This window comes from Salmo salar, chromosome 13 (assembly GCF_965601325.2).
Source record: "Salmo salar chromosome 13, fSalSal1, whole genome shotgun sequence".
NCBI classification, from domain to species: Eukaryota; Metazoa; Chordata; class Actinopteri; order Salmoniformes; family Salmonidae; genus Salmo; species Salmo salar.
Window position 1 is genome coordinate 97572280 of NC_138303.1, and position 71312 is coordinate 97643591.

Consider the following 71312-nt stretch of genomic DNA (forward strand, 5'->3'; position numbering starts at 1 on the left):
TTAATTCTGCAGAACAGCAATGTTTGCCTATACGCCTACAGGAGGGAGCTGTTGAGGATGGATGGCTTATTTGTGATTTGTGAGTGTTGCCTACTAATTTTAAGCATATTTGCCATTGTTAAAGCAACTTGAATTGTCCTAATAGCCCTCTCTCTGTAGAGGTGCTTTTATTTTTACTGGTCAAGCCACAACTGAGCGAGCCAAATAAAACATTTTGGTTGTACTCAATCTCTGACACCAGCACATATTTCAGTCTTGTAGTTTTTTTGGTTGTGATGTTGTATTTCATGGTACAGCGGTGTTGTATTTCATGGTACAGCGGTGTTGTATTTCATGGTACAGCGGTGTTGTATTTAATGGTACAGCGGTGTTGTATTTCATGGTACAGCGGTGTTGTATTTCATGGTACAGCGGTGTTGTATTTCATGGTACAGCGTTGTTGTATTTCATGGTACAGCGTTGTTGTATTTAATGGTACAGCGGTGTTGTATTTCATGGTACAGCGGTGTTGTATTTCATGGTACAGCGGTGTTGTATTTCATGGTACAGCGGTGTTGTATTTCATGGTACAGCGGTGTTGTATTTCATGGTACAGCGTTGTAAATTCCGCGCGGGCTTTATTGAAGGGATGATTTTGACCATTAATGGTCCCAATTTGGTCTAAATTGGTCAATATTGCATAGAAACTATTCTAAAATACTACTTACGAACGGAATTTAGAATGTTCGTAGGCATGAAAAAGTATGATATATCAAACAATCTTATTATTTTACCTTTATTTAACTAGGCAAGTCAGTTAAGAACAAATTCTTATTTTCAATGACGGCCTTGTTCAGGAGCAGAACGACAGATTTGTACCTTATCAGCTCGGGGATTCGAGCTTACAACATTTCGATTACTAGCCCAACGCTCTAACCACTAGGCTACCCCGCCTTTCGAACTTCCAATGCACACAATTGATAAATACCATTGGTTCTCAGCCTCAGTGCCCGCGCACGATCTTGGTTATTTGCATTTCTAATTAATCTAATTAACCGTATGGTCCAAACAATCCCTTTAAAGCCCGTGTGGAATATACAATGCCGTACCAGGAAATACAATGGTTAACCAAAAAAAGATAAGAAGAAAAAAAAACGTTTCCGAGACTGAAATAGGTGCTGGTGTCAGAGATGGAGTACAACAAAAATGTTTTATTTGGCTCGCTCAGTTGTGGCTTGACCATTAGAAATAAAAACATAGCTACAAATAGATGACCATTAGGACAATTCAAGTTGCTTCAGCAATGGCAAATATTCTTCAAATGTTTAGGCAACACTCACAAATAAGCCATCCATCCTCAACAGCTTCCGCTGTAGGCTTATAGGCCTAAAGGCAGGAAGAAGAGTTGTGCATTCCACCTGGCCACCTTTTGCACATCACATAACCTATCACCTACATATTAGGAGTGGAAGCCTTTTCTGTTCACAAAGTTAAACCCGTTTTAGGACGGTGCCTTTATGGCGATGTGGGTGCCGTCTATTCAGTTCATATTTGGGAACCCATTGATGGCATCATAAATAAAAGAAACCCCTCTTGACATCAACATGTTGTGTGATGGCGTATGGAAATTGAATGTGTTACTACTGTTCATTTAGCTGACGATACCGAAGTAAAGTTGGTTTTATATTCACACATTCGGACATTCAACAGACATTCATCAGACATTCAACAGACATTCATCAGACATTCAACAGACATTCATCAGACATTCAACAGACATTCATCAGACATTCAACAGACATCCATCAGACATTCATCAGACATTCAACAGACATTCATCAGACATTCAACAGACATTCATCAGACATTCATCAGACATTCAACAGACATTCATCAGACATTCATCATCAAACTAGATATGATTTATTCTATAAATGTCTAGTATACTTTTACAATCTTTGTTTTGATTTTATAAAAATAAATAAAATCTATCAAATGTCAGTTAAAGCAGTATAAATCAATAACTAATTCACTGTTTGTCACAGAAACATCAAACTAGATATGATTTATTCTATAAATGTCTAGTATACTTTTACAAACTTTGCTTTGAGTAGAAATTCCAGTTTAGATTTGATAGGGTTTTTTGGGGGGGCACACGGAGTGGTCGGCGGAGCCGAGGGGTAAACCAGAGCCATTCAGGGAGTCGAGTGAGGAACTTGACGATAGATTCTGGAGAGAGGTGTTGGCGTTGAGAGCGCTGCAGAGCGGGCGTGCTGAGGTGCGTGATACCAGTCCGGTGTCATATGCACCAGTTTTACGCATCTGGCCTCCAGTGCGCCTCCCCAGTCTAGTACGTCCTCCTGTGTCTCCTCCACGCACTCGCTTTAAGGAGTGCGCAACCGTTCAGGCACCATGTTATGCGGTGATACGCACTGTGTCTCCAGTGCGCATTCACAGCCCAGTGCGCCCTGTGCCAGCGCCCCGCACTTGTCGGGCTAAAGTGAGCATCCAGCCAGGACGGGTTGTGCCAGCTCTACGCTCCAGACCTCCAGTGCGCCTCCACAGTATATCCTGTTCCAGCTCCGCGCACCCGGTCTCCAGTGCGTCTCCCCAGCCCGGTACGTCCTGTGCCTCCTCCCCGCACTCGCCCTGAGGTGCGTGTCACCAGTCCGGTGTCACCTGTGCCGGTCCCACGCATCAGGCCTCCGAAGCGCCTTCACAGTTTAGAGCTTCCGGCGACAGTTCCCAGTCCAGAGCTTCCGGCGACAGTTCCCAGTCCGGAGCTTCCGGCGACAGTTCCCAGTCCGGAGCTTCCGGCGACAGTTCCCAGTCCGGAGCTTCCGACGATGTTTCACAGTCCGGAACCTCCGGAGACGGTCCACAGTCCGGAACCTCCGGAGACGGTCCACAGTCCGGAACCTCCTGAGACGGCTTACAGTCAGGAACCTCCTGAGAAGGTCCACAGTCCGGAACCTCCTGAGACGGTTCACGGCCCGAAGCCTCCAGTGACGATCCGTGGCACGAAGCATCCAGTGACGATCCGTGTCACGGAGCCTCCAGTGACGATCCGTGGCACGGAGCCTCCAGTGACGATCCGTGACCCGGAGTCTCCAGTGATGATCCGTGGCCCGGAGCCTACAGGGACGATCCGTGATCTGGAGCCTCCAGCCATGGAGCCTCCAGCGACGGTCCGCGGTCCGGAGCCTCCAGCGATGGTCGGCGGTCCGGAGCCTCCAGCGATGGTTCCCAGTCCGGAACCTTCTGCGGCGATCTACGGTCCGGGGTCCCTGGCGACGATCCACGGTCCGGAGTCTCCGGCGACGATCCACGGTCTGGTTCCTCCGGTGATGATCCACGGTCCGGAGCTTCCGGCAACAATCCCCGCACCAGAGTCGCCAGCGAAGATGGCGGATCCGCGAGCGAAGCGGAGTCTATGTCCCACATCAGAGCCGCCACCGAGGCTAGATGCCCACCCGGACCTTCCCCTATAGAGTCAGGTTTTGTGGCCGGAGCCCGCACCTTTGGGGGGGGGGGGGGGGGGGTACTGTCACGCCCTGACCTTAGAGATCCCTTTAATTCTCCTTTTGGTTAGGTCAGGGTGTGACTAGGGTGGGAAATCTATGTTTTCTATTTCTTTGTTGGCCGGGTATGGTTCTCAATCAGAGGCAGCTGTCTATCGTTGTCTCTGATTGGGGATCATACTTAGGCAGCCTTTTTTCCCACCGTAGTTTGTGGGATCTTGTTTTTGTATTGTTGCTGTTGAGCCCTACAAGGCTGTACGTTAGTTTTGTTACTCTTTATTGTTTTGTTGCTGGTTCACATTAATAAAAGATGATGAACCCAAACCACGCTGCACCTTGGTCCAATCATCTTTACGACGAGCGTAACAATAATGTATACATTCAGCCCAAAAACAAAACATGTACCGTCCACTTCTTATATTAATGCTCTGGATAAGAGCGTCTGCTAAATGACTAAAATGTAAATGTAAATGTAATGCTTTTTTTTGTTATCCACCCTCTGATATCTTTCAACACTCATGCTAATATACACTAACGTTCAAAAGTTTACGGTTAATTTCCTTGTTTTTGAAAGATAAACACAATTCTGTCCATTAAAATAACATCAAATGGATCAGAAATACAGTTTAGACATTGTTAATGTTGTAAATGACTATTGTAGCTGGAAACTGCATTTTTAATGGAATATCGTCATAGGCGTACAGAGGACCATGATCAGCAACCATCACTCCTGTGTTCCAATGGTACGTTGTGTTAGCTAATCCAAGTGTATCATTTTAAAAGGCTAATTGATCATTAGAAAAACCTTTTGCAATTATGTTAGCACAGCTGAAAACTGCTGTTTTAATTAAAGAAGCAATAAAACTGGCCTTCTTTAGACTAGTTGAGTATCTGGAGCATCAGCATTTGTGGGTTTGATTACAGGCTCAAAATGGCCAGAAACAAATAACTTTTTTCTGAAACTCATCAGTCTATTCTTGTTCTGAGAAATAAAGGCTATTCCATGCAAGAAATTGCCAAGAAACTGAAGATCTCGTACAATGCTGTGTACTACTGCCTTCACAGAATAGTGGAAACTGGCTCTAACCAGAATAGAAAGAGGAGTGGGAGGCCCCGGTGCACAACTGAGCAAGAGTACAAGTACATGAGAGTGTCTAGTTTGAGAAACAGACGTTTCACAAGTCCTCAACTGGCAGCTTCATTAAATAGAGTACCCCCAAAACACCAGTCTCAACATCAACAGGCCTGACCCCTTCATCCCGTAGTTTTTTCCAGCTATCTATTTTAATATGACTGAAGATGCAGAGGCCCCTTCTAATAGGGTATGACAGACTGGTTAGAACTTTGACCACACGCCCTCTAGACGGACTACATGCCCTCTATCAAATCAAAACTGGATTTTTTACTCAAAACAAAGTTGTTAAAATATACTAGACATTTATAGAATACATCATACATAGTTTGATGTTTCTGTGACAAACAGTCAATTAGTTATTGATTTATACAGTTTAAAATGGCATTTGATAGATTTTATGTATTTCTATCAAGTCAAAACTGGAATATTTACTCAAAATAAAGGTTGTAAAAGTATGCTAGACATTTATAGAATAAATTATACTTAGTTTGATGTTTCTGTGACAATCTGTGAATTAGTTATTGATTTATACTTCTTTAAATGGCATTTTATAGATTGTATGTATTTCCATCAAGTTAAAACTGGAATTTCTACTCAAAACAAAGATTGTAAAAATATGCTAGACATTTTTAGAATAAATCATAAATAGTTTGATGATTCTGTGACAAATGGTGAATTAGTTTTTACATTTTTAAATGGCTTTTGGCAAATGTCTGTTGAATGTCTGATGAATGTCTGTTGAATGTGTGAATATAAAACCAACTTTACCTCGGTCTGACGATTGCATCCAAAACATTGGCTCATCAAGACCTGTGAGATGCTGATCGGCAAACTCCCACTGAAAAGTGTTCCATTGCCAAAACCTGATGGTGGATAGCACTTAGATGTGCACCGGAATGGCATGTGTTTACCTTTTTAATGTAGGTCTTAAATACTAGCAAAAATCTTATGAAATGTGTTTTGTTAATCTATATCTGATGAGCCAGTCTGTACTTTCTGTAAAAGTCCCACCTGTTTCTAAAAACACACTCTCTGCAAAACACAGGGTCTTCCAACAGAGCATGATTAGCCATCTGCATTTCACGGTAAGGTCTACTACACCTATTGTATTCGGTGCATTTGACAAATAAAAATCATATTTTGATCTCTCATTCGACTTCCCATTATTTCTGTCTTTCATAGTAGCCTATTTCAACAATGATTTCACTGTCACACGTGCCTCTAATTGATCAAATCCCTCTGTTATATGCATTAGTATCTAACAGATGCACTGACGTGATAAAAGTATATGATATAGCCTGTCAAAATATGTTTCATGAATTCACAATGGATTGTATTTCCATTGTGTGGGGGGGGGGGGGTACCTCTAGTAAAGATTAAGGAAAGATCAAGGTCAAGACAGACAGCAGAGCAAGGACCGTCCAAGGTGTTGCACCAGGAATAAAAATATGATTGGTCAGCAGCACAGGTTCTTATCTCCCCATTGGCCCACAGCGTACATTCTGAATTTTTAATTGGTTTAAAGCACAGGTCCTAATCCCACATTAGTGGGCGGAGTGTGGGATGAGAAATAGAGAAAAAGACTCCTGAAAGAGGATTCTATAGCAGGGAGGGATACCGGCAGTGAAACAGGTACTGTACACTCTATGTTTCCTCTCTATAGCTCTCCTCTATCTCTCATTCATTCTGGAAGGGGGGATATTAAAAAACTGTTTTAAATTAGATACTTGATACATTTTAAATTGTAGATGAAGCCAAGTAGTTGTTCAAATCGAAATGACTTTGGTGAGAGTCCCTCCCTCCCACCTTGAGAACTAAGGACGCTTGAAGTTAAAGTTTCCTTCTGCATATTTTAATAAGATTTTGCTGATGTAGTCACTATCATTGTAAGACTGGCATGATATTTAATGGACAGAACAGAAGCCTTTTGGTGTTGGAATGTAGACTGGTCTACATAGTCTAGTCCAGGGCTCTCCAACCCTGTTCTCGGAGAGCTACCCCCCTGTAGGTTTTCACTCCAACCCCAGTTGTAACTAACTTGATTCATTTTATCAACCAGCTAATTATTACAATCAGGTGCGCTAGATTAGGGTTGGAATGAAAACCTACAGAATGGTAGGTAGCTCTCCAGGAACAGGGTTGGAATGAAAACCTACAGAATGGTAGGTAGCTCTCCAGGAACAGGGTTGGAATGAAAACCTACAGAATGGTAGGTAGCTCTCCAGGAACAGGGTTGGAGTGAAAACCTACAGGACTGTAGCTCTCCAGGAACAGGGTTGGAGTGAAAACCTACAGAATGGTAGGTAGCTCTCCAGGAACAGGGTTGGAGAACCCTGTTCTAGTCTGACGTTCCCAAGGACAGCAGAGCATGTTCATAGTGATACTTAATCCTTATATACATTATTAACTGTCAGTAACTGCTTCCTGACTCGAGATAATGCATCATTTTGAGAGCTTTACAAAGTAGTATTATGTCTGTTAGCTACATCCCCACATATTAAATACTCAAGCAGTGTGACAATGTTTTTTTGTTTTTTTATATTATTTATTACAAAAAAACACAAGGAAGGGGTAACATAAAAGTATTAGAACATGAAGGACAAACAATACAGCATCAAGACACTATCAAACATGTATCAGTCTTTCAGCAACAGAGCCATCCTTATCTGTGAGGGTGCGTGTGGATGATAGTGATTTACAATATATGTCATAGTTTCCTTTTTCATGATCACAATCTTGTGAAACCCAAACCCTCCAAGATCCCCCCACAGTTCCCCAATAGCTGTCCCTCGAGACCCCTCCCACAGTCCCTCCCCCAAAGAAAAAAAAGAAAAAATACAATGAATTCAATTAAGTGTGACAGTGTTAACACTCCTCTCCGTATGGCTAGTACGGATGAAAGTTGCTTCTCAACAGTGATCTAAGGTCAGTTTTACGTTTCTCCCCCTGATGGTTAGGATTGGGAGGATAATAAACTGATCCTAGATCTGTAGTAATCCTGGCTTTAAAGCATTACAATCCAATGTGACTGACTGATGGCTGCCTTTAAACCACCATATAGGCCTGTCATACCAGAAAGTTGCTGTTTCTGACATAACCTTATCACTGATTCACTGGTCTTTGCTGTCAGGGCTGTAGCCCCCCTTTCTCTTCCTACGTCTCTGTGTTCATCTCCTTTTACACCTCTTATTTTCCATCTCTCCCTCATCTCTCTCTTTCTGTCTCTCACTTATCTCTCAATCTCTTTCTCTGTCTCTCGATAACTCTCTCTGTATCTCTTTCTCGCTGTGTGTGTGTCTCTCTCTTTCCTCCTTTCTCCTCCCCCTGTCTTTGTCTTGGCCTGTGTCCTGTCTTGAGAGACTGAGGCCGGTTCAGAATGTCAGAGCAGAACAGAACACGAGGCCTGTGGTGTTTTGATTCCAGAAATAGCGGTCTTGACATTAGACCCATCTGGCACGGTTTCTCTCCTCCAGATTTCTATAAATAATCATTTATTTGCAGTTCTGACTCCTCAGCCACCTAGTGTGTTCTGGTCTCGCTGTATCAAGGAAAACACAGCCACAACTTTTAGGTCAATATAGTTGAAATGACCCAGAGATGTTACCTTGTGTTCAGACACTGATATGCATGTAGGTTTCCTTGATATGGATCATAGTGCAGAGAGGGTGGATCATTAGCTTTGCAGCCAACTGATGATCTGATGGAATAGTACTCTTCCTGTATTCTTAATGAAGAACAATCGCATGGAACTAAGTCAACTGACGACTGCAGATCATGATGTAATAGATGTGTAGAATGATAATCAAGACAGGAAGTCAATCCCAGCTTTTGTTTCCGCTCTGACAGGGATTAGTGACTAGACCTCTACTAGACCTCTACAGACCTATATACAGTAGACCTCTCTATTTTAAGACAGCTTTCCCTCTCTCTCTGTCCTCTGCACTGCGGTGGAGGACAAGTCAGTGAGAACAAGCTTTCACCTTTAGATTTTAGTCACAGGACATACTGAGAGTAATACCTTGTTCGGGCAGGGGCAAAACCAAATTAAATTTTATCTTGATGACCTAAGATCAGTGTATAGGGGCAATTTCATCCTACCTACTCCTCCTTGATGGTGGCGGCCAGATTGTGCTTGCTAAGAGGCCATCCTGAGGCCAGTTTAGGAGACTGAGCTTAATCAGCCATCTGCTGATACCAACGTCTCATACTGTAAGCTCGTTATCTACGACCTACATCTACTCTATAAGATATAAAACATAAAAAAATGGACTTGTTACGATACAATTGAAGACAGTACAATCAACCAACTGGAAGTGCATTGTAACTCAACTGAGGACATGGAGTAAGTTTGTGCTGCAGCATCCACAGTCTGTATTTGATAGACAAAAGGTAGTGGCCAAAGGGTTAAAGGTAGGAAGTGTATTGTTCTTTAGGAGGAGATTTTTCCCACAGCTCACCTGATGTGAAGGACATACACAGAAATAAACTAATGCATAGATAAATACATATTTAAGACTTTTTAAGGAGTAAAACCTTTGAAATGTGTACATTTTATCTTGTCTCTCTTCTTCCCTAATTCCTCTCTATGTCTCCACCAGTTGACCTGATTCTGACCTCTGAACTGTCCAAGATGGCGACCTCCTTCACAAGAATGATGTCCGGCCGTAACACGGCCGTGCTGTTGGCCAGCCTGGGAGCAGGCACCATGGCAACCGGCTACCTGATGACCGACAGCAACATCCTGTCCGCTGAGGAGAGGAGGAAGCTCTATCCACCCAGGTAGGACTACAAACAACATGGCCTCTAATGGACTGTGGACTACACATAGGATGGCCGTATACAGACGACCTACACAGGTTGGAGAAATCATTTGGAATACAGGTGTTGTGCCTAGGATAGCTGCATCTATTGAACAGGAACAACTATAATCTCACACCCAGTGTGCAGTCAGTCCAAATGTAAGTCAAAGGTAGAGGGGCGGGGAATGAAACCTTAGTAGATATAGGTGTTGCCAGTCACCTCCTTTGTCCTTTCTGACATTCACATTTAGTAAACACACACACACACACAGACACAGACACACACACACACACACACACACACACACACACACACACACACACACACACACACACACACACACACACACACACACACACACACACACACACACACACACCACACACACACACACACACACACACACACACACACACACACACACACACACACACACAGGGACAGGAGCCAAGAGGAGACCAGATCAGGAACTAAGGCTTGAGCCACAGATTAGACAGATCACTAACACTCTAAAATAACTTCCTCTACTTGTCTCAATCAATCAACCAATCAATCAATCAACCAATCAATATGTACCTGTCCAAAAAAACGACATCCACATTACATCTAAAACCGCAGCCCTCTTGGCAAGGGGTGTGTCCATAATCAAACCCTATTTGAAATGTCCTTCACAGTGCACAGCTTTTGATCTTTTCATCTCTATGGTTCGAATGAAAAGTACTTTTCCCATCATCCCCAGCGCTGACTATCCTGACCTGAGGAGGCACAATAACTGCATGGCGCACTCCCTGACCCCTGCTATCTACGGCAAGCTGAGAGACAAGGTGACCCCTAATAACTGGAGCCTGGACCAGTGCATCCAGACCGGAGTGGACAACCCTGGCCACCCGTTCATTAAGACTGTAGGCATGGTGGCTGGGGACGAGGAGAGCTACGAGGTACTGTATGTGTGCGTGAGTTTGTGTGTGTTTTTCTATATTTTGAAGGAGGTATCTCCTTTTGGTTAACTGTTCATCCTGTCCTCTCCAGGTGTTTGCTGATATCTTTGACCCCGTCATCAAAGACCGACACAACGGCTACGACCCCAAAACAATGAAACACCCCACTGATCTGGACGCGTCCAAGGTACACACACACACAAGTAACCTCTACACACTACATGAGATAGTCCATTATTCTTCGATTTAATGATAACCCTCCTTCTCCTCAGATCACCAACGGTATGTTTGATGAGAAATACGTTCTGTCGTCTCGCGTGCGTACAGGCCGTAGTATCCGTGGTCTGAGCCTGCCCCCGTGCTGCTCCCGCTCGGAGCGCCGTGAGGTAGAGCGTGTGACCGTCCAGGCCCTCGCCGGCCTGAAGGGGGACCTGGCCGGACGTTACTACAGCCTGGGAGACATGACGGAGAAGGAGCAGCAGCAGCTTATTGATGTGAGACACTCAGAGGACATCTATCTATCTATCTATCTATGTATATATCTATCTATCGATCTATCGATCTATCTATCTAATGTACCTATCTTTCTGTCTGTGGGTCTGTCGGTCTGTCCATCCGTCTCTCTCTCTCTCTCTCTCTCTCTCTCTCTCTCTCTCTCTCTCTCTCTCTCTCTCTCTCTCTCTCTCTCTCTTCCTCTTTGTCTGTCTCTCTTCCCCTCTTATCCCAAAATGTACATACATGTATTATCATAATCTGACTTCATATGGGATTCCTCATATCCATGATAATGTCTACTTGTATTGCCATGCTAATGTCAGGGATTGTTGTGACGATTATGCTGAAATAGTGCAACTGGAACCTGAACTGTAGTGACAGCATTGTTTCATGAGTTTTATTTGACCCGACTCATTTGAGGACATGGTTCTTAATCGCACTAATTTGTCTTCATTCTCCAGCGGTAGGCCTACCAATGATTTCAGGAATGTTTAGCACAATGGAAAAAAGGGTCTTACCCAGTTAATCCACTCAGTCTAGACAGACTGGGTGACTTTGCGTTTAATCCTAACGGCTAAGATTAAGATTGGAAATAGAGGTAATCTTTGGGAGAGATTACACTAGTCTTGATCTTTAACTTTCAGTCTCATTAACCTTTGTCCTCTGAACCTCACGTTGCCTCAGGAGCATTTCCTGTTCGACAAGCCCGTCTCTCCTCTGCTGACCTCTGCCTTCATGGCCCGTGACTGGCCTGATGCCAGGGGCATCTGGTAAGACCAGAGTAGTAGAGAGCCAAACCATGTCCCCAAAACTACACTACCTGTAGAGAGACTTAGTACTAAGAAACTGGTAAGGCCAGAGTAGTAGAGAGCCCAACCCTGTCCCTGTAGCTTTAAAAGCCTGTAGCACTGTCTTGTATCGTAATAGCTGTAGAGATCGTACTATCGGTGAGTAGGGGCGTCTGGTAAGACCAGTAGAGAGCAGAACCATGTTTCCATAGCATTAGAGGCCTTTGGGAAAGGTCTCTTCCTCTGACTACTCTTCCTCCTCCTCCTCTCGTCCTCTTCTCCCCAAAGTATCATTACATCAATGTCCTAGCCCTGAATTCCCCTTTCCATGACCACCTCCTTATCTTCCTCCTCTTCCTCTTCCCCTCCCTCTCCTCCTCCTCCTCCTTCTCTCTCCTTTCCCCTGTAGGACCACTTCCTGTTTGACAAGCCTGTCTCCCCCTTGTTGACGTGTGTCTTCATGGCCAGACGGCAGGGGCCTCTGGTAGGGTCTACAAGGCTCTCATCAGCAGAATCCTCTAACCAGCCTTCCCTGTAGCTCAGTTGGTAGAGCATGGTGTTTGCATCAAGTCGCTCTGGATAAGAGTGTCTGCTAAATGACAAAAAATGTTTAAAAAAAAATGTAAAACAAATGTGTGTGCTGTGATCACAGAAGTTGACAATCAATGCAACCAACAAATGTTTCTAGATTCTTAGGAATATGTTCTTTCTCTCCAGGCACAACAATGAGAAGACCTTCTTGATCTGGGTCAATGAGGAGGACCACACCAGGGTCATCTCCATGGAGAAGGGAGGAAACATGAAGAGAGTGTTCGAGAGGTTCTGCAGAGGACTCCAACAGGTACTTTACATGTCACATCTTAGTGATTTAATGATGCTTGTCTATACACTCTTAAAAAAGGGTTCCAAAAGGGCTCTTCGGCTGTCCCCATAGGAGAACCCTTTTTGGTTCCAGGTAGAACAATTCTTGGTTCCTGGTAATACGGGAAAGGGTGAAAATGGTTCTACATGGAACCCAAAAGGGTTCTACCTAGAACCAAAAAGTGTTCTTTGAAGGGTTCTCCTATGAGGATAGCTGAAGAACCATTTCATGTTGTAGATGGCACCCTTTGTCTATAATATACATGGACATGTACAGTAGATCATTAATGTGGCCTCCCATCCTCTAGGTGGAGAAGCTGATTCAGGAGAGAGGCTGGGAGTTCATGTGGAACGAGCGCCTGGGATACATCCTGACCTGCCCCTCTAACCTGGGTACTGGACTCAGGGCTGGAGTGCACATCAGACTGCCCAACCTCAGCAAGGTAACACACACACACTCTCTCTTTCTCTTTTCTTTTCCTCATAGTTTTTACTTGGATTGTCCCTGTGCATTGACCCCTCTTTCCCTAGACAAAGCATGTATTAAAGTTCTGTACTTACCATGCAGGACCCTCGCTTTGGTAAGATCTTGGACAACATGCGTCTGCAGAAGAGAGGGACAGGCGGAGTTGACTCGGCCACAACTGGAGACACCTTTGATATCTCCAACAACGACCGTCTGGGAAAATCTGAGGTAAAACTAGAACCGATATTCTATGAATGAATGAATGACTGAAGGAAACTGTAAACCATCTCTATCTGGACTAAGGGTCAAACTCCCCTTGACCGCTGATAACTGTGTGTATCGGTGCGTGTGTATAGGTGGAGCTGGTCCAGTTGCTGGTTGATGGAGTCAACTATCTGATTGACTGTGAGAAGAAGCTGGAAAGGGGCCAGGACATCAAGGTCCCCTCTCCCATCACCCAGTTCAGAAAGTGAAACACCTGAGCCCCACGTCTGAGAGGAAGTGACCCGCTCTGCGATTAGAGAGGGCCAAAGAAGAGGAACTAGGCCTGATCCCTCCTCATCCCCAAACTGAGCAATTTGGAGTAAAGTAGAAGTAGAATGTCTTTCCACTGGTCCAGGGACAAGTGTTGGTGTATCCCCCTTGATGGTTAAGGCTGGGGTTGGGGGTATCATAATCTGATCCTAGATCTGTGGTTAGGGACAGCTTCTACCAGGAGCGAAAGTCTTACCTGTAACACTAACCTCAATAAAATCAACCCTAATAAAACCACTGATCTCTGATCAATAAAACAACTAATTCTCTGATTCCAAGGCGATATTACAGCTTGTGTTTTCTCCTTCAACTAATCGTTCTACCCTAACGGAAAGCTTAAATAACTTTCCAATTAACAACTGACTGGGACTTTCCATAACTGTAGTAAGTTTCCATTCCCCATAAATGTCATTGGACTTTTTATATGTAATGACTATGTAGAAGATCCATCATTAACTGTGAAGTTGACTATATATATAGCTCTGTTGTAGATGGAAGTCTGGCAGTGTACAGCTCCAATCGCTCCAATGAGTCTCTTCTCTCAGCAGGCCTCTGTCTCCCACCAGCTGATCTCCCATAATGGGTTTACTGTAGTAACAGAGTTTAACCCTGAGTTAAGCACTTTTAGAGGTCAGACAGAGGAACAGAGAGAAGCATGGCAGCAGTCCAATTCCACCAACGGAAAACTACCAGTAGAATTGGCACAGATGTCTCTAATCTAACCTTTATTCATCCAGGTTAGTCTCAATTAGATAAAATACAAATCGCAGTTGAGGGCTCTAGACTAGAATGGGAGGAGCCTCAGTGCCAAAATGTCCGTCTGTCTTAAAAGGGTAGATTCTGTCTGTCTGTCTGTCTGTCTGTCTGTCTGTCTGTCTGTCTGTCTGTCTGTCTGTCTGTCTGTCTGTCTGTCTGTCTGTCTGTCTGTCTGTCTGTCTGTCTGTCTGTCTGTCTGTCTGTCTGTCTGTCTGTCTGTCTGTCTGTCTGTCTGTCTGTCTGTCTGTCTGTCTCTATGAGGGTAATTGGGCTACTTGGAGCAGCTTAGTGACGTGGAGATAATCAGCTAATCGCTGCCTGCTATATTTACACTGAGAGGGTCAGGGGACCACAGAAACAGAGGACATATTTCTTGCGTGTCAGAAAGACCAGGTGGCAGATCTGCTCTAGATGTTCTGCTTCCATGCTTTGGACATTGCGTGACTGAGAGGGCAAGTGCCAGTGGGTTTGTGTGTGTAGGTGTGAGAGGGTCTGTGATCACTAACATGGTCAGAGAAGAAACTGAATCTGGTCGGCGTATTTTTAGCAGTGGTCTGTGTGCTGACCACTAGTCTTCTGTCTAATGCCAAGGAGGAGACATTTGTCCCATGGTAATACACAGGGTTTGGTATAATGCAGACGAACAACCAGAATATAGCTTTTTGTAGTTTACTGAAAGTTTCCGTACATACATCTTCATCTGTATCCCACAATGATCTGTCCTATAGTAGAATCTAGACTACCCACTGAAATAAAAGCAAAAATAAATCCCATTTAATAATATCACAACTGCCATTAAGCTCTACTAAAATGTTAATTTTCCTTTGGACAATTCACATAATGGTCAAGCTATGTAATACTACACCAGTATAATAGTGTGGCGCTGTCTGTAAAAAATGAATTTTTCCATAACCATATGGTCCTTGGTCGCTCATCGTCAGCAGCAGGGGTTACCTCACTGACCTCGCTGCTCCAACTCCTACGGGCCGTTCACTTTGGTGCTTTTCCATTGAGACTTGCCCCCACACTAGTGGCTCGCCAGTGTTTTATGTTAATGTGAGCTGTAGTGTTGCATTTCCATCAGGAGTAACACTAGTGGCTCGCCAGTGTTTTATGTTAATGTGAGCTGTAGTGTTGTGTTTCCATCAGGAGTAACACTAGTGGCTCGCCAGTGTTTTATGTTAATGTGAGCTGTAGTGTTGCATTTCCATCAGGAGTAACACTAGTGGCTCGCCAGTGTTTTATGTTAATGTGAGCTGTAGTGTTGTGTTTCCATCAGGAGTAACACTAGTGGCTCGCCAGTGTTTTATGTTAATGTGAGCTGTAGTGTTGTGTTTCCATCAGGAGTAACACTAGTGGCTCGCCAGTGTTTTATGTTAATGTGAGCTGTAGTGTTGTGTTTCCATCAGGAGTAACACTAGTGGCTCGCCAGTGTTTTATGTTAATGTGAGCTGTAGTGTTGCGTTTCCATCAGGAGTAACACTAGTGGCTCGCCAGTGTTTTATGTTAATGTGAGCTGTAGTGTTGCGTTTCCATCAGGAGTAACACTAGTGGCTCGCCAGTGTTTTATGTTAATGTGAGCTGTAGTGTTGTGTTTCCATCAGGAGTAACACTAGTGGCTCGCCAGTGTTTTATGTTAATGTGAGCTGTAGTGTTGCGTTTCCATCAGGAGTAACACTAGTGGCTCGCCAGTGTTTTATGTTAATGTGAGCTGTAGTGTTGTGTTTCCATCAGGAGTAACACTAGTGGCTCGCCAGTGTTTTATGTTAATGTGAGCTGTAGTGTTGCGTTTCCATCAGGAGTAACACTAGTGGCTCGCCAGTGTTTTATGTTAATGTGAGCTGTAGTGTTGCGTTTCCATCAGGAGTAACACTAGTGGCTCGCCAGTGTTTTATGTTAATGTGAGCTGTAGTGTTGCGTTTCCATCAGGAGTAACACTAGTGGCTCGCCAGTGTTTTATGTTAATGTGAGCTGTAGTGTTGCATTTCCATCAGGAGTAACACTATTGGCTCGCCAGTGTTTTATGTTAATGTGAGCTGTAGTGTTGCGTTTCCATCAGGAGTAACACTAGTGGCTCGCCAGTGTTTTATGTTAATGTGAGCTGTAGTGTTGCGTTTCCATCAGGAGTAACACTAGTGGCTCGCCAGTGTTTTATGTTAATGTGAGCTGTAGTGTTGCATTTCCATCAGGAGTAACACTAGTGGCTCGCCAGTGTTTTATGTTAATGTGAGCTGTAGTGTTGCATTTCCATCAGGAGTAACACTAGTGGCTCGCCAGTGTTTTATGTTAATGTGAGCTGTAGTGTTGCGTTTCCATCAGGAGTAACACTAGTGGCTCGCCAGTGTTTTATGTTAATGTGAGCTGTAGTGTTGTGTTTCCATCAGGAGTAACACTAGTGGCTCGCCAGTGTTTTATGTTAATGCGAGCTGTAGTGTTGTGTTTCCATCAGGAGTGACACTAAAGACTTGTGACGTACAGAACCTCCGCGACAACCTCAGCATCATTCAAGACTGTTGCTTTGTGAGAAGGTGTTAAAAGTTCACGGTTATAGCCATTATTGTAAATGCCAACTGAAAAGTACCCAGGCCCTTGCGTTGTCCCCAAATTAGAGCAGGTCCCCCGGAGCTAAAGGCCCAGTGAGAAACGGGTGCTGGACCCCGTAGATGGAAACATACAAGTCTGTGCGTTTTGGGTAAAAGACTGGGGAAAACATCAATGGAAATGTTCCAATGGAGGTGTAGACTAGAGGACCATGGGAAACTGAGTCCACATTCACTTCAAATACAACACTAGTTTCTACTACACGTGAGGGTATCGATCTGAACAAAGCAGTGCGCAGAATCACTAATCTGCGCAGAACATAATTACAAACCATTTGACTTCAAATTGACCGCAAGAATGCCAAATAGATATATTTGACTAAAACAATCATTTCAAACCTTGCTTAGATTTGTATACGAACACGTGGTATTATGCGTGGGAATAATAGGGAACACATCTCAAATTAAAATCACTTGGAGCTGATCTCCTGGTGTCTTTTATGCCCAACAATAAAAAATGTAAATAAACAATTTATTTTTATCTTGCTCATAAAACTTTGGGGGCCAAATAAGACAACCTGGCCAGGGGGCCGCCAGTTGAGGAACCCCGGTATAGATAGACCCATTGGGCAACACACAATTGAACCAGCATCGTCCGGGTTATGGTTTGGCCGGGGTAGGCCGTCAGTGTAAATAAGAATTTGTTCTTAACTGACTTGCCTAGTTAAAGGTTAAATTAAAAACAATTGAAAAGACCCACAGAGACCTTTGGATAAGGAGTTCCATTTCTCTTGTAAAGAAGTATCGTCCTCTAGTGGTGAAAAAGTGTTACCGACATATACTGGTCTCCAGTACTTTGCATGCATCTCATTGGCAGTCAACCAATACATCACATCATTGGTCCTAACCCTTCAGTGTTTACAGATCCCTGTGGACTGGATGGGTAACTGCCTCCTGCCTCTAGCTGGTTACTGGCTAACTTTCATTTACAATTACATATATTAATAAAATAATCTAATGTTTTGGTCCAGTGCCATTATTATTCCCTAATGGCAGATGTTCTTCTCCTGGTACTGGTCAGGTGGTTGTTGCTGAATGACTAAATACATTTGTAAATGACTGAACTTCTGCAATTTAATCATCTGATTCACAAATCACTTTGTATGACAAATATGTGTACAAGATTAGTGAATTTGTGCAGTGCCTTTCTAGGGCTGATCACTTCAAAACCCAGAAAACGTTTTGCCATCCCCCCAGTCACAGAGGAAGAACGATAAGCAGTTTCCATGGGAACAAGATGTGATAGTCCGATTCCCTTCTTGGAAAAGGCAAGTGGGCAAAAGTGTAAAGAGAGGTACTTCCTGTCACACGGTCAGACCTTTACAGGAAGTGCCATAAAACTGCTGAACAAAACATTTCATGATAATTTCTCAATCAAGGTGCACACACATTTTTTTCTTCTCCTTTTTATAACATCTGGAACATTGTATTGGTGACAAACTGAAGTTTATGGTGAACATAAAAGCTAGTTCCACAGAGCAAAGTGCAACTTAAGCAAAACAATAAAAAGAAATATAAAATAAACATTTTGTCACACACCTCCTGAACCTGGATGCTTTAAATGTTTATCATTTAGTTGCTTTTGGGGTTGTTTTTTTATGTTACATATTTTAGTGAGGGGAAGGAGTGAGAGGAAAAGGGTTAGCAAACAGACCACAAGTTGAGCATTTAGCAAATAGCTTTCAAAACAGTCGACAATCTTTATACAGGTCTGCTCCAGCAATCAATACACTTCTGTGAACAAATCATGAGCAGAACAACATTTTATCCACATCTCTGTTTCCTCTCCCTGTTACAGGTTGCTCTCTCTGGCCCAAATCCGGCACTTTTATAATTTAATTTAAGAAATCAGTAGAAAGTTAGTAACAGCCACAAGCTAACACCCAGAGGTGACCGACGAGCCTGATTCACGACAAAGTCCTGTAGCCAGGGCAAGGTGGAGCAGAGATATACCGCCCCAGGAGGAGGAGGGTGGCTAGAAGGATGTGTGTACGTGTGTAGGGGCCATTTTCAGGAGCTGGGGTAAGAACAGAGGGGGTATAGGTGGTCTTGGAAGGGGGGAGAGAGGGAGGAGTTGAGAGAGGATCCCGGGAGGAGGGAGGAAAGGGAAGAGGGAATCACACGTTTGCTTTCTCAGTCCATAGGTCGTTTTTCTCCATGTTTCTTTGTAAACTCTTCTGCGTTCTTAAAGAATTTTTTACGGTCCTTAGAGTATTCCTCTGCTAGGTCTGCCCTGAGAGGATGCTCTGGCTGGGGGTCGTTGACCAGCGCAATCAGGGACTGGATCACTACAAAGAGACAAGCAGGACAAAAGAGACTGTAAGAATGGTGTAAAAATGGATGACGACATGAGGAAGTCCAGAAGAAACAGGTCAGAAAGACACATTGAAATCCATAACCAGGCAGAGGATACAGGATGGAAACCTCTCCAGCCAAATAGATATGAGCCTCTGAGGGAGAGGACACTGGAGGGTTAGGGTTCAGACAGCATTTCAATGACAAATTATGAAAAACTGCAAATCATAACAACAGAAGAAAACCACAGTGTCCATTGCCTCTGTCTCGCTCTACATGCGTGTGTGCGCTTCTTTCCACCGTACCTTGGTCAGTTTTAGTGGCTGGTTTCCAATTCTCTGCGCTGATCACAGGCAGACACACCTGTCCCTTCTCGTCGATGTTGGGGTGGTAGATCTTCGTCTTGAACGTGATCTTGGGGGGCTTGAAGGGGTACTCCGCAGGGAAGATTATCTCGATCCTGAACGCACCTTTATCGTATGGAGGGTTGTCCTTTTAGAGGGGAGAAAGAGAGAGAATGACGTTTGGTTAAAAGGTGAACTGAGTCCTGCTGAACATGTCACAGCAACAAATACATTTTAATATCGCTGTGAGTGCCTTGGTCCTCCTTGTTATTCTGCTCATGTTCATGTTTTCTGTCTGGAGAAAGTAGTACGTAGTGGCGCTAGGCTACTTACTGGAACAATGAGGCCTTGCCAAGTCAAAATATTTGTTTCATCCACTTGAATGTTACGGAAATTTTTCATTCCAGACTTGCGGATTTCATCGAGTTCCTGAAAAAGAGAGAGAAAACATAATGAACAAGTTCTCCTGTACTGCTAATTAATGACAGTTAATCACAAACCATAAACATCACCACTACGGGAAGCAGAAAGGTGTATATCAAACTAGAGATAAAGGACTGATAAAACATGTCTGTTGGCTGAGTCTTAGTAACCATTAAACAAGCTGTGTCCAATAGGCCAAAACAGCCCAATGACTGAATCACACAGGTAAACACAGACCGAATGACTACAACGAGTACTAGGGATGAGTCTATATCTGACACTTCAACTGTCTGTCTCTCATCCCGGTAGCCGAGCAGCCACATCCCTTCCCTCAGACACCCACCCAGGAAGTGTTCCAGTGCATTCTCACACTCTGATCTCACTACAGAACACTGCTCTCTGCCAAACCAGAGGAATGACTCATAAATCCCAGGGCTGGTAATCTTTCACTACAAATCATAAGATTGGGGGTAGTGTTACAGTGTGTTAGAGTCACAAGGACATTACAGTTAACACACCCATAACAATAAAACATTGGCACACAGCTTCCTGGTTTAATTTCTCTCCATATAAATCTGGGCTTGACTGTAGACTATGTCCTACGGTTGTTTTGAGAAAATAACCACTGGTAGCACAAATAAACAAAAAGCTAAAGTTAGGTTAATCGATTAAGTTTGTTAACATCCAGTGTTGAGAACAGGAGGATTGTTTACACACAGTGTTGGTCAGCTAATGTGACTGTTGGCTATAAAGCTAGCTAGCTCGTTTATTGAGGTCGAATGAATGAAATTCAACTAGCTTAGCTAGTTGGCAGAGAATACGTTTCTACAATTTCGCTTTCGATTCCCTCGATGACTATTCAAAACAATTAAAAACTAATAAACCAGATCTGAGGAAATGCATGTAATTGGCTAGCTGGTTAGCTTCCTCGGTTACACATTGAGAAAATAAGCGGAATTAACCTGAGTTGCTAACTAGCTGGTTTGCTCATAGAACCACACTGTTAGCTAACTAGGTAACTGCTGTGCATTGCACAATTAACTCCCTTGCTAAGGTTCGCAAGCTAGCCAGCTAGTAACGTTAGCTAGCTAGCTAGCTAGTCAGGTTTTTCTGAGACAATGTTCAATCATGTTAAACTTGCCTCATGCAATTAATGACATAATAATGAATTTAATCTAAATACATTTGATGACACATTGTTACTTAATTTAGATTAACAATACACGGATCTTGCATATTAATATACCGGTGGTAACATCAAAACATCACCAAAAAAAAACTGCTAGCTGGTTAGCTTAGCATGCTAACGTCTAGCTAGCTTCATTTTCCGCTTACCGAGTTTCATGAGGTTTCTAACAGTATGGGGCTAAATTAAACCAATTTAACGACACTTTTAATTTTATCGGAGATTTTGCAATCTGAATGTTTTATTCTCTTTAATCTAATATTTGAAAATCCTAATTTGATTGATCAGGAAATTTACCTTGTGCAGCCTCCTGCTCGCCGCCATCGTGGAATTACTGTCTGTACCCAGAATACACAGCGATATCCAAATAGTCCACTCACTCTCACCTCTGTACAGTGTCTGTACTGTGTACGCACTGTAATTTAAGTGTATTTTGATTTGAGTTACTATCTTTAAGTTATTTTGTCAAATGAGAGCATTTGTCAATGTATTTAGCCTAGTTTGGGAGAAGCCTACACATTATGGGCCACTATTTGTCACTTGATTTAAATAGTAAAAGTGTAATCACATCTGAAAACATATTTATAGCAGGTTGCTGTTGGAATAATAAAATCATGCAGTGGTGTACACTCAAAAGTAGGCCTACTCGTTACATTTTGAAGGCTTAGCAGGACAGGAAAATGGTCCAATTCACACACTTATGAAGAGAGCATCTCTGGTCATCCCTACTGCTTCTGATCTGGTGGACTCACTAAACACAAATGCTTCGTGGTACATTATGTCTGATTGTTGGAGTGTGCCCCTGACTATCCGTAAATAAATAAAAACAAGAACATCAGGCCTTCTGGCTTGCTTAATATAAGGAATGTGAAATGATTTATGCTTGTACTTTTACTTTTGGTAAGGAAGTATATTTTAGCAATTACATTTAATTTTACTTGAGTCTTTTACTATTAAGGTATCTTTACTTTTACTCAAGTATGACAATTGGGTACTTTGTCCAGCACTGAGATCATGGTACAAAATATTTAACAATGGTTTGTATAGTGCCATGCCCCCTGGTGAGCCTAATCTGAATGGCTCATTTTCCAAATCAATAAAACATTCTGAAGCTTACAAGAATGCCAGTGTGCTGGAGTTTCTTTTTCCCAAAAGGTTTTACGCACCAGGAACAATATAAGGTGTGCAAACAAACCTCCCTTTGTCATCAGAATGTGTAAACCAACTATATCACATACGAACAACAACTTACAGACCCACATAAACAATGCGAGTCTGGGCAGAGGAGATGTAGTGGGCAGAGGAGATGTAGCCCTTGTTTATGTGGGTCTGTAAGTTGTTGTTCGTATGTGATGTAGTTGGTCTGTAAGTTGTTGTTCATATGTGTATGTTTTGTATTTGGTGTGAAAAAAATGTATCTCTCACTGAATCAAACTTTTGCCTTAAAATCTATGCAATAGCCTACTACCATGACGGAACATATGCTATACCGTAGGTACCATACTTCAGTGGTGGAAAAAGTACTCAATTGTCAGAAAATGACTGAAGTGAAAGAAAATGTATGGGAGTAGGAAGTATATATTTTCATTAGGAATGTAGTGGAGTAAATTTAAAAGTTGTCAAAAATATAAGTATTTCAGTAGATATCCCAAAAAACGTTAAAGTATTTTTAATTATGTTATTTACACGAGTGCCATACTTCAATGGACGATACCAGAGAGAAAGAGGTGAAGCGGGAGGCCCAACTCGGGCAAAAATCTACCTCCTCCAGAAGGTGGCGTTGTTTAGTTTCTTCGCTCGCCTAAGCGAGGAGTTTTTGTATGGAGTTCAATGATAGTGTCAAATTTTATCAACAAAAAATCGAATGGCTTATTTGCTACGTGAGGATTATTTAATTGAATAGAAGTTTTGTAATGTTTAGGTTGTTATGAGTGTACTGATATAAGTAGGACACGTAACATCCCGGACACTTTTTGAAAACACTTTATATCAGAGTTGTCTGGAGATGGCTATGCAAATTAATGACATGAGGCTAGTAGCATAGCATCTCTCTACATTGAATACAGGCGGTTGACATCAACAACCCTCATCGAATATTAAAAGCTTTATTACAATAATTAGATGTATCCACCAATCCAAAGAGATGAATTTGCGGGCGCTTGTCAACCGCCGTGCAGCTTTGTGGACAACAACTCCTATTGTTAGGGCGGAGAGACAAGTATCTTGTCAGTATATACATCATTTTTGACAATACTGACGTGGGTGTTATTATAGTGTATGCTATGTCCTCTAGGGGGCATACTGGTAAACATATAATCCCTTGCAGAGAAAACACACACACACACACACACACACACACACACACACACACACACACACACACACACACACACACACACACACACACACACACACACACACACACACACACAGTCCATGATAGTAATTAAAGATGAATTGTCACCATCTCCTCTTTTCACCTTGTCTTCTTGTGACCCACTGTTCATAGGGATAGCTGGAGAGCAGTGGAGGCTGCTGAGGGGCGGATTGGTTCATAATGATGGCTGGAATGGAGTCCAACAGCTGGAATGGAGTAAATGGAATTTTTATTTTATTTAACCTTTATTTAACTAGGCAAGCCAGTTAAGAACAATGACGGCCTACTCCGACCAAACCCTAACCCGGACGACGCTGGGCCAGTTGTGTGCCTCCCTATGGTCTCTGATTGGACACCCAATCACGGCCGGTTGTGATAGAGCCTGGAATCAAACCAGGGTCTGTAGTGACACCTCTAGCTCCGAGATGCAGTACCTGAAACCGCTGCACTGCTAAGGGAAATTATGTTTGATACCATTCCATTTACTACATTCCAGACAATATTTTGAGCCGTTCTTCCCTCAGCAACCTCCACTGCTGAGGAGAGAGTCATCCAGGTCTTACAGATCAGAACATGAGAGAGAGGATACAAGCAGAGGAAGCTACTATACTTGAAATGCACTATTGAGATGCACCCCTAGTCAAGCTCATCAGCCTGCCTCTAAAAGTCCATACCTGGATTGCTGACTGACTGTTGCATGGGAAGCAGGAGTCTGTCTGATAGCAAAATAATATAGTTATCATTTGCACTTAAGTAGTCCAAATGTTTTAGTTGTTGATTTTAGTTGTGGTTTGTTATTCCCCAGTAAAGGACATGACCCCCCCAGTAATTGGACAGGGAAATTATATTTGTGTGGTTTACTATAAATTGCTTTTACAATTTTCAATCAATTTCCAATGAATTACCACTCATATTGCTGTGTTAATAACACTGTCTAAAGGGAGTAAGAAATTAGTTACAATTAATATGTTTAATCTATTTATCTTACTGCTCCTTGTCACATGTTTACACATTGACAGTTTAACTCAAACACAGAATGTATTTATTATTTAATTACCAATGGTTTTTCAAACAACAACTTTTCCATGGTTTATTAACCTTGTCAAATGTGTGTATTTCTTGTGTTTCTTTTAATCATTTATTTTTGAGAGATTCATATTTGATAGAGGTGTACTAACTATTTCAGTCAGTTATTTTTATCTCACACTATAAGATGTAATACACATTATTCGCATACAATCAATGAGACAAGGGTGAAAGAATGCTGTGCCTTCATGTCAGCAAGGTGTAAGACTTGAAATAATGTATTCCTTTTTCTGACAGAGACATGTAACCTATAATCAGCCTGCACCACACCCTCTTATCACTACTAGTGAGTTTTTCACATCGAGTCGTTTTCAAGCACCTGGCTCAAGGATATTTGAGTTTGTAGAATACCATGGGACAGGGGCCCATACATACAGTGTGTCAGAGGCGTTTGTAATCTTTGTGGATTCTGGTCAATTGATCCGGTTTGTATCCTGGTTGTTCAGGGCACTTCTGCTCATCGGCGGATGGTCTGGCATTTCTGAGGCAGAGGCAAGCCTTTTTCTCCTCTCCCCCTTTCAGTTGGCTTTTATTTAAATTTGGGCCAGGGGGTAGGCTTCCCAGGGAAATAGCCTGCAGTGGCAAGATGGCGAACAGAGGGTTGTGAGGTGGGATGGTAAATGAAAAACGCGTTCATCGATGAATTAAGGTAAATCTATGTCATATTTCTCAGATCCTCGTATGTTTTGCGATGTAACTTGGTGTGTGTGTGTAGTCATGTTCAAGAATTTGCACTACGTTGTTTGAAGAAACACCAGAAACAACAAACATTTGGCTCGTATGCCCAGAGAGGTCTCCCCGTGTGTAGCCAGCTTGGCAACCACCTCTTTACCTGCGTTCCTTTTAACCCGTGCATTGCGGGCTTCGGTTTGTTTTTCATAGTTTTGGAATAAGATAAATAACTTTAAACAAACAAAACATTTACTTAAATCGGATGTATGCAAGGCTGGCGCAGCAATATAGGCTAATTGAATAAAAGGCATTGGTGGACCCCTTCACCCACCCCCTCTGCTAGGGTTGCCACTAGTTACCACAGCCACAAAGTCAAAATGGCTATATCGTGGGGATGTGCATTTTTCCCTTTCAAGAAGATTCGATACATATGTAGATACATGGGCTCTGATACGATACAGAAACGATACGTTTTAGTTTGAAACGATTCGGTTTGATTAGAGAACGAATCGATGCGATACAATTCATGCACAAAATTCAAATCTGCTGTTGATGCAGCTCATGAGCTGGGCCTCTGATCTGGAACTGTCTGAGCTGACTTCTGTTTGTGTGTGTGTAAATGGTGTATGTCTATGGTGTATACTATGTAGGCACCTGATCTGAGCCATAAAGGACACTAGGCATCTACGAACCCACTGTCAGGTTAGGTTAGGGGGGGCAATTTAGTTTGTTTCCCCCCCACACTTTGCTTCTGAAATCACTATCACCCACCAATTAACTTGTTTTTGCAGATTAAGGGGTTGAGCTAGTAATGTATAAATATTTATCATTTACAAATGAGCTATGACAGTAATGTATCTATATTTATCATTTACAAATGAGCTATGACATACCCAATGAATATATAGCACAACTTTGGATTTCACCCACATCTCAAAATATATATTTTTTTGACCTTTTGGAAGGTTTTTTGGAGTGAGCTATTTTTTCTCCTCCAGCTTTGGCCATGCAGTGCGACTCGCAAAAGTGATTCCGCAATTATGAAATTATACATTTTACCCAGTATATAATATTTTTTTACCATCACTACCACTACCAAAACTATTGCTGATGTTGAACTTGAACATCAAAATACACTACCAAAACTATTGCTGACGTTGAACTTGAACATCAAAATACACTACCAAAACTATTGCTGACGTTGAACTTGAACATCAAAATCAAATCTATTGTAAACCCCGTTCAGCAGATATAGGCAGATGAATTGTCCCCAGTAGCTTACTTTTATTCCAGTAAAACAACAGGGCGAAGATAACAATAACCTAGCAACTTACATAGGTTGCCACTCAACTAATACAGTTTAATATCGCGCAAGATATTTTAGCATTTGAATGCTGAAGGTGCTGCACAGATGTGTAAGATCAGGAACAGGCCGACTACTTCGCATTGGTCAGTGCGCGAAGCTGGGCTACTGATGTTCCCTAGAGTTGTTCTGCATGCAAAAATACTTGTAGATCAATGACTGTTAACATAGTTACATGCTTAATTCGACACTGAAGGAGAGGACGCATCAGTTGTCACAAAATATGAGGTATTTTCGGAAGGTAGAAAGTAATGAGCGACAACAAACAATGTGAATCAGCGATTCATAATGTGTGAATGGATTTTCTGACCGATGCATGCTACGTTTGGGTCCGCAGACTGATCTAAAGCGTTCCCGGAAGTCTCGCGATGTTCGGCCTCTGGGTTTAGAAACTCTGTGGTGTTATCTATTTTGTTGTAGACGGGTATCGCCCATTTGAATGTTTTTTTTCTCTCTATCGAGATTGTATTCTCTCAACTGTGTATCAACAGCTATGTTTCCGTTAAAGGTACTACGTCAAAGAAACGAACGTGTGTGGGCGTGGTGTAGTGTTTGTCTGGAGCATGGAATCGGGTAGCCAGTATGGGCCCCCAAATATTTTTTGTGTGAATTAAAAAAAAAATAATAAGCATTCCACTATTACTGCATATATTTATTTATTATGGACATTTTCTGAAATTACAAATCAAGAATATTACATAATACTCCTTTAACTTGTCCAGTGATTTCTTTTTATCAACATTTACAAAGTTCACATAGAAATAGATGTGACAATTGTCTGCTATGGTGCATTTCCATTGAACTTAATTGTTGATTAAAAACAGCAGGATGTAATGACATCACACCTTAAAATAAATCATAATTGTGGTTGATGTGTTCCCATTATCCATTTAGGCAAGTTGCACAATGCGCATTCACAAATTGGAGGTAGCCAGTTTGCCCTCCCAAATATCTGTTTCATGTCTCAGGTAGCATGCGAAAGCCAGCATGGATAGAATGCAATAATTTACTAATATTTGCCATATTTCAATAATGTTCATGTACCAACATATTGCCATGGTCTGTGCCATGGTGAAACTTACACTCCTATAGATCTGAAATAATTATATGGCGAAACATGCATCCAGCCGAGCAGAAAAGCAAGGCGAAGCAAATCAGGTATTCTTGAGAGTCAGGACAATCATTGTCCTGCAAAGAAGCATCATTTTTTTATAGTTGAAAAAATGGATTTTGCCAGCATTTAGAATTAAATGTGGAATGGACCTTTTATAGTTAGGCCTAGGTGATGACATCACATGCCCCGCGTACCTTCAAATCAGCTAGTACTGTCTTACCGTATCATAACCCAGAATAGGTCTAATGTTATTTTAATCCAATGTTTATGTTTTGTTGCCATTTCTGTCTTGTAAACAAACAATGTAGCTCAGGGATTCCTGAAAGTTGGGACAATCCTTGTCCAGCAGGGCAACTAAATTTTTACAGTTGAAAAGGTGAATTTTGTTTAATTTTTTGATCTTAAATATAATTTAGGGGAATTTTATTACGGAAAACATTTGTTTTAGTAATTTTCCAAATTTTCCAGTTTTATTCCATGTCGGCTCTGCCAGGAAATGCCCCTGTCCGGAAAAAATTATCACAATTTCAAACGCCACAAAAAAGTGTTTCAAATTCTAATAACTGGCATAAATTAATATTAACTGAAAGTGTCACATGTAGTTACTTGCAATAGCCATCTCTGATTTTAGGAATATTTCTCTCAAAAATGTGATTTCAAAAAAATTTCCCTGGAGTTTGGTCAACTCCATCAGATTTGTCTAAAATCCTAAATGAATTAGAAATTAGCAGGGTCAGCTATACCATGAGAACCCCTTACTTATCTCCTGATTAATTGTAGTACAACAAGACCACTTATGGTCTAAAAAGTTCTCTACTTTTGATAGATTTAAACAAACAATATTGAAATCCCCATGGTCACAACCATAACCTGTCAACTCCATCCCCCTTATATAATATTAATGTCACGGCTGACTGAAGGATCGGACCAAAATGCAGCGTGTTTGTAGTTCCACATATTTTATTTATTGTGAAACTAAAATGCAAAGACACTAAATACTTGAAACACAAAAAACAACAAACTGACGCAGAGAGGAAAACACACTACTCAAAAGATAATCACCCACAAACACAGGTGGGACAAACATCAACATAAATATGACCTCCAATTGGAGATCAAGCCAAACAACACCAACTTAGAAATACAAAAACAGACAAACACCCCCTATCACGCCCTGACCTACTCTACCATAGAAAATAACAACTTACTATGGTCCGGACGTGACCCAAAGGTGCGAACTCCGACCGCACCTAAAAAAATTAAAATAAAAAAACCCCACCACACAACAAACCCCCCCCAACAACAAATCACAAAGGGAGGGTAGGGTGGGCGACAAATGTCTATGGGGGCTCATATGCAGTATCCAGAACCTTCTTATCTAGCGCCTCCCCCCCATGGAGGCGGCTGGGGTTCGGGGCGTAACCCCCACTCCACCCACTGATCCCTCTGCTTCTTTACCAACTGACCGTGGATCGTCGTCGAAAGAACCGGACTGTAGATCATTGCTAGAGGCTCTGGGCTGCAGACCGCCGGCTGAAGGCTCCGGGCTGCGGACCGCCGGTTGAAGGCTCCGGGCTGCGGACCGCCGGTTGAAGGCTCCGGGCTGCGGACCGCCGGTTGAAGGCTCCGGGCTGCGGACCGCCGGTTGAAGGCTCCAGGGTGAGGAGCGTCGCTGGAGGCTCCGGACTGGGGATGCGCACTGGAGGCCTGATGCATGGGGCTGGCATAGGAGGCGCCAGACTAGTAACACGCACCTCAGGGTGAGTGCAGGGAGCAGTAACAGGACATCCCGGACTGGGCAGGCGCACTGGAGGCCTGATGTGTGGGGCTGGCATAGGAGGTGCCAGACTAGTAACACGCACCTCAGGGCGAGTGCGGGGAGCAGGAACAGGGTAAACTGGACCGTGCAGGCGCACTGGAGATCTTGAGCGTAGAGCTGGCATAACCCGTTCTTGCTGGATGCTCAACCTAGCTCGACTAATGCAGGGCGCGGGCACAGATCGCACCGGCCTGTGAGTGCGCCCTGACGACACAGTGCTCAACACCGCATAACACGGTGCTTTCCCCGTCACTCGCTCCCCACAGTAAGCACAGGGAGTTGGCTCAGGTCTCCATCCTGACTCTGCCAAACTTCCCGTGTGCCCCCCCCAATTTTTTTGGGGGGGATGCCTCTCGTGCTTCCTTCGTTGGGCTAGCTCCTCGTAATGTTGCCGTTCCTCCCTCGCCGTCGCTACCTGCTTCCATGGCAGGGTCTTGTCCCCTGCCATTACCTCCTCCCATGTCCAGGACGTCCTCCATTCTCTCCTTTCCCTGGCCCAGGATCCCTACTCCTCCTGGGCATGCTGCTTGGTCCTTTTTTGGTGGGTGATTCTGTCACGGCTGTCTGAAGGATCGGACCAAAATGCAGCGTGTTTGTAGTTCCACATATTTTATTTATTGTGAAACTAAAATGCAAAGACACTAAATACTTGAAACACAAAAAACAACAAACCGTGACGCAGAGAGGAAAACACACTACTCAAAAGATAATCACCCACAAACACAGGTGGGACAAACATCAACATAAATATGACCTCCAATTAGAGGTAACGAGGATCAGCTGCCTCCAATTGGAGATCAACCCAAACAACATCAACATAGAAATACAAAACTGGAAACTGAACATAGAAATACAAAAACAGACAAACACCCCCTATCACGCCCTGACCTACTCTACCATAGAAAATAACAACTTACTATGGTCAGGACGTGACAATTAAGCTAGAATATTAATGTTGGTTCAAATGTTTATTTTAGTTAGTCAAAGCAACTGAGGAAAAACAAAATTGCTACTTTGTATACCATTTGAATAAAAAATAAAAATGAATCATTTTATCAACTCTGTAAACTCTGTCAGATTTTTGTCAAATATTGTCATGGGCGTCGTAAGGATTGGACCAAGGCGCAGCGGGTATAGTGCTCATACTTACATTTATTCGATGAAAACACGTAACAAAATAAACAAACGACGAAAACAGTTCCATAAGGCACACAGGCGATACAGAAAATAACCACCCACAAAACACAAGTGAAAACAAACCCAACTAAATATGGCCTCCAATTAGAGACAACGACAACCAGCTGCCTCTAATTGGAGGTCCTTGCCAAAAACCCAACATAGAAATAGAAAACTAGATATACACATAGAAATAGAACATAAACCAAAAACACCGAAACACACAAAACAAACACCCCCTGCCACGCCCTGACCAAACTACAATGACAAATAACCCCTTTTACTGGTCAGGACGTGACAAACGTCCACTCTGTCGGAGTGCTGAAACATTTGATTGAATGATTATAATTTGTTGGGGATTGTCAAATTAATAATTTTCCATATTTTACAAATGTTTGTATATAACTTATATTTTTAAAGACAAGAATATGTCTGTTTTGAGTTTCTGTTGTCAACTCTGTCAGTGGTTGGTCAACTCCCTCATTGGTTGCTAATATATTCTGAAAAAATATGTTCATTGTCCTGCAACATATGCTTAAACTATTGCAGTACTTGCTGTACTAGACATAAGAGATAATGCTTGCTTTATAAATCTTGTTTTATGTTCTGTATCTAGAAAAACCAACCAAAATGCTAACAAAATTAGCCCTGGAGCATTATACTGTGGTATAAAAAACTAAAAGACATTTGGAGATTTGTATTGCATATTTTAATATTATAATGTTAGAATGAAACAATCAAGGCTTTTAAACACTTGTTGGACAATAAATATAAAAATAATTATGGTGTCTGACGGAGTTGACAAATCTAGTTAGGTGGATATTATGAAAAAAGGTTTTAATTAGGAGGTTGTTCTTTTACATGGTATAATATCTGATACTTGGTCTTTAACAATGTATATTTCAAATGTTGTTAATATTAATAAAAATATTTGTCAAAAAAAGTTGATTCTCCCATCTTTCAAAAACCCTGAGCTATATCAGTATGTTTATAACTGGTGTCAAATCAATCTTATGTACTGCCAGTCCCTGCTTTTATAGCTTGATCTATGAGTTTTAGTGGTTACATTTCCTCAGCCACATCGCTCAGCTTTATACCAGGTGGTAGGACTACTGTTTGGCTGAAACACAAACTCAGGATTGTGGCTGTAAAAACATACTGGCCTTTTTTGGTTGAACTAAATGAACACAAACCTGAATGAAACAAAGTTCCCATAATATTTGGCAAATAGACTTTTAAAAACGTTTTGTCTTCCATCCCAAGATAGTAAGAGCCAGCCAACTACACTCCTCAACAGTAGCGGTGCAAGGGTAAAATTACCGGGGAAGCCAAGCCAGGGGAAAAAAGCAATTTTACAACCTATGTGTCGTGATAATTGCTCTATAACCTGTTAGTTCATATGCCTTGCGACCATGATGTATAGGTCTAAGGCCGAGACAATAAGAAGACAGTGGCAGAATAAATTCAACTACACCTTTGTTTCATCACATAACCGAAGAGCAACATCTGTCCGATGAAATCCACAGAACATATTACATGTAACAACCTGTTACATAACCTACAGCATGGTCAAGACAGTTAATGTTTCCAACCTTTTTGGACTACTAAAGAACTATTGATTTAGAACCATGGACAGTTACCGCAAGTCGCAAAGAAAACAGGCGCTGCCTCCACTAGTTCAGCACCATTTCAACATGCTTATTCTCATACAGTGAGTAAAAGATACAAAAAACAAATTAGTCCAATCAACTCAAGCTAAATATAATGTGGCTATCCATGGTACTGTTTGTGTGTGTGAGTAGAAAATACATGTTGACCCATCCTACTTTTAGAGAAACGCCAATGCCATCCCCCTCTTTCATGTTGCTGAAACGGTGTATGACTCTGTCATACACGCTTTTAGTTTTTGTTGTCCTAGGCTACCTGGCTAAAATGCTTGCTCGCTAGCCTAACTTCCTTTGATGGGCATCGATTTGCTAGGCCAGCTGGATAACATTAGCCTAATGTTACTACATCTAGCTACATCCTCTCAAGCCAGGGGCACATTGTATGAATTTATGGTTGGATCAGAATTACCGTTATAATCATTGGCCAGTACGGAGAATGAAGTAAAACCTCAAGTCCAAATCCCCGTCTCTATCCATGGCTAATTTAGGAAATGGCCTATTTTAGCTAGCTAGTTAGCCACGAGAGGACAACGACACAATGGGATGCAACAATTCAAGTTTTCTGTCAATGACGTTTGGCTTCTGATGTGATTGGTCTGAAGCCAAACTCAACATGGCTTCCCTTGAGACTTTTTTTGGTGTACCAGGACCATTCACAGCTGAGCTCACTCAGTTTAGCTCAATGCTGATTGGCTATTATTTTATGTTTTTTATATCAAGGGAGGCCAAATGCTCGCTGGCTTCCCTTGCATTCAATGCTACGGGTGGCAACAATGTCATACTATTTTTGACCAGACAGCATAGATGGGCAACACATAGAGACAGAGGGGCTCCATTGTTCGCTTGGATGCTTTCTCCGGTGAGATACATTCAGCCTCTTGCGAATTGAAGGAAATGTATAAAACACAGAGAGACGAAAGATACATTGTTTTCATTTTTTTTTCTCATTTTGGGGGGCATCCATGAAAACATGCCACTGCTCCTCGAATCTTGGCATCATCTTAAGATTCTATCAACCAGTTCTGTTAGGAGTTAACATGTGTTCAGTAATAATTCTGTTAGCTAGTTACAGGGCCGGATTAACAAATCATAGGACCCAGGGCTTTTGTTTTTGCTGTGCATCAGCAGATTTTCTCTTGTTATATCAGCCACTGACAGTAAAATCAAGTTTTAGTTGTCACATGCTTCGTTAACAACAGGTGTAAACTAACAGTGAAATGCTTACTTGCCGGCCCTTCCCAACAATGCAGAGAGACAAATAGAAAAATAATAGAAGGATAATAACACAAGGAATAAATACACAATGAGTAACAAACTTAGCTATACACGGGGTACCAGTACTGAGTCAATGTGCAGGGGTACGAGGTAATTAAGGTAGATATGTACATATAGGTAGGAGTAAAGTGACTCGGCAACAGGGTATATAATAAGCAGTAGCAGCAGCGTATGTGAGTGTACAGTGCATTTGGAAAGTATTCAGACCCCTTGACCTTTTCCACATTTTGTTACGTTACAGCCTTATTCTAAAATGGATTGAATCGTTTTTTCCCCTCATCAATCTACACACAATACCCCATAATGACAAAGCAAAAACAGGTTTTTAGAAATGTTTGCGGATTTAAAAAAACTGATATCACATTTCCATAAGTAATCAGACCCTTTAACCAGTACTTTGCTGAAGCACCTTTGGCAGTGATTTCAGCCTTGAGTCTTCTTGGATATGACGCTACAAGCTTGGCACACCTGTATTTGTGGAGTTCCTCCCATTCTTCTCTGCTGATCCTCTCAAGCTCTGTCAGGTTGGATGGGGAGCGTCGCTACACAGTTATTTTCAGGTCTCTCCAGAGGTATTTGATCGGGTTCAAGTCCAGGCTCTGGCTGGGCCACTTAAGGACATTCTGAGACTTTTCCCGAAGCCACTCCTGCATTGTCTTGGCTGTGTGCTTAGGTTCGTTATCCTGTTGGAAGGTGAACCTTCGCCCCAGTCTGAGGTCCTGAGCACTCTGGAGCAGGTTTTTATCAAGGATCTCTCTGTACTTTGCTCTGTTAATCTTTCCCTCGATCCAGACTAGTCTCCCAGTCCCTGCCTCTGAAAAACATCCCCACAACATGATGCTGACACCACAATGCTTCACCCTAGGGCTGGTGCCAGGATTCCTCCAGACGTGATGCTTGGCATTCAGGACAAAGAATTCGGTCTTCTTTTCATCAGACCAGAGAATCTTGTTTCTCATGGTCTGAGAGTCTTTAGGTCCCTTTTTGGCAAACTCCAAGTGTGCTGTCATGTGCCTTTTACGGAGGAGTGGCTTCCGTCTGGCCACTCTACCATGAAGGCCTGATTTGGTGGAGTGCTGCAGAGATGGTTGTCCTTCATGAAGAATCTCTACAGAGGAACTCTGGAGCTCTGTCAGTGACCATCGGGTTCTTGGTCACCTCCCTGACCAAGGCCCTTCTCCCATGATTGCTCAGTTTGACTGGGTGGACAGCTCTAGGAAGAGTGGTGGTGGTTCCAAACTTCTTCCATTTAAGAATGATGTAGGCCACTGTGTTCTTGGGAACCTTTAATGCTGCAGATATGTTTTGGTACTCTTCCCCAGATCTGTGCCTTGACATAATCCTGTCTCGGAACTCTACGGACAATTCCTTCAACCTCATTGCTTAGTTTTTGCTCTGACCTGCACTGTCAACTGTGGGACCTTATATAGACAGGTTTGTGCCTTTCCTAAATCATGTCCAATCAATTGAATTTACCACAGGTGGACTCCAATCTAGTTGTAGAAAGGGTGATCAATGGAAACAGGATGCACCTGAGCTCAATTCCAAGTCTCATAGCAGTGTCTGAATACTTATGTAAATAAGGTATTTCTGTTTATACAAAAATGTATAAAAACCTGTTTTGGCTTCGTCATTATGGGGTATTGTGTGTAGATTGATGAGATGTTATATTTTCTTTACCCGTTTGAGAATAAGGCTGTAACGTAATGTGGAAAAAGTCAAGGGGGTCTGAATACTTTCCGAATGCACTGTATGTGATGTGAGCGTATGTTAGTCAAAAGAGTCAGTGCAAAAGGGGGTCAGTACAGATATTCTGGGTAGCTATTTGGTTAACTATTTAGCAGTCTTATGGCTTGGGGGTAGTAGCTGTTCAGGGTCCTGTTGGTTCCAGACTTGGTGCATTGGTACCGCTTGCCGTGCGGTAGCAGAGAGAGTAGTCTATGACTTGGATGGCTGGAGGTTGGGAATTTTTAGGGCCTTCCTCTGACACAGCCTGGTATAGAGGTGATGTACTGGGCTGTGCGTACTACCCTCTGTAGTGCCTTGCAGTCAGATACCAAGCAGTTGCCATACCAAGCGGTGATGCAGCTAGTCAAAATGCTCTCAATGGTGCAGCTGTAGAACGTTTTGAGGATCTGAGGGCCAATGCCAAATCTTTCCAGGCTCCTGAGGGGGAAGAGGCGCTGTCGGGCGCTCTTCACAACTGTGTGGGTGTTTGTAGACCATGTTCTTTCCTTAGTGATGTGGACACAGAGGGACTTGAAGTTCTAGACCCGCTCCACTACAGCCTCGTCGGTGTGGATGGGGCCGTGCTTGGCCCTCCATTTCCTTTAGTCCACGATCAGCTCCTTTCTCTAACTGATATTGAGAGAAAGGTTGTTGTCCTGGTACCACACTGCCAGGTCACCTGACCTCATCCCTATAGGCTGTCTCATCATCGTTAGCAAACTTAATGATGGTGTTGTAGTCATGCGCGGACACACAGTCGTGGGTGACCAGGGTGTGCAAGAGGGGACTAGGCACGAACCCCTAAGGGGCCCCCGTGTTGAGGGTCAGCGTGGGGGATGTTTTGTTGCCTGTACTCTCACCACCTGGGGGTGGTCCATCAGGAAGTCCAGGATCCAGTTGCAGTTCTCACATAGGTGTTCTTGTTATCCAGGGAAGCTTAGCAGAGGTAGAAATGCTTGGGTGATTAATGTTAGTTCAGGGTAAGTTACACATAGTGGACTTCCTGCTAGGGCACACCGCCTCAGTGCTAGTAGTATACATCTGGTTCATAGGCACATGATTACTGCATACAATAGCTGTGGGATCAGCAGAGGTATTCAGGGCAGTTAGAGGTACATAAATTAGGTACATTACATTGTGTCTTCCAACGCCCCTGGGATAATGTACATTTTCTGAAGCGTTATGACAACTCAGCGACACAATGGTAGGGATTTAACTGAGCTGGGCGTTGGGTCATAGATAAGTCATTGTCTCAACACAGCCTTATAATGCTGTGAAAGGAAAAAGTTAACGTCGATCCACTGAAGCAAAACGGACAAGTGAAAAGCTGCGTAATGGAGAGTTGAAAAAAAGAGAAGGGAGGTCCAGGAAAGTAATGTTTGGGAAAGTTTTGGTGAAGTGGTAGAGGATGATAGCAATGCTTATGTTATGTGTGATGATTATGAGGTGCTATACAAATTCGACAGTAACAAGAAGGGGACTTTAAACAGGCCTCTGGCACGTCAAGGGAACTGTAGCCTACTGTTCAGAGGGGTTAAATGGAAACTGAAATCTGGACACTGACTATAATCTTTCAGTCTTAATATTAACGCCTGCAGAATTAAGCATTCCTTGCAGTAAAATGATACACCAAATGTACATTTTGGCTCAGGAACAGGAGTGGAGAAATATGATTTCTTTCTTTCAGCATCATGAGAGAATGCGACTGTGCATTTTTCATTTTTTTATTTATTGTATTTTGTCCCTGATCCTAAACGTCTTTTCTCAGCGAAAGAACCCGAGATGACAGAACTTTACCTATGTCAACTAGATTGATGCATTCATTCTATCATTTATGACATTATTCTGGTTCGCAAGGGTTGATTTAGTCTTCCAGGGCAGGGTTCCCCAAACCCGGTCCTGCGGCCCCCCTGGGTGTATGTTTTGTTTTTCTCCCTAGCACTACACAGCTAATTCAAATAATCAAAGCTTGATGAGTTGGTTATTTGAATCAGTTGTGTAGTTCTAGGGCAACAACCAAAACGTGCACTCAGTGGGGGCCCCAGGACCGAGTTTGGGAAACCCTGTTCTAGGGCAGCATGTCATGACGGAAGAGAAGCTGCATGTATCTAATTACAGATAAGCCTACTGATAGCCTACCGAAATTCTAAGCAGAAACGTATCTGTCAAACCTGACAAAACAATCGGTCCCCCATCTCTGACTGTAGCCTAAAGCACCATTTCTATATTTGCAGGTTAGGGTCACATTTTCACTTCATCACTTAGTCGGGCGGTTGAGGATGGGTTTTAGCAATTGCGGGTGAACAAACAGCTGACCCGCGCACCACTACTACCTATATTGCCTTTTTTGGGGAGCCTTTTGGGCCCCCTACGGGCTTCAGCCCCTGCATTAATCCAGCCCTGGCTAGTTAGGAGTAAACGTGACATGAGCTATCCTTGCGGTGGCCTTTCCCAGAACACCTTGGGTGAACCTGGCTCTGTAAGTGTCACAATGGGTACAGCTTTAAGCCAGGTTCATAACTCTGCAGTTTACGAGGTTCTCTCAAATCTGTGACCAGAGCCCTGTCGAGTTTGAGGAGTTACCCAGGTAACTTTGGTCAACTGAGTTCAACTGCACGTTCAGGCCGTGCGTCCCAGTCAATGGTGGTCACAGAGCCGTATAGCCTTTTCACAATGAGACGCCGGACTATCGAGTCCTAGCATACAGTATGTGGAATATGATTTACTCTTAACTCCATTTATCCTGAATGAAGTGTCTGAGCCACGAGTTGAGGACCAATGGAATCAGATTCCCTTCCTCTTGCAAAGATTGCATCATGCCCTTATTTTACTTTTACATTATTTCATTTTTACAATAAACATACAGACAAGAAAAGCACCATAACATTAATGGGAACCAGGTATGTGTAATGAGACAAGACAGTCTGGGGTTGCTGGTCAGACCTGAGCTGGTGAACGGAATGAGCAGCAGTACCAGGGGAATCCGTGACAGATATACGCTTTTTGTGCGTATGGAACATTTCTGGGATCTTTCATTTCAGCTCATGAAACATGGGAGCAACACTTTACATTTTGCATTTATATTTCTGTTCAGTATAGTTTCCTTCGTAGTGTACCCCTCTGATTGGCTCCACTCCAGGTTACCTCTCCTCCTATTGGCACTCTGGCAGGAAGATTATTGGTAGCTAACCTACTCCTAGCTTCTCCGTACGTAGGGGTTCCAGCAGTTACATTCACCCAGCTGTGTTTTAATGTTTAGAAACGTCAATCATCGCTTTCAAAACGGTTTTCCAAACATATGCTGGTATGCTCCATATCGTTCATGTTAGCGAGAATTTACTTACAGTAGCAGTTTTGCACAGATCCACAAGCTGTGTGCCTCCAGTTTCCGAACTACACTTCCTTCCCAGTTACGCTTAAACACAGCACTGATGTTTGGAGCACGCTAGATAGGAAGCTACCTATGCCAATTAACTATGTCTTCCGAAAACAAGCGATGTAACGTGGAGATACGGCCGTGTGTGACCCCTAACCCTAAGAAGGTGTAGTAATTTAACCTTTTAAAAATATATCTATATTATTATCAAAGATGCGTTCCTTATGTTTCCAAAAACATACAGCAAGCAATGTGTGTTTGTTTCGACTAGCGTTGGGGCTCTTAACAAAACTTCCCCGAACAGAAGATACTATCGCCAATAGGCGCTAAAGCAGTTTGCATCTATGAATGGGGTAGCCTACTCCATACTGGCAGCCCGTCTCATTTCAGGTATCTGGGATTAATGCAATCCAACCCCCCTCCCTTCCCACTGAAAGGAAGGAACGGAACATGACATTAACATGACATGAACCACGGCGACCCAGTACACCAGTTTCTGGTTAGAATAAACTCTGTCAACATTAACACAGAGGACGTTTGACGATCAGAGGCTTATTTTGAAAAATGTCAAGAATGTCTTGCTCACAATGCCTTGCTCACTTGTTCAAATATCTCTACCTCTCTAAAGTCTTGTGCGTGTATGTGGACAGTTCCAGCCCAGCACTTAAACTTTGACCCTGCTGCTATCTTGGACCGGGTCTCTCTTGCAAAATAGATTTTTATCTCAATGAGACTAACCGGGGTAAATAAAGGATAGGTTAAATCGATTGGGTGGGTACTGATTAGGATTAGACCCCTGCTAGCTGTCCAGGACCAGGCTGGATGACCTCCGGCCTAAACAAACCTCCAGTAGAGTGATTCAATACGAAGCAAGGACAAAAAAATACCAGGATTTTGGTTATTTTCACAAGAAGGGTCCTTTTGTAGGAAGGATTGTTAAAATACAGTATATTTTACATTTGTTTTTAAAAGCATAATGGAGAAATAATCAAAGTTGGCATATTTATGACATTTTGGCCTTAGCAAGATTGTGAACCGAGGGTTGTGAGGTGAGAGAGGATAGTAAATAAACAGTGTTTATTGATGAATTAAGGTAAATATGTCATTTTTCTCAGATCCTCACAGGTTTTGTGATTTAAGTTGGCGTGTGTGGTTGTGTTCAAGAGGTTGCACTACGTTTTTTGAAGATATACCAGAAACGCCTAACAAATGGCTTGTATGCCCAGAGGGCATAGCCTAATTCCAGAACTAGTATTACCAGCTTGGCAACCACCTCTATACTTGCACTAATTTTAGCCTGTGGTTTGCTGGCTTCGGTTTGTTTTTCACAGCTTTGGAATAAGATGAATAACTTTCAACAAACTAAGAATATTAACTGAATCTGATGTATGCAGTGGTGGAAAAAGTACTCAATTGTCATACTTGAGTAAAAGTAAATGCTATACATCAAATTCCTTATATTAAGCAATTCAGACAGTATGATACATTTTTTTTAGACAGAAGTTGGACACTCCAAGAATTTCCAAACTCAGTATTTGTGTTTAGTGAGTCCACCAGATCAATGGCAGTAGGGATGACAAAGCGTTATATTGATAGGTGAGTGAATTGGACCATATTTCTGTCCTGCCTGAGCATTTAAAATGTAATGAGTACTTTTTGGTGTCAGGGAAAATGTAAGGGAGTAAAAAGTCTATATTTTCTTTAGGAATATAGTGGAGTAAAAGTAAAAAATATAAATGGTAATGTACAGAAACACCCAAAAACTACTTAAGTAGTACTTTACAGTATTTTTACTTAAGTACTTTATACCACTGGATGTATGTACCGGCACCCCCCTGTATATATTGTTATTTTTTACAGCTGGTCTTTAATTACTTGTTACTTGTATCTCTTATTCTTATCCATATATATATTTTTTACTGCACTGTTGGATAGGGGCTCGTAAGTAAGCATTTCACTGTAAGGTCTACTACACCTGTTGTATTCGGCGCATGTGACTAATAAAATTTGATTCGATGTAAGGCTGGCCCAGCAATATAGGCTAATTGAATAAAAGACATTGGTGGATCCCTTCGCCCACCCTCTCTGCACGTAGGGCATTATCCATTTTGTGGTAGACGAGTAGGCCTATCACCTAATTGATTTTTCTTTTCGTCTCAAGATTTCGTTCTCTCAACTGTATCAATGAATCATATATTTCAGATCAGGGTTTATTATTATTTTAGGAAATTTTGATCCAAGGTATACCCACGCTAATAGAGATTTATATGTGATCGTATACAAATGTAAGCAAGATTTTAATGAATTGTTTTCGTTAAATATTATATCTATTTGGACTTCTTGCGGTCAATTTCCAGTCTACAAATGATTTGTAATTATGTTCTGGCCACCTGACCATCCGCTCCAGAAAAACATCGTCCCGCGGATGAATGTAGTTGTTGATCCCTGTTTTAGATCATGGTAGAACAACACTGGTTTGGAATGCTTGTAGGATGAGGGTCACAGCATTGAATTGAAATGTTTCTCCAGTATGTCAGAAACATTGGGCTTTTGCAACATAGCAACCAGTAGCATGGATTTAACGTTTTGCTGCGTAGGTTAGACCAAAATCCAGCAGAATTTCTACAAAATAGTGGATATAGCTGAAATAAAAAAGAATTGTTATGGAATTGTGTAGATTTTGTTATTTGTTTATTTATTTTAAAAAAAAAACCATTTTCTGATCGCTGCCACTATCTCTTAGACTGTTTCCTGCTGTTAAATCTCTAATGATTTCTACCCATTGGTTCCTGAAGAATATATAACAAAAGCATCATGATTGTTTACATCTGCTGGTACAACTGTCTTACCCTATCATAACCCAGACTGGGCCTGAGGGTATTTTACTCACATTTGTATGTTTTATTGCCATTTCAGTTTTACACAAACAATGTGTAGCAATATGTTTAAAACTGTGGCGTCAAATCAATGTTATTATGTGCTGCCAGTCCCTGCTTTTTTAGCTTTGTCTATACGTTTTAGTGGTTCCGTTTCCTCAGCCACATTCCTCCGATTTATACAGAGTCGCAGGGCTACTGTTTGGCTGAAACACAAACTCAGGATTGTGGCTGTAAAAACATACTGGCCTTTTTTGGTTGAACTGAATGAACACAAACTTGGACAGAACAAAGTTACCATAATATGATGCAAATAGACTTTAAAAAAAATAATCTTCCATCACAAGGTAGTAAGAGCCAGCCAACTACACTCCTCAAATCTTGGCATGCATCTTAAGATTCTAACAAACTAATTCTGTTAGGAGTTAACATGTGTTTAGTAATAATTCTGTTAGCTAGTTAGGAGTTAACATGTGACATGGGCTATCCTTGGGGTGCCCTTTTCCAGAACACCTTGAGTAAACCTGGCTCAACAATGTGGACGTTATTTTTCATGTCATGTTCAGCCCACCTGGTGAGTGGAAAGGCCGGTTTTTTTTATTCCTAGAAAACAGTTAATTTAAGTTAATGAGCATTAAGGAGAGTATCAATTGGACTGGCTCAGATTATCAGTATTCCCTAGGTTTTACCAGAGGGCCAAACTGCTTCCTGTAGCGGACCTAATGCCTGAAGCCCAGCTAGATTACCAGATCATGTGATTTACTTCCAGTGATCTCTGCCAGGAAGACAAGATGAAACACTGGACAGACAAACTGAACATGGGCTAACAGAACATAGGATATTACAGAAAACAGGTTAGAACCCACAGGCTAGGACTGAACACTAGAACAGTTACAGAACACAGGCCAGAACAGAACAGACTGGAACCGTTACACAACACAGGCTGGAACAGAACAGACTGGAACCGTTACACAACACAGGCTGGAACAGAACAGACTAGAACCGTTACAGAACACAGGCTAGAACAGAACAGACTAGAACCGTTACAGAACACAGGCTAGAACAGAACAGACTAGAACCGTTACAGAACACAGGCTAGAACAGAACAGACTAGAACCGTTACAGAACACAGGCTAGAACAGAACAGACTAGAACCGTTACAGAACACAGGCTAGAACAGAACAGACTAGAACCGTTACAGAACACAGGCTAGAACAGAACAGACTAGAACCGTTACAGAACACAGGCTAGAACAGAACAGACTAGAACCGTTACAGAACACAGGCTAGAACAGAACAGACTAGAACCGTTACAGAACACAGGCTAGAACAGAACAGGTAACCTATATTGAACTGTATTAGTAAACAGGAGTGTTTATCAGAAGCTAGCAAGGCTAACTCATTGATCCTGTAGGCCAGACATCCTCTCCAGACCAGACCACCTGGTTATATGGCCTGCTCTCTGTTCTCTCTTCCCTCCAGACGCCCTGGTTACGGCCTGTTCTGTCCAACCTGCCTTCCTGGTTACAGCTTGATTATATACTGTAAGTCTATGGTTCTCTCATCTAAAGCGATGAGGTGATTTTTGAGCAGGCAGGAAAGGAGGGGGGCAGAACGGGGCTGTTAGGCTCATAAATGGACCCTCAGCATCTTATCACCATCAGTGTGTTGTGCAGTCGTTAGATGGATTACCCAAACAACTCTTTTGTTTCAGTGTGTATTTTTGGGGGAGGGAGCATGTATTTTGTGATACTGTATCGATGTATGGCAAGACGGATGAGATGCATTGTTATCAGTAGTAGTATTTCAAATGTTGTACCATCCTGTTTTTAAATTACCCAAGGGTCCCGTGCAGCTCAGTTGGTAGAGCATGGTACTTGCAACGACAAGTTTTGTGGATTTGATTCCCACGGGGGACCAGTATATGTATGAAAATGTATACACTCACTACCTTAAGTTGCTCTGGATAAGAGCGTCTGCTAAATGACTGAAATGTAAATGCTACTCGTACAGATGTAGGGCAGCGGATTGGAGGAGGGGATATGGAGGATTAGAACTGGAGAGTAGTTCAGTTTGAAGTTTTGCTGAAGCTCAGTACTGTAAATAGAACTACTGTTAATTGCTCCAATCAAGTTGTTTACATAAAAACCTTTATCTAAAGCAGTTGTTTGAATACCAATACCTGGCATATGATAATGGTTGTAGGCTCATGTTCACAGTAAGCCTGTTACTAACACTGATTATACACTGAGTGTACAAAACATCGTCACCTGCTCTTTCCATCACATAGACTGACCAGGTGAATCCAGGTGAAAGCTATGATCCCTTATTGATGTCACTTGTTAAATCCACTTCAATGTGTGTAGATGAAGTGGAGAAGACGGGTTAAAGGATTTTTAAGCCTTGAGACGCACCAGTTTGTGCCAAGAACTGCAACGCTGCTGGGGTTTTCACACTCAACAGAATCCTGCATCTATCAAGAATGGTCCACCACCCAAAGGACATCCAGCCAACTTGACCCAACTGTGGGAAGCACTGGAGTCAACATGGGCCAGCATTTCTAACACCTTCTAGAGTCCATGCCCCGACGAGTTGAGCATGTTCTGAGGGCAAAAGGGGGGGGGTCTACACTTCTTTGTACACTCTGTGTCGATCCCCAGTCTGTGAGACATGAAGTATTTGTGTTCTGCTATAAGAAGACCCTGTTTTCCCCTGATACCACACCAGTGTACGGTAGCCTATGATTTTCTGCTGGGATCTGTATTCTGGCGAGGTTACTGACTGGCTAAACCAATTGTTTAACACAGTAAATGAAGTCTGTTAGGCTGCGTAGGGGAGGCAGGTAGCCTAGTGGTTAGAGCGTTGGACTAGTAACCGAAAGGTTGCAAGATTGAATCTCCGAGCTGACAAGGTAAAAATCAGTCGTTCTGCCCCTGAACAAGGCAGTTAACCCACTGTTCCTAGGCTGTCATTAAAAATAAGAATTTGTTCTTAACTGACTTGCCTAGTTAAAAAATAGGCAGCCCAATTTATGATATTTTTTCCTCAAATTTGGTCTTTTGACCAATCACATCAGATCTTTTTCAGAGCTGATCTGATTGGTCAAAAGAAAAAAGAGATATCAGAATTGGGCTGCCTGTGTGAACGCAGCCTAACTTGTTTCTTTTTCAAAAGCAGTTAATCATTTGTCATTATCAAAACCCCACCTGAATTCTCACTTCACATACTGTCACGGTGGGTGTATGTTAATGTGAGAGTTAGCGATGACACGTGCAGTCCTGTACCCGTGTAATGAGTTCCATTTCTAGCTGATCAGGAGCACATCGTCTCTACTGGGTTAGCTGATGATAATGCTGATGATAATGCTGATGATAATGAACAGAACAATACCACGGTTACTTTCTCTGGTTCCTCAGAATCTATTGCTACCAGAGAAGCTACAATGGGCCAAGAATAAATGGTAGAGCAACAAACCAAAAATATTGAGGTTATTTTTACCAGGTTTTTGATATTTGTTGTTGTTCGTTAGTGGGTTGGTGGTTGGTTTATTGCGTTGGTTATCTTTCTTCCTCCTGCCAGTATGTTGTTGAGGCCCGTCTTTGAGGGAAGCAGTGTGATGGTTTGAGGGTGAGCAGAGAGGTGTAACGTATTGGCCATACTTGGGCAACTTTTTACATTTCTTTTTTTAGGCATCCTGGGCATTGCAAGAATTCAGGAGCACGTTTGGACCTGCAGGAGTTTAAATTAGTCTAAGAACATTAGTGGTTGGATTTCTTTGAGTTGTCAGACGTGAACTCTCCCTCTCTCCCCAGGTGTGTAAACCAAAGTGTATGTGATGGAACAGCAGAATCATTCAAAGCAGCTGCTGCTGCAGCTGAACCAGCAGCGAGCCAAAGGATACCTGTGTGATGTCATCATCGTGGTGGAGAACGCGCTGTTCCGCGCCCACAAGAACGTCCTGGCGGCCAGCAGCGTCTACTTCAAGTCGCTGGTCCCCCACGACAACCTCATCAACCTGGACACAGAGATGGTCAGCCCCTCCATTTTCAGACAGGTGGGTCACTTGACGGGCAGTGTCTCACTGACAGCAGTCACATATACAGACATATTTGTATGGGACTCTGTCATTCAGGTCATTTAATAGCCACAGACAGTACACATTAATCAACGTTTTAGTTTCAACATCAATGCTGTGAAGCTTAGCTGTTTTATCTGCATTCTGATATCAACTTGCTGTGAAACAAATTGCTCATTGGGACAATATAAAGATTACTCTCTACCCCCCCTTTCGTCTAGGTGTTGGACTTCATCTATACAGGTCGTCTGTCCAGTTCTGACTTCGTCAGTGACCACAGTATCTCGTCTCTGCTGATCGCCGCCTCCTACCTCCAGCTGACTGAACTGGCAGCTCTCTGTCGCAGGAAGCTCAAACACAACGGACAGACCCCCTCCAGCTCCAACAAGATGACCCCCTCCTCCTCCACCTCCCCAACCCCAAATGGACACACCCCTGGCCCCCTCTGCCTCTCCTCCACCCCTCTCCACAACCACCAGCACCATAACAACCACTCAGGGTCCAAGAAGGGGAGCCAGAGACCGGGCCAGGAGGGAAGGCTGAGAGAGGATCTGTCCGAGAAGGTGTTTATTTCGGGCTCCCGCTGTGCCTCCCTCAGCCCCTCTGGAGAAGGTAGGAGTAATGGGCTGGGACTGGACCTGTCCAAAAGGAGTCCGTCAGAGAGCACTGCCACAGAGGAGGTGTCCCCCAGCAGTCTGCTCCAGAGCTCTTCCCCCCACTCCTCCTCTCTCTCCCCCACTCCTCCCACAACGTCTAGTGCCAAGCCAGAGCCTCCAAAGACCTCCACAGACCTGCAGCCCAGAGCCCCTCGCAAGAGGCCCCGAGGTGATAAAGTGACCCCAGAGCTGGAGGACGGAGAGGTGAATGGAGAGGAGAACGGTCTAGATCAGAGTGAGGGGAGTGGGCACAGTGGGAGAGGAGGAGGAGGAGGAGGAGGAAGAAAAGGGAGGAGAAACGGAAACACCAACTACATCTATCGTCAGCCCCAGCCAGGGTTTGAGCCAGGTGTGGGGGACAACCTGTACGTCTGCATCCCCTGTGGGAAAGGCTTCCCCAGCTCAGAACAGCTCAATGCCCACGTCGACACACACACCCACGACCAACTCTACATGAAAGACGAGGAGGAGGAGGAAGAGGAAGAGGAATGTGGTGGATACTTGAAGGACAAAGATCCGGACACGTGCCCAGACGACTCTGCATCAAAGGGGGTGAAGCCTGACGCTGAAGAACCTGGGCATCTCTGCACAGTCTGCAGTAAGAGCTGCAAGGATGCGACATCACTACGGCAACACGAGAAGAGCCATTGGCTGAACCGGCCATTCCCCTGTAACATCTGTGGGAAGCTGTTCACTCAGCGAGGCACCATGACGCGCCACATGAGGAGTCACCTGGGCCTCAAGCCCTTCGCCTGCGAGGAGTGTGGCATGCGCTTCACCCGCCAGTACCGCCTCGCCGAGCACATGCGGGTCCACTCGGGGGAGAAGCCGTACGAGTGCCAGCTGTGTGGCGGGAAGTTCACCCAGCAACGCAACCTCCTTAGTCATATGAGGATGCACACCTCGCCCTCATAGAGGACACGTCACCATCGTTACTGCAGCTGAACCACAGCTGCCTGGGTTCTATTAGGCTGTCTACCTCATCTTCAGATAACTATCTGGACCCTCTGTTACCCATAGTACCTCCTCACCCTCGTAAACACACCTGGGTTCTACCTCATTGTCAGCTAACCATCTGGAGCCTTGGTTACCCATAGTACCTCCTCACCCTTGTAAACACACATGGGTTCTACCTCAACTTCAGAAACTCACCTTAAAATGAATTACCTCACCTTTATAACCACTCACCCTGAGTAACTTTACAAATATTTTCAACCTCTTAACAACTATCACTTATACCCTCACCCTCGTAACAACTATCTCCCATACCCTCAACGAGGGATTCATATTTTCACAAAAACCTACCAAGTTTCAATACTGGGAATAATTCATATTTATCCCAAGAGTCCCGGGAAATACCGCAAAAATTTGAAGTGCCCATTCTCAAGCCTTTAAAACCAAGATATATCACTATGCCTGGGTTCTCCCAAAATAAGATTGTCGCTGTGCCACAATGCCGGCTTGGCTGCGCCACTGTAAAGGTTTCACAGCGAGTGAAACTGATATTTAGTAATGATAGAGTAACTTTGATCACCAATGACATTGTTGTGAATTGCGAAACAGGCCGTTCATGAATTCTGAGCATTATCATGTTACTCAATTAATTTAGCCCAGGACTACTGCTGAAATCTGCTATCTGGAGACAGAGCGTGCTCAGAACCCACAGAGCGTGCTCAGAACCCACAGAGCGTGCTCAGAACCCACAGAGCGTGCTCAGAACCCTCAGAGCGTGCTCAGAACCCACAGAGCGTGCTCAGAACCCACAGAGCGTGCTCAGAACCCACAGAGCGTGCTCAGAGTAGGCTATAGCGTTGTCGAATCATACAAACTCTGGAACGGCAGTCAAACAAAAGTCAAAAGTTGCTACGCTTGTTAAACTCCAACGAATGACAAAATATATCCTATTTGGCAAAATGGAGTTGATGATTATACAGATAGCAGGTCAGCTCATGAATAACTAGTAGTTGAAGAGAGGAAATTGTTTAAAGATCACTATATCTTAACGGGGACCATACTCTCCACTCTCGTACTGTTTGTTGACCTCACATTCTGTACCGACGCTCTCACATGGTCAGAAATACGAAACAGCGCAGAGAAGCGGGGGAAATGTTCCAGGTTTTTTGACATGCTTTGTTTTATTTTTTATTTATTTAACCTTTATTTAACTACCCCGGCCAAACCCTAACCCGAAAAACGGTGGGCCAATTGTGCGCCGCCCTATGGAACTCCCAATCACGGCCGGTTGTGATACAGCCTGGAATCGAACAAGGGTAGTGACGACTCTAGCACTGAGATGCAGTGTCTTAGACCGCTGCACCACTCGGGAGCCTAAGCAGACACGCATTGATAATGCAACCTATGGATTACAGAATAAAGTTAGGAATTTTCATTCGAGACAGGAGTCAAGATTCTTGGTTTCAGTGGGATTATTGGGACTATAGGAAAATAGCCTAGGCTCTATATAAGGCTTTATACTACCTGTCTCAATAGATAATACACTTGAATTTGGCTACATTATTCCACACTAAATGTTTCTGATCAGTGATAAACAAATAAATTAGCTATCACTTCTACTTGTCCAGCCAAGATAAATTAACCAAATGTATAGACAGATTCAGTGAAACAAAATCCCATTTATTGATTGACACGGGCCTTTTGTTGCGAGTAGGACATGCTACTATGCGAGTGAAGAGCAAGGAGACTTGTATAACATGCTAGCAACATTTTCTGATCAGCTAATATATGAGCAAACTAGAATAAAGATGATCATTAGCACTCACCTCAACGTGGCTAACATTTCCCCAGCCTACCAAACATCCAAACGGAGATTCAGTGAAAACAAAAATCTGACATTGATTGATTTATCTAGAGGAGTACCCCACTCTTGTCTCGAAGCAGTGCGATGGCGCTGTCTCAATTAAAACCGCTGAAATGATCATGTAGGTTACCACACACCACTACTGCTTTAAGTTAGTATAATGGTTGGATATAACTTTGGGAGTTTCAGTGTAACCAAGAATTTGATACATGCAATAAATTAGCTTTCGACTACTTTATTCTAATATTTTCATAATTCAGTTGATCATAACTAAGGTGTTTTCCTCTCTCTGCACTTTTTCTAGGCCCAATGGCTGTTTTCTCATCTCCTCACTCCGGTGCTGCCCACCTCCGCCACGTTGTTCTCAACACCAGTTTAAATCAATATAGCCTACTGTTTTCTAGAAATCTGGCATTTTTTAACCTGTGATGTCGGACCAGGCCTGGGATCAGGCTTCAGCTCACCAGCTTGGGTCGGACCGGGATCTAATTTTTAGTTCTGATGAGAACTCTAAACTGCATTCAGGTCTTGTGTGCAATCTGGCATTTGCTTTGCATTTATGACGACTTTGTAATGAAAATATGCTAGGCTAAAGGCTTCCATGTGACAACCTGTTTGGATAATGTGCCATTTTATTTTTTGCCTATCTGCTGCTGTAGATGTTGGGCATTTGGTGGAATTGCATTACTGCGACATTGGGGGAAAATTTTGTCATTTCCCGGGTCTTGTCACAATTTCTTTTCGGGAAATGTGACAAGGGGTCCAGGGACAGTCCCAGGATCCCAGTTACCAGTGTTAATCCCTACCCTCAACCTTTTAACAACTATCACCCATACCCTCACCCGCTTAACAACTATCACCCTCATCAGGGCAACCATGATTCCGTACCTCTATTTGAGAACTGTTTCTCATCTTACTAATACCAACCATTACTTCACCCTTAGAAGCCATCATAAATCCACATTGAGCCAGCCAGCCAGCTGTACTGGCTATCTCAGGGTCAACACACCACAGCTCTCCATCTGACATAAAACCAAAGACGCTTCCTCCCCATCCCAGGCGGCTGAAATATGTTTTGATGATGATGATAGCTTTTAGCATCCAACCAAACTAGCCCTCCCAGGGTGTCAGTCCCTGCTGTCGATCCTCCAGGCTGTTGTAGCTGTCTCTCGCTGGCCAATTGGCTCTCCTGCCTCATTATCAGACACATACTGGACCCCAGGCATGACTGGCTAACAGTCAGTAATATTATGTTCTCCAGTTAGATGGGACAGGTTAGTCAGCCTGGCCAGTGTGCATATAATAACTTATCACCTTTACATACACTGCCTGTTGGAAACGGGGCATTATTAGAAAATGATCAGGGCTGTTCTAACAGCAATGTTTACTTTATTTGTATTTCATAGGTCAGACTTTGTAGTTTAACTTGGGGGTAAAATGTTTGAACTTAGTTCTGCTTTTGTGAATGTTTAGACTGGGTATTTCTACTTTAAAGGGTCAGGTAGGGGTGTTTATTTTTCATTTGAGGCATCATACTCTGTTGGTACTGTTGTTTTGTCTGCGTTTTTCCGTTAAAGGGCTGGTCTACTGCTACTAACCCTGTCACACTGCTACCTCTTCACTCCTCAGATGAACCATTTAATAATACTCTCCCAGTATCCCTGTATTCAGTTTGCTTTTGGTTTTCAACAAGTTCCTCTCGTCTGTTAATGCTGTGAGGAGGGGAGAATATTGCTTCCTGGATAAGTGTTTTACTGGTACTAGTGTAGGAGATTGTAAGGTGAAATCCAAAGAGAGAATTATTGCAAACTAACAACAACTAACGTTTTTCAATGTCAGCGTAGTTTTAATGATGCTATTATGTCCACTCCTAGTTCCACACAAACAGCCATGTGGTAGGAATGACTCATGTTGATTGGACCAACCTCACCTCATTGCCTTACTTTGTCTTCACTATGTCCTCAGGAGGACTACATGTCATTTCTGAACCTCTAAGAATGTGTTGTAATTGCTTTGTTTTAGACTAGTAAGTACAGTTTTAAAATTCTCTTTCCTACATGTTTATCACTTAAGTGTTGAAAAAAGTCATTTTTACTCCAGAAAAGTGTACATAACTCAGGAACATTGATGTCAGGGTCTGGTATCCATACAGTACATATCCACACTTATGAGTTCCGTTAAACTACAAAACTCTGGTTGTTTTGGTTCATTTAGAATGTCGACAAATGAAATGAAAGAGCAGAGAGAAAAAGATAAACATGTTTCAGCTGCGAGGGTGATAATTCTCACCCATATCTTCAGGGATGGTTCCTCACATTTTAACTGAAGAACCCTCCGCTGTGTTGTCAAACTGTCTGTACTGTCAGAAAGCAAAAACACTAGTTTCCTAAGTAAGAGATTTTTTAGAGGAGGTGGTTGGTGATTATCTTCTTTCAAATAACTTCTGGATAAAAGGTAGAGGTGTTTAAAATATATTATAAAATATTAGTTCTTGAATGTTATCAGCATGCATTGTATAAAAGATACAAGCTTGTTCCAAATCAACAGACTATTTTCTAAACCAAAGCACATACTGAATGACCGATGGCTTGTGTGGCGTAAAGTGTGCGTGTGTGGGAGTGTGATCTCATTGTTTACATAAACCTAACAGTCAGAGCTCAGGCAAGGAATCGTTTTTTTCACGTCTAGAAACAAAGAAAAGAACAGCATTGTTTATTTGCATGTATTGTTGAGCCTGTAAACTTAAGTATCCGCATGTTATGAAAATATGATGAAGCCATTTTTGATATGTTGTTTGTTGGTGATTGTTTGTTGTGACCAACCAAATGTTTTAGGAAGGGGTAGAAACAACATGTGTAGAGGGAGTAGGCTGTAATATCAAGTTATTTAGTCTACAACTCATTCTTTTTAAGAATAGGAAATATTACCTCAGAGTACACCAGTCAGGGATTTGGTCACAAACCCTTTATCCAGTTCCCTTATTCTATTTATCTCTTCCTGTCTCTCTCTTATTAAGTAAGTTGTTGCAGTCACTTACAGACAGTGTAGTCTATTGATGGATGTATTTATTAGTTGGATCCTGTTTTAAACCGCTTTATGATAACTCAGTGGATGGTAGTCAGGAGCTTTATTACTTTGTTACTGCTAATACAGTTTAGAGAGAAAATATGTTAAAGGGTTAGTTAACCCCAAATAGCTTGACAACCACTCTGTGTGAGAACGTCAAACCATGTTTGATTGGGTGAAATGACCCATTAAACATGATATAGCTATAAATCAGATCAAGCTCCCAGCCCAAGACACTGGAGACAGTGGGAATGTACTGCTCCTGTGGTATAGGTGTTTTTTACCACTTTTACCTCATCCAAAGCATGTAGAACACAAAGATGAAATGTTTTTTATTGTGCTACATTGTTTCCTGTTTTTCTGAGAATGTAATCTGTGTTGTTGTCATCTGTTGTATAGGTGGTCTTCTCCAGTGGTATGGGACCACTGACTCCTGGTACAGATGCAATATGTATTGTATTCTACAGAAAGCATTGGTTTTGTCAAAGCAACTTCTGTTAAAGGCTGGTATTGTTACTATTACAGAGACGCTTCTTGTTTAATCTCTATCTGAAAACCAAAGGTGTCTATGGCAGCATTAATATATGTACATAGTCACACGTGCCACTACTAATCCAAACCAAGCCACTTATGAACTAAACCAAAGGCAGTCTAAGGCAGCAGGTCTATTCATATAATTCCTAAGACTTCTGGGCATGAGACCATGTCAAAGCTGGCTTTATGTATTCATTTACTCTGTCTTTGTACAACAAGTTTCTCTGTTCTACTAAATATTTGTTCAATTATATATATTTTTCTCAGTCTTCAACATGCTTACTGAGAAACTCCAAAGTTCAATTCCTCAGAATTTGTGTTCAGGAGTTTCTTGATCCGTGTGGTTCTCGCTGCACCACCACGTGATTCAACACAATGTCATGATTCAGAGTCCACTGGTTAACCTGAAGTCTCTTAATGTACAGATATCACTGTCATCTTTATAAAGATCTTTTCATTAAACTTGATTGGAAAGAACTATATGATTCTTAGTTTTTCTTTTGTGGTGTGTGTCGGGGGGATTTGTCACTGGTGGTTATTGATGGGGTGCTGGAGAGGGCAGAAAGGGGGAGGGGAAGGGTTCAGACTAGGGGGGGCCTGTTCCAGTTGGGCATGGTTGAAGGGTGGGTTGGGGTTGGGGGAGGGGAAGGGTTCAGACTAGGGGGGGCCTGTTCCAGTTGGGCATGGTTGAAGGGTGGGTTGGGGTTGGGGGAGGGGAAGGGTTCAGACTAGGGGGGCCCTGTTCCAGTTGGGCATGGTTGAAGGGTGGGTTGGGGTTGGGGGAGGGGAAGGGTTCAGACTAGGGGGGGCCTGTTCCAGTTGGGCATGGTTGAAGGGTGGGTTGGGGTTGGGGGAGGGGAAGGGTTCAGACTAGGGGGGGCCTGTTCCAGTTGGGCATGGTTGAAGGGTGGGTTGGGGTTGGGGGAGGGGGCATGGGGCAATGTCTACCATCTGTCTATTGTGCCCAAGTCAAATAGGCTTTCCTTCAGCAGACTGATCTCTCTCTCGCCAGCCAGCCCTCTTAGGTCCATTATCACCAGGGTGAGGAGAATGCTAGCCGCGATGTAATCAACCTAGCCCGCCTCTCGTCTCCTTTGTGATTAGAGTTGGAGAATTGGTCTGAAAGTAGTAGTACACTCCAATGTTTCATTAGATGTTTTCAGTGGAGAGAATGGCTGTCGTTTTGGTCATAGCCTGCCTGTTTGTCTTGGTGTAAACCCTGTGCACCCCACTTAGCTACTCCCCCAACACACACACTTGCCCCTGTGTCATGTCTAAATGTGATACCACTTTTGTCAAATTGATGTCAAAAGTTGAATTGTTTTGCATTTTAGATAACCCTTTACCTAATTCTCCTAACCTGCTGTGTAAGTTCTTAACCTGCTGTGAAATGTTTTGTCAAAAGCTGTATCCCTTCGAAACAACTTTGCCCCTGGGGGAGCAGAGCGGTTGATAATGTGAGGCCCATTTTAAGCCCCTCCCCTCCTGGTGTCACATGCCAGTTGACCCTTGAAGGGGTCAAGGTTCAACACAATAGGCTGCATTTTGTTTCTAACCCCTCCCTCCCTACGTCCTCCTTTCATAGCCGTCGTGACCAAATATGGCAGCAAGCAGGGATACGTAATTAGATGCATTTCAATCTGAGGGTTGGCGTGAAGGGATTTACATTTTGAAGGGACAGGCTGCTGGTTGGAGGGGGTTTTGTGGTGCTGAATCCAGAAAAGAGCAGTTAAAGCTTGAATCCTTAATTGAAAAATAACAAAGTGGCCACCTCGCCTCTGTTTTGGTAAAAAGCTGAGGGATGTGCATGGAGAAATGTAACCACTCTCAAATATATAAACAAAGCTATGGATGCAAGGACTGACCATCCATGATATCACAATTATAGTGTTAACCATGTTTTGAGGCTATACAGTGTTTGTTTACATTTACATTGTTTACAGTGTAAAACTAGCTTATATTCTGGGTTCTGATGGGGTACAACAGTTAAACTAAGCTCAAGGCATTTCTAAGTTATATTCTTCAAGAATCCATGGGTATATAAAATTAATTTACAAGTCCAAAAATGTATGAAGCAATAAAGGATTCTAGTTTTAAGGGCCTGCGCGAACTCGCCTTTGTTTTGGTCATCAAGAGCCCTGTTGGTTGAACTGTTGAGCTTGTTCCTCAGCTACTTGGAGATTAGGGTTTAAGGAGGTTATGTAGAAGTGACAACCTCTCACTCTAGTCGTAGTGGGCAGAAAGATGTGTGTGTACGGTGGGGTGGGGGGGTCTCTGAACTTCACAGCTGCCCTGAGGACTGAAAGGGCCTCTGCCCCCACACACACAGCCCAGCCCCCCCTCACCTCAGTACCCAGGCCCACCACTAAAGGACAAAGAGGGTTGGTCAGGCATCTGGGGTTAGGGTGGGTGGTGGTCCTCAGTGGGCAACATAAGGATGAAGGGAGAAACAGAAGGATGGAGAGAGCGGCGGACAAGAACTCATAACATCTGCTGCTTTCTTTATGTGCTAATGGTTTGTGGATAGTGTGTAGACAGTCATGCCCATTGTCAACTAGATGAGCTGGTTTGATTGCCTATGCACTTGACTAGGATCACATCCAATCTCGAAAACACACAACTCTGAATGAACAAAAAACTGTTCTTAAAGGCCCAGTGCAGTCAAAAACGTGTGTTATATATATACTGAACAAAAATATAAACACAACATGTAAAGTGTTGGTCTCATATTTCATGGGCTGAAATAAAATATCCCCAAAAATGTTCATACCCAATAAAGGCTTACTCTCTCAAATGTTGTGTACAAATTTGTTTACATCCCCGTTAGTGAGCATTTCTCCTTTGCCAAGATAATCCAGCCATCTGACCGGTCTGGCATATCAAGAAGCTCATTAAACAGCATGATCATTACACAGGTGCACCTTGTGCTGGGGACAATAAAAGACCACTCTAAAATGTGCAGTTTTGTCACACAACACAATGCCACAGATGTCTCCAGTTTTGAGGGAGTATGCAATTGGCTTGTGACTGCCGCAATGTCCACCATTGCTGTTGCCAGAGAATTGAATGAGAATTTGTCTACGATAAGCCGCATACAATGTCATTGTAGAGTATTTGGCAGTACATCCAACCGGTCTCACAACCGCAGACCATGTGTAACCAAGCCAGCCCAGGACCTCCACTTCTGACTTCTTCAGCTGCGGGATCATCTGACACCAGCCACCCGGACAGCTGATGAAACGGTTTGCACAACCAAAGAATTTCTGCACAAACTGTCAGAAACCGTCTCAGGGAAGTTCTTCTGCGTGCTCGTCACCCTCACCAGGGTCTTGACCTGACTGCAAATCCATAGATTAGGGCCTAATTCGTTTATTTTAATTGACTGTAACTCAGTAAAAAAAATTAAATTGTTGCATGTTGTGTTTATATTTTTGTTCAGTGTATATTTCCACTCTGAGAATGGAATAATACTGTGAAATTGTGTTCCTCCTACTCTATATAATATATGTTCATAGATGTGTTGTTTATTTGATGTATTGCTAAAATAAAGGTTCAATATAATAAGTAATAAACTTGAGTTCTTACTGATTTTTTTTGTGGTGAAGATTGACTTCAAAGAGACCACATTCAAGTCCTCCATCCCCCACTTAGTCTGACTGCTGCTCTCTGGCTCCACAACAAACCCCCGCCCGGCCATCTAGAGGTGTGGATACCCACCCAGCCAGCCTACAAGTAGAGGATGGTAAGTGCTTTACAGCAGAAAGGGACTTGGGACCAGCAGCACCATCTTGTGTAGAGGGTGTTCTAAATACTTTCATTGTAAATAGTGTGTACATTTTTTTTTTTTTTTACTTTGTGTGTGGTTTGTGATGTGTTCACTTATGACATTAGATCAGTGTTGGCTGCTAACTTGGCTCTTATCTTAAATACTTGACTTCTGTGTTTGGAGACATTGGATCAGCATTCTTGTTACGTCTCCTGTTAGCACATTTTATGTAGGGAAGCTAATGATCCATCATGTATGATATTCCTGGGAGTGGGTAAACTTGTATTTTTTATTAGCATAGCATTTCTGTATGTTTTCTATAGTTATGTGCTTGAAAATGTATCATTTACCAATTCGGCCACTTGGAGGCCACTTGGGTACATTTTGGAAAATGGTGAAGGACACCTGGGTGACTTCATACTAAATGTCATGCAGCTTGCTCATTCTTGAAGTTATCAGTCTGACACTTTGCACATACACTGTTGCCCTCTTGTGGACACCATGTAAATTACCTCCAGCTTCCTAGCTGAATGTGTGGCGTTTCTTTTTCATGTCAAAGATGATGCAACAAAAATAAAAATAGAAAACATAATTTTTCTTTGTATTATCTTTTACCAGATCTATTGTGTTATGTTCTCATACATTCATTTCACATTTCCACAAACTTCAACGTGTTTCCTTTCAAATGTTATCAAGAATATACATATCCTTGCTTCCGGTCCTGAGCTACAGGCAGTTAGATTTGATTATGTCATTTTAGGCGGAAATTAAAAAGAAGGGCCTGATCCTTAAGAGGTTTTAATGCATACTTTTAAATTATATTATGTGAGCTAAACATAAAAATGTAATATGAAAAAATATGATACTTTTTCCTTAATGTATAATTTTTTGCAATGTTACTGTCCCCACTACTACAAAAAAAGACTTAAATACAAGACATGTTGTCCTTGAAACATTTAATTAAAATACTGTAAAATTCCATTCATTCCTATGGAGGACGTTTCTTCCGCTGAGACCGGTGGCCTCAAAGCCTCTCATAGAGCTTGCCAGTTATAGTCCTAAAAAACTGAAATTAGTTAGCTCTGGTTCGTTCAGCCATTGCTATAGGGAAAATGAATGGGGAAAGAATAGGGTTTTGGGATAAACGCCGAAAATAACATCTGAGGTTACCACAGACTTAGGAGATCTTAAATGTTTTGTTCTATTAGATCATATCAGTCAGCTAATATGACCTTTATGAATTAGGAAGCCTGTATGTGCTTTTTTTTATTTCATAAAAGCTTTTTAAAAAGTGATGTTAGCTGCTGAAGATTATCTCATAGAACCAAACCTAGAAAATCTCCTTATTTTCGGTTCATCTAACAACCCTTTATTATCTACAGCCACTTTATTACTTGATATCCCGACCACTGGTCACATTTTCAATGCTTGTCCTGTACAATCAGCTGGTCCAATGAATGTGTTTATTTTCGAACACTCCCCCTGGAATAATGGTCAAAGAAAATACAGGTTAACAGTGCATGTCTACGTAACACAATGGGGGTGATGAGACAACAGAGCCCCATTCATTTTCAATGGAGGTAAGAGAAGTGGGGAGGAACATATAATGCTAAACAATCTGATAATCTACACTATTTCAAATGTAACAATCTGTTTTAATTGGTGACCAGCCTTCGCTGTGTTTTGGACACTGGTGAGCAGCCTTCGCTGTGTTTTGGACACTGGTGAGCAGCCTTCGCTGTGTTTTGGACACTGGTGAGCAGCCTTCGCTGTGTTTTGGACACTGGTGACCAGCCTTCGCTGTGTTTTGGACACTGGTGAGCAGCCTTCGCTGTGTTTTGGACACTGGTGAGCAGCCTTCGCTGTGTTTTGGACACTGGTGACCAGCCTTCGCTGTGTTTTGGACACTGGTGAGCAGCCTTCGCTGTGTTTTGGACACTGGTGACCAGCCTTCGCTGTGTTTTGGACACTGGTGAGCAGCCTTCGCTGTGTTTTGGACACTGGTGACTAGCCTTCGCTGTGTTTTGGACACTGGTGACCAGCCTTCGCTGTGTTTTGGACACTGGTGAGCAGCCTTCGCTGTGTTTTGGACACTGGTGACCAGCCTTCGCTGTGTTTTGGACACTGGTGACCAGCCTTCTCTGTGTTTTGGACACTGGTGAGCAGCATTCGCTGTGTTTTGGACACTGGTGACCAGCCTTCGCTGTGTTTTGGACACTGGTGAGCAGCCTTCGCTGTGTTTTGGGCACTGGTGAGCAGCCTTCGCTGTGTTTTGGACACTGGTGACCAGCCTTTGCTGTGTTTTGGACACTGGTGAGCAGCATTAGATAGTGTTAGTGATACGCAGGTTGAGTCATATATCCATACATTTATTAACATATCATATTGCTACTTCGAGGTGCTTCTACGCTTTAGAGACATATTGTAGCGTGCCAAATACATGCCAATTCCCAAAAGCTTTTGGGAACTTGGGCAGAAAAACTTAGACCCACTGAGGAAAAAAGGACAATGAGTTTAATTCAATAAGGGGGAATTCCGTAAATTGCGTAAATGGAACGTGATGACCTTTTTATGCACTTTTCTCTCTACTCATATTTGACCTTGAATTTAAGCATGAGAATAGCATGCTATTCAAATGCTGGCCTTATAACCTTGCAGGGATGAAATCTGGAGACCCAACCTATAGGCTTGCACATAAAAGTGAATTACTTAGGCTTTAGGAAAGGCAACCAACTACAGAGATTGATGGGGAGGGGAGCAGGAGAGGAGGGGAACCCACGTACCCCACTTCAATAAATCAGGCTTCAGTCACCCACTTGGCTTCAGTCATCTCCATGATTGAACGGGTGACAAATCCAGCTATGACCTCCTACTTGTCAGGCCTCACACTGGGCAGAAAGGGGTTCTGGAACGGACAGCTTGCGCAGCTTGCGCAGCTTCCACACATATGGCGCTGGATCAAGGTTGACCTGTTAAAGAGGAGATCCAGGAGCCTGTCTACATAGCCTGTGATGTTTTTGAAAAAGGAAATGTTTGTTAAATGGATAGTGAATTGAATTTCCTTTGATTTACTGTTATGACGCTATCAATTTGTTTATGTAGTGGTCTACTCATTCTACAATGTATGTTCAGGTATTTTTTAAGTACTCAGTTTGAAATATACAATATTTGGTTGTGTACTTTTTGGTGAAACTTTGAAATGTTTGTATTTGGAATGTGTGTGCCTGAAAAGCTTAATTGATTTGAAATATATAACTATTACTTACAATATGTTGGGTTTGTCTTCACAGGCATCACAGCATATCCCTCTTCTTTGGACTGTCTTCACAGGCTTCACAGGCTTCACAGCATATCCCTCTTCTTTGGACTGTCTTCACAGACTTCACAGCATATCCCCCCTTCTTTGGACTGTCTTCACAGGCTTCACAGCATATCCCTCTTCTTTGGACTGTCTTTACAGGCTTCACAGCATATCCCCCCTTCTTTGGACTGTCTTCACAGGCTTCACAGCATATCGCTCTTCTTTGCCTTGCGGAAAGCTGATTTTGTATCACAGCATTCTTGCTGCGCTGGTTGCCTGGGAAGCTGTGCAGACAGAGTAGATGTCTGTCATTACAGCTTGATGAAAGTAGTAAGACAAAAGGAGATGGAATGTGAAATAATAACAATCAATTGAAATGTGCATGAAATAATTTTCGGTGCACCCTGTCCACCTGAAATGAAAAGCAGCCACTGCTGTCTGATGTCTTCATTCTTCATTCTTCAGAAAATTTACCAGCAAGAGTCATTTTTCATACTTGGGTCAACCTACTATGAACTGCATCCAAAGAGCATCCAATTTCATGAAAACATGATTTTCACTCTTCTGGACCTTTAACAGATTTTAATTTCCTTAAAACTGGTCAAACAGATGTCATCTGGAGATTTTGCAAGGAAAATCTTTCCCGTTTTTTTTGTTGTTTAATTGCATTTTCTCCACGGTCCCTAAACGGCTGCTGCGCGAGAGAAGCAGAGATGAAAGAAGAACGAGAAAACAAACTTTACCGATGTCAACCAGATTGAAGCGTTCATTCTATCGATATATGACATTATTCTGGTGAGCAAGGGTTTATTTAGTCTTCTATGCAACAAATCATGACAGAAGCGAAGCTGTGTATCAATAGACACGTTAAATAACAAATAGCCAAAATGTCGGAAGTTAAACAGAAACATAGGCCTATCTAAAAGGCCTGTCAAAAAAAATCGTTCTCTCATTTGCATTTTGTATATGTGGGGGTTAGGGTCGGTTGCGAGCCTCAGATGTTCACTTTATCACATATAGACGGGCGCAAATTGTCTTTATATAGCCTATATACATAATTACAATAATAAAAACAATACAAAACACATAACATAGAACCCAGACAACATACAAAACTATATATAGGTGTCATTAGAGGTCCTTCAAAGCTTTTCTGAACAGCACGGTCTTAAGCTGTGGTTTAACGAGAACAGAGACTGCAGCCCTGATAGTGTCTGGAAGTGCGTTCCATAGCCGCGGAGCCGCGCAACTGAAAGCCCCGTCACCCATAGTTTTCAGTCCGCTGCTGAAGGGAGACGGACCTGGAGGAGCGAAGGGTGCGTGTGGGGCAGGAGTGAACCAGTAGGCCAATATTGGCGTTAGAGAGGTCTCTAAAGGCCAGAATGCTCCGAATGTTAAAATATTTATTTGATCAGCAAATTTACATTTACATTTACATTTTAGTCATTTAGCAGACGCTCTTATCCAGAGCACTTAGCAAATGAGTAATTCCTACTATGCCATGCCTTTTCTGTCCCCAGGAAATATCACATCTTATTTAGTGTAAAATGTGGATTCTAAAATGATTTAAATATAAGGGCAGGTGTCATTTATCTTAAAAACACAAAAATGTGTCTCTAGAAAGGTCATTTTATGTATTTTGAAAACTGGATGTAGGCGTTTTTGCCATGTCCCCGGGTGTTATAGAGAGCAATAGTAATGTGTTTTTTTTGCAGGCACTAACTCTTATAGTTTGTTGAAAAAATTGGAAAATACATGGAGTTTTGTAGGGCTTTTGGATAAACGCTTTAAATAAGGTCTGTGGTAAACACAAGCATATGAGGTTTTATAGGCTTACATTTTGTTCTATGAGATAATCTTGATCAGCTAATGTCACTTGTGAATTTTGAAGCATTTATGTAATCAAAGGCACACAAAGGCTTCATAATTCATATCGGCTGGGGGCGGGCAGGTAGCCTACTGGCTAAGAGGGTTGCTGGTTCAAATTGCTGGCAAGGTGGGAAATTATTGGTTCTACCGTTGAGCAAGGCAGTTAACCCCCACCAACTGCTCCCTGGGTGCTGATGACAGGGACCTTGATTAACTCAGCACCTCTCTAATTCAGAGGGGTTGGATTAAATGCAGAAGATGCAATCAGTTGTGCAAATGACTAGGTATTCCCTTTCCCTAAAGGCTTTAAAATTGGTAAAAGTCATGTTAACTGACTGATATTATCTCATAGAACAAAACATATAACATCTCCTAAACCTGTGTTAACCTCAGACCTAAGCCTTATATTTATCCCTTAGGAATGGCTGAACGAACCAGGGGGATAACTCATTTCCGGGTTTTAGGACTACAAGCTGGCGAGCTCTATTCATCAACTTCTACAAGAAGTAACCAAAAAAGTGTTAAACAAATTAAAATATATTTTATATTTGAGATTCTTCAAAGTAGCCACCCTTTGCCTTGATGACAGCTTTGATGCTGAGAATGAAAGTATTTGTAGTTTGTTGATGCTGAGAATGAAATGTATATGCTTTTCAATAACATTTTTAGAACGTTGTTTGAAAGTTACTAATGTTTTCTTGTGGTTTTTATGGAACTTTTGTGGGAACATGACTTTAAATAGAACCATGAGGAAACCTGTAGGAAACGTTATGCTGAAGTACTGAAATTCCCACAGAAGAATGCCGTTTCTTAACGTTCTGAGAACATGACTTTAAATAGAACTAAGAGGAAACCTGTAGGAAACGTTATGCTGAAGTACTGAAATTCCCACAGAAGAATGCCGTTTCTTAACGTTCTGAGAACATGACTTTAAATAGAACTAGGAGGAAACCTGTAGGAAACATTATGCTGAGGTACTGAAATTCCCACCTAAGAAACATATGGTTTTCAGAATGTTATGTGCTAGCTGGGTATCAAGCACCATTCCCAGAACATTGTGCGAAGGTTGTATGCAAAATAACCATAGGACAACCACACTCTCACCAAGCTGTAAAAAACATATGGTTCTCAGAATGTTATGTGCTCGCTATGTTGGGTGTGGTGAGTGACAGTCGTTTTTGGTCTAGTAGATGGCTCAATGCTAGAAGAGATCCAGCTTTTATCAAATTAAGGTCTGAAGTAGATTTTTTTTGCATTTTAATTAACCCAAACCCTTCCTAATCTTAAAATAATTATCATAACCTGCTGTGTAAGTTCTCCTAACCTGCTATGAATAGTCAAATCTGACGTTAATTTGACAAAAGCTGGATCCCTTCTAGCCATGACCCAGTAGATGGGAGATGAGGATCTAGGAGGATCTTATCTGGTGTTTGAATCCAAACCATTAGCTAGTTGATTGGAAAGTTGTCAAATATGTTAACAAATTTTACACTGAACTAAAATATAAATGCAACCTGCAACAATTTCAAAGATTTTCTGAGTTACAATTCATATAAGGAAATCAGCCAAATTCATTTGGCCCTAATCTATGGATTTCACATGACTGGGAATACAGATATGCATCTGTTGGTTGCAGATACACTACATGACACAATCCTTGAGGGGCAATTTATACCACAGCGGGGGAGAAGTTGTCGAGCTAAGGAGAGGGTGACAGAGTCCAGGGTTGGAGCCTCCCAGTTGGCTCATTGATCCCCAAGGAGTCTTGTGACTTGGAATACTTGGTGTTGCTGTGCCAAGCAGTCTGCTGCCATTTATATCTATCCATGCAAAGGTGTTTTGAGTGTGCAGTGCATTCGGAAGTATTCAGATCCCTTCAGTTTTTCCACATTTTGTTACATTACAGCCTTATTCTAAAATGGATTAACTTACATTTTTTCCCTCATCAATCTACACACAATACCCCATAATGACAATGAAAAAAACAGTTTTTTAGAAATGTTTGCTCATTTATTACAAATAAAAAACAGAAATACCTTATTTACATACATATTCAGACCCTTTGCTATGAGACTCGAAATTCAGCTCAGGTGCATCCTGTTTCCATGGATCATCCTTGAGATGTTTCTACAACTTGATTGGAGTTCACCTGTTGTAAATTCAATTGATTGGACATGATTTGGAAAGGCACAAACCTGTCTATATAAGGTCCCACAGTTGACCGTGCATGTCAGAGCAAAAACCAAGCCATGAGGTTGAAGGAATTGTCCGTAGAGCTTCGAGACAGGATTGTGTCAAGGCACAGATCTAGGGAAGGGTGCCAAAAAATGTCTGCAGCATTGAAGGTCCCCAAGAACACAGTGGCCTCCATCATTCTTAAATGGAAAAAGTTTGGAACCTCCAAGACTCTGCCTAGAGCTGGCCGCCCGGCCAAACTGAGCAATCGGGGGAGAAGAGCCTTGGTCAGGGAGGTGACCAAGAACCCGATGGTCACGTTGACAGACCTCCAGGGTTCCTCTGTGGAGATGAGAGAAACTTCCAGAAGGACAACCATCTCTGCAACACTCCACCAATCAGGCCTTTATGGTAGAGTGACCAGATGGAAGCCAATCCTCAGTAAAAGGCACATGACAGCCCACTTGGAGTTTGCCAAAAGGCACCTAAAGACTCTCAGACCATGAGAAACAAGATTCTCTGGTCTGATGAAACCAAGATTGAACTCTTTGGCCTGGATGCCAAGTGTCAAATCCGGAGGAAACCTGGCACCATCCCTACAGTAAAGCATGGTGATGGCAGCATCATGCTGCTGTGGGGATGTTTTTCAGTGGCAGGGACTGGGATACTAGTCAGGATCGAGGGAAAGCTGAATGGAGCAAAAAACAGAGAGATCCTTGATGGAAACCTGCTCCGGAGCGCTCTCGACCTCAGACTAGGGTGAAAGTTAATTTTCCAACAGGACAACAACCCAAAAGCACACAGCCAAGAGAACTCTGGAGTGGCTTCGGGACAAGCCTCTGAATATCCTTAAGTGGCCCAGCCAGAGCCCAGACTTGCACCTGATCCAACATCTCTGGATAGACCTGAAAATAGCTGTGCAGCGACAGTCCCCATCCAACCTGACAGAGCTTGAAAGGATCTGCAGAAAGAAACTCCCCAAATACAGGTGTGCCAAGCTTGTAGTGTCATACCCAAGAAGACTCGAGGCTTTAATCGCTGCCAAACGTGCTCCAATACAGTACTCAGTAAAGGTTCTGAATACTTCTGTAAATGTAATATTTTATTTATTTTTAATTTTTAATACATTTGCAAAAAATATCAAACCTGTTTTTGCTTTGTCATTATGGGGTATTGTGTGTAGATTGATGAGGGGCAAAACCAATTGAATCCATTTTAGAATAAGGCTGTAACGTAACACAATTTGGTAAAAAGGAACGGGTCTGAATACTTTTTGAATGCACTGTATATAGTGGGCATACTGGATTCCTAATGTGCTGTACCTTAATAATTAAGTAGGGGAGTGGATCAGAAAACCAGTCAGTATCTGGTGTAACCACCATTTGTGTCATGCAGCACGACACATCTCATTTGCAGAGTTGATCAGGCTGTTGATTATGGCCCATGGAATGTTGTCCCATTCCTCTTCAATGGCTGGGCGAAGTTTCTGGATATTGGCAGGAACTGGAACACGCTGTCGTACATGTCGATCCACAGCATCCCAAACATGTTCAATGGGTGACATGCCTGGTGACTATGCAGGCCATGGAAGAACTGGGACATTTTCAGCTTCCAGGAATTGTGTACAGATCCTTGCGACATGGGGCTGTACATTGTCATGCTGAAACATGAGAATGGCGGCGGATGAATGGCACGACAATGGACCTCAGGATCATGTGACGGTATCTCTGTGCATTCATATTGCCATAGATATGCAATTCTGTTCGGCTTATGGTAGAGAAACAAACATTCAATTCTCTGGCAACAGCTCTGGTGGACATTTCTACAGTCAGCATGTCAATTGCACGCTCCCTCAAAACTTGAGACATCTGTGGCATTGTGTTGTGTGAGAACTGCACATTTTAGAGTGGGCTTTTAATGTTAATTTCTCTACCATAAGTCACCTCACGTCGTTTTAGAGTATTTGGCAGTATGTCCAACCGACCTCACAACCGAAGACCACGTGTAACCATGCCCGCCCAGGATCTCCACATCTGGCTTCACCTGCGGGATAGTCTGACGGGGGAGGGTGTGTGTGCTGAGGAGTATTTCTGTCTGTAACAAAGCCCTTTTGTGGGGAAAAACTCATTCTGATTGGCTGGTCCTGGCTCCCAAGTGGGTGGGCCTACAACCCTCCCAGGCCCACCCTTGGCTGAGCTCTTGCCCAGTCATGTGAAATCCATAGATTAGGGCCTAAGGAATTTAATTCAATTGACTGAATTCCTTATATAAACTAACTCGGTAAAACCATTAATTGTTGCATTTCTATTTTTGTTCATTATAGATAAAATGACACTCACATGAACTGGGGTTTATGGTTCAGTACTTTATCACAATACAACAGTCCAATAAAAAGACTAGTAATGGAACAGCTCTTTATCATCCCATTGGTGTGAAATGCATGTCCTGTTAGCCATTACAACCTACAGTACAGAGCTCTGAACACTGATTTTTTTTTACCATGAACATGTGTGCACCAAAGTTGAAAAATGTAAGCACACAAAGAAATTAATACGCACAATGAAAAATATTTGAAGTATTAAAGCTAGAATCCTTTACATTTTTCTAGGTGCACTGGTACACCTACATTAAAAACTCCAGGTCACACAGCACAACATTTACGCGCATATGTAAGTAAAATGGTTACACTGTAGAGCCCTGAAATACAGTACACCATAATATACTTCATATGTCCATTATTACTAATTTAGCAGACACTCTTAACCCCAATTGCTCCTGTAAGTCACTATGGATAAGTGTCTTGCTCATGGGCACATCGGTAGATACCTCACCTAGTCAGCTCGGGCATTCAAACTAGCGACCTTTCGGTTACTGGCCGCTAGCTGCCCTGCCGCCCACATTATATTACAAACGTTCTCTGTAATACATACATGGATGTTTAAGATGAAATACCCTAAGTAAAATAATAATTACAACATATCCATTCAGATCAAAAATAATACCATCTAATCTAAAATGATAGATGTAAGATGAATTATCTTTACAGACTACCAAGTAAAATATCTTCATAAACAGAAGGGTTTCTGAAGAGATTATTACAGCAATCTCATATGTTGACACACATTAAGAAGGTAACATCTAGCATAACATCAGAGGAGTATAGTTGTCATGTAATACTACCCATCTGTTTGTGCCAAGGTTTAGAGAAATGGCTTTTTGGGTCTTCATCGTCATTGTAAAATCACCACCACCATCGTAATACTAAACACAAATCCTGGAGATTCAAGTACAGGATTGAAGGTGAATAAAATCTTTCTTTGTGCAGAAAGAGGAATGGCTCCAAACATAATCTCTCACACACCTGTTTAAGAACGCTATTAAATCCATGTTACTACTAGAAGATCTGGTCATGAGACATGCAGAGTTAGTGGGTAAACAACTGGTTTATTCTGTACTGGACCCACCAACCTTGGAGCGGATACACACACAGTATGTGACTGACTCGAGACAGATATAGTCACCAGCTCCAACCATTAGAAATGTCCCCAGAGAAAATATGTCCTCATCGCTTTTTGACTACAGGACGGGGACACTCACACTCACTATGTGATTGCATCAAGACATTGATACATGATATGTATTATGATCGTGGGATTTGCTGATTGTATTGGAGTTCAGTTACAGGTTGTGTGATTGGTTGTTTAGTTGATTGATTGGTTAGTGTGATTTCTCTAGTCTAGCATAACAGCTCTTGATCAGGGTCCAATCAGGTGGGTGAAATACAGCGATCTATAAAGTGCATAAGTTGCTGGACGCTAGCTGGCTAGCAAGCCGAGGATAATTACTTTGTATATAGGACAACCTCTGACCTTACATAGTCTAAAGAAGAGGTTACTGCCTATATAGGGAATAAGAACTCATATCAGACAGGTCCCAGTATGTGATAATACTGCAGCAGGTCTTCAGTATGGGATCTGGTTCTGGTAATACTGAAGCATATCATAGGTCTTGCTCCTGAGGAAAGACAGAAAACAGACAGTCAGCATGTGTATATAGACAGGTAGTTAGCATTATGGATATTTCCTGTGGCCGAGTTGGGGCCATAGGCGTCAGGAAAGGAGCGAGAGACTGGGATGGTACAGGGCCATTGAGTGACGAAAGGAGCTGGAATGGTACAGGGCCATTGGTGTTACCTGCTGCTGAGGAAGCAGCTCTGGATGACCTTGATGATGAAAGCAGCCGCCTCCTTCTCACTCATACTGGGGTTGAACCGCTGCCTGTGAACACAGACATGGTCAGAAATGGTCACGAGACTTGGCACGACCTAATTTATGCTCCCATGTGGTTTATTGATGTACTGACTTGAGCAGTTTGATGGTCTGTCCTCTGAAGCATGGTAGTCCAGTGTCCAGCATCAGAGTGACCAGAGACACCACTGCATCCATGTAGGGCCTGAGAGAGGTAACAAAAACACAATTAACCCACAGAAAGACCGTTTAGATGCAAATATGATTGAGACCCCACCCACACACTCTTACCTGACGGCCAGGTACCCCCTGACACACAGCTCCATGAACCATTTGAAGGGAGTGGCTTCCATCTTGCCTCCCATGATCATCACCATCTCATCAGTCAGCTTGATGTCTGGCTCCCAGCCCAGGTTACCACCAGGAGAACTCTCAAACATGAAGCCAAAGTCTGAAAGCAGATGCTGTTTTAGACAACTATTATAAATTCAATTCATACATTTATTGTCACAAAGAGATAAAAGATTTCCACCATTGCTGTATTAAATTAATGATTGATTGTGTGGATGATGTTTTGGATGAGGTTAAGGATGGTCGTGTTCCTATGTGGATGATGTTTCGGACGAGGTTAAGGATGGTTGATTGTGTACCAATGTGGATGATTTTTACCTATGTGGATGAGGTGTCCCTTGCTGTCCAGCATGATGTTCCCGTTGTGTCTATCTTTGATTTGTAGCAGGAAGAGCAGCAGGCTGTAAGCAGCCATACTACGGATGAAGTTATACCTCGCCTGGAGAGGAGGGGAAAGAGAGGGAGAGATTAGGAAGTACCTTGTATAAACCATGTTGGTCAAGTCAAAGAGTTGACCTATGTTTATTAAGGCAACAGATCTATTTGAATGACATACTGTATGTACTCAAGAGTATTTATCTTTTTTTAATAATCCTGAATTCCTGATTAATTAAGAATAATGTCACAGACGAGGATCAGGTCAGGGGTCAGAGTTTAGGGGTCATAGGACAGCACAGTCATCTCACCTTCTGGAAGGCCAGAGTGGACTCATCTCCATACTGGTTTCTGAAGTAGTCGTACATCCCAAAGTCTGTCTGTCTGCCCAGTTGGTCACGGGATTTACAGTCTGGGATACACTCAATCACACCACACTGGACATGGAGACAGGAAAACCATTACTGTGATGCTACACTGCACAGAACAAGACAAAGATTAAAGGTTTAATAAAGATTAGGATGCAGGGGGTTAGGGTATAGGAGGTAGGGTAGAGGACGGTAACAGGCTGCCCGTGGGCCAAAACCTGCCCGCTAGTAATTATGCCCCCACCCAAAACAGTGGGGATTTTAGTTTCTGCTCAAGACTAAAATCACCAGGAATTAAGCTAAAAATGAGTTTAATTTAGAAAATCTGTCCAAGTATTCCTACAAATACAAAAAGAAACATGTGATCGTGTCTCAATGTAATCAAGGTATGAAATTATTGTATTTGGAAATACGAATATCTTTTTGGGCATAGTTGGTCAATTTTCAGTGTACAAATTATTATAATAACATTTTCCCTGGACCCCTGAACCATTCACTCCCAAGAAAAATGGGCCTGCGACTGAATCTAGCTGCCTGGCCCCGGTGTAGGGGATAAGTGTACATACCCCAGGGGCGGTAGCCACAACTCTGTAGGGAAACACAAACAGGTCCAGACCCACAAGTTGGAAGATGTTCTTAAACAGACCAATGATCTGGAGAGCCAGCATGTCCTGGGGAGGGAGGGAGAGGTTGAGAGAGAAAGAGAGAGGAAAAGAAAATACAAAAAAATGCTGATAGTTTATAAGTGCTGAGTATGTAAAATATGCTTGTGGTGTGTGTGTGCGCGCTGTGTTGGTCTATCTATCCTACCTGTCTGCAGTCGTCTCCCACTTTAAAGATGGCGGCCTGCCAGACGATCCTGCGAGCTACATCTTCACCCGACTCCACGTCCTGGGAGTCAGTCTGACAACGCAGACCCTCTTTCTCCAGCTCACTGACCCCACATCGCTTCACCTTGAACTTAGCCAGGTACGGGGCCTTGGCAGCACTGGGAGAGACCGGAGACAGCAGACATAGATCCTGTGAGAAGGGTTTCTATTCAGGTTTTAAAATAGCAGAAAGGAATAGATATCCGCACACCATTGAACACTCCTGTGTACTTTATTGCAACGTTTCAACTGGAAGGTCGTTGTCAGGCATGAAATGAATCAAATGAATAAAATCAGTGAGTGAGTACCTCTGCATGGGTGTTCCAGACTTGTAGTCGATGTCCAACACGATGGCCTCTGGGTTACTGGGCAGGTAGCAGCCTGGAGGATGGCCACCGGGGGAGGAGATGGACAGACACACACAGTGACTACTGCTGCCACATAACACAAATAACTATTCACATACACCTCACTGTGCTCAAACATGCCCCTGCACCCACAGACCTCTCCTAGCAGATGTTACCTTGCTGGACTTTGATGTCAGACAGAGCTTTGAGACAGGCCCTCTTCCTCTCATCTCCCTTTGGGGTGGGCCTAATAAAAACACCAACACTTTAATATCCAGAAACTAATTGGTAGACAGTAGTGGACTATATCGGGACTGGAGTTCTGATTGGGTGTTAGTCTTACTTGATGATGGCAGATACGTTGGTGATTTTGTCGAAGAAGTCAAACTCTCTCTGGAAAAAGTCTTTAGCTGCACCAGACTGAGCACCTATTATCTCCTCTACCATCTCCTCCAACAGATCCCCGATGTCGGCTACACAGAGGGAGAGGGAAGAGAGAGGAGGAAGAGAGAGGAGGGAAGCGACAGTGTGCGGAGTGGTAAGTGTGTGAGTGTGAGAGTGTGTAGGTATGAGTCTCACGGTCTTTATGGTGTGCCTCCTCGTCCAGGTAGATGTTAGTCTTCATGTTCCAGATGAACTGGTGGGCCAACAGCTGAGACTTCTGGGCCGCCCACAGGATGTACTCCCTCACATACCCCATCTGCCAATCAAATACACACACACACACACTTGTTTTACTAAACAATTGATACCCTATTTTTCCTTACCCCTACACCTTCAGCTAACCCTGACCTCTAAAGTAGCATTTTTCCTAGTGGTAAAATATCCCCACCTGTCCAAATGGTA

The 71312-nt window shown here is 42.7% G+C and overlaps 4 protein-coding genes and 1 long non-coding RNA gene across 7 annotated transcripts in view; 3 read left to right on the plus strand and 2 right to left on the minus strand.

Moving 5' to 3' along the window:
• The first annotated feature begins 6166 nt into the window (after positions 1 to 6166).
• LOC106568267 (creatine kinase S-type, mitochondrial-like) lies at positions 6167 to 13800 on the plus strand. The gene is made up of 10 exons (XM_014138440.3): positions 6167 to 6267; positions 9234 to 9414; positions 10175 to 10373; positions 10465 to 10560; positions 10646 to 10867; positions 11553 to 11638; positions 12374 to 12497; positions 12826 to 12960; positions 13086 to 13211; positions 13340 to 13800. The coding sequence occupies exons 2-10, from the start codon at positions 9266 to 9268 to the stop codon at positions 13454 to 13456; spliced, it is 1254 nt and encodes a 417-aa protein (XP_013993915.1). The 5' UTR covers positions 6167 to 6267; positions 9234 to 9265; the 3' UTR covers positions 13457 to 13800.
• A 4133-nt stretch (positions 13801 to 17933) lies between these two features.
• ub2l3 (Ubiquitin-conjugating enzyme E2 L3) lies at positions 17934 to 21542 on the minus strand. 2 transcript variants are annotated; one of them, NM_001141284.2, is given in 5 exon segments: positions 18274 to 18840; positions 18948 to 19161; positions 19474 to 19660; positions 19846 to 19941; positions 21419 to 21467. In NM_001141284.2, coding segments are annotated over 4 exon segments (465 nt in total). In that variant the 5' UTR covers positions 21446 to 21467; the 3' UTR covers positions 18274 to 18840; positions 18948 to 19006.
• A 3357-nt stretch (positions 21543 to 24899) lies between these two features.
• LOC106568268 (hypermethylated in cancer 2 protein) lies at positions 24900 to 53275 on the plus strand. Of its 2 annotated transcripts, none has more exons than XM_014138441.3 (3): positions 24900 to 25233; positions 45462 to 45703; positions 45946 to 53275. In XM_014138441.3, exons 2-3 carry the CDS (start codon positions 45485 to 45487, stop codon positions 47293 to 47295), a joined length of 1569 nt encoding a protein of 522 aa, XP_013993916.3. In that variant the 5' UTR covers positions 24900 to 25233; positions 45462 to 45484; the 3' UTR covers positions 47296 to 53275. The 2 variants fall into 2 exon arrangements, with proteins under 2 accessions (XP_013993916.3, XP_013993917.3); XM_014138442.3 differs by lacking the exon at positions 24900 to 25233 and adding an exon at positions 38638 to 38940.
• A 7136-nt stretch (positions 53276 to 60411) lies between these two features.
• On the plus strand, positions 60412 to 62421 carry LOC145859999 (uncharacterized). The gene is made up of 2 exons (XR_014379936.1): positions 60412 to 60660; positions 62154 to 62421. It is a non-coding gene; the product is annotated as an uncharacterized LOC145859999 (long non-coding RNA).
• Positions 62422 to 66259: 3838 nt separating this feature from the next.
• pi4kab (phosphatidylinositol 4-kinase, catalytic, alpha b) overlaps positions 66260 to 71312 on the minus strand; it is a 135616-nt gene continuing 130563 nt past the window's right edge. The window contains exons 38-49 of the mRNA XM_082960479.1: positions 71046 to 71166; positions 70810 to 70939; positions 70643 to 70713; positions 70428 to 70500; positions 70061 to 70238; positions 69817 to 69921; positions 69194 to 69319; positions 68826 to 68946; positions 68448 to 68607; positions 68272 to 68361; positions 68103 to 68186; positions 66260 to 67923 (exon numbers count right to left, since the gene is read on the minus strand). Of these exons, the coding sequence (XP_082816605.1) occupies positions 67872 to 67923; positions 68103 to 68186; positions 68272 to 68361; positions 68448 to 68607; positions 68826 to 68946; positions 69194 to 69319; positions 69817 to 69921; positions 70061 to 70238; positions 70428 to 70500; positions 70643 to 70713; positions 70810 to 70939; positions 71046 to 71166 (1311 nt within the window). The 3' untranslated portion in view covers positions 66260 to 67871. The remainder of the gene's footprint in view (positions 67924 to 68102; positions 68187 to 68271; positions 68362 to 68447; positions 68608 to 68825; positions 68947 to 69193; positions 69320 to 69816; positions 69922 to 70060; positions 70239 to 70427; positions 70501 to 70642; positions 70714 to 70809; positions 70940 to 71045; positions 71167 to 71312) is intronic.

What these genes read in the sequence shown, in the direction of transcription:
- ub2l3 (XM_014138439.2), bottom strand. Translation starts at nt 21,445, where the DNA reads ATGGCGGCGAGCAGGAGGCTGCACAAG. An exon ending in GGCAAGGCCTCATTGTTCCA is followed by an intron (nt 19,661 to 19,845) that starts GTAAGTAGCCTA and finishes CCCCTCTAAAAG; the next exon opens with GACAACCCTCCATACGATAA. An exon ending in AGCCACTAAAACTGACCAAG is followed by an intron (nt 19,162 to 19,473) that starts GTACGGTGGAAA and finishes GTCTCTTTGTAG; the next exon opens with TGATCCAGTCCCTGATTGCG.
- LOC106568267 (XM_014138440.3), top strand. Translation starts at nt 9,266, where the DNA reads ATGGCGACCTCCTTCACAAGAATGATGTCCGGCCGTAACACGGCCGTG. An exon ending in GGGACGAGGAGAGCTACGAG is followed by an intron (nt 10,374 to 10,464) that starts GTACTGTATGTG and finishes TGTCCTCTCCAG; the next exon opens with GTGTTTGCTGATATCTTTGA. An exon ending in CCTGATGCCAGGGGCATCTG is followed by an intron (nt 11,639 to 12,373) that starts GTAAGACCAGAG and finishes CTTTCTCTCCAG; the next exon opens with GCACAACAATGAGAAGACCT.
- LOC106568268 (XM_014138441.3), top strand. Translation starts at nt 45,485, where the DNA reads ATGGAACAGCAGAATCATTCAAAGCAGCTGCTGCTGCAGCTGAACCAG. An exon ending in GCCCCTCCATTTTCAGACAG is followed by an intron (nt 45,704 to 45,945) that starts GTGGGTCACTTG and finishes CCTTTCGTCTAG; the next exon opens with GTGTTGGACTTCATCTATAC.